The sequence below is a fragment of the Triticum aestivum genome, chromosome 5A (genome assembly GCF_018294505.1).
Source record: "Triticum aestivum cultivar Chinese Spring chromosome 5A, IWGSC CS RefSeq v2.1, whole genome shotgun sequence".
NCBI lineage: Eukaryota > Viridiplantae > Streptophyta > Magnoliopsida > Poales > Poaceae > Triticum > Triticum aestivum.
The window spans coordinates 571,103,213-571,174,599 of NC_057806.1; the positions used below are offsets into that span (position 1 = coordinate 571,103,213).

At 45.9% G+C, this 71,387-nt stretch overlaps 3 protein-coding genes and 1 pseudogene across 10 annotated transcripts; all 4 read right to left on the minus strand.

Annotated features, from left to right (window-relative positions):
• Positions 1-7,632: 7,632 nt before the first annotated feature.
• On the minus strand, positions 7,633-11,019 carry LOC123104864 (uncharacterized). 6 transcript variants are annotated; one of them, XR_006450581.1, is made up of 5 exons: positions 10,669-11,019; positions 10,508-10,584; positions 10,271-10,403; positions 8,172-8,239; positions 7,633-8,081 (listed from the first exon to the last, which is right to left on the minus strand). XR_006450581.1 is itself a non-coding variant. In XM_044526783.1 (5 exons), the coding sequence occupies exons 1-5, from the start codon at positions 10,787-10,789 to the stop codon at positions 7,999-8,001; spliced, it is 462 nt and encodes a 153-aa protein (XP_044382718.1). In that variant the 5' UTR covers positions 10,790-11,019; the 3' UTR covers positions 7,633-7,998. The 6 variants fall into 6 exon arrangements, 4 of the variants coding, with proteins under 4 accessions (XP_044382718.1, XP_044382715.1, XP_044382717.1 ...); XM_044526783.1 differs by having other exon boundaries at positions 10,508-10,564; XM_044526780.1 differs by having other exon boundaries at positions 7,633-8,239; positions 10,508-10,564.
• An 11,349-nt stretch (positions 11,020-22,368) lies between these two features.
• LOC123104866 (protein DETOXIFICATION 16) lies at positions 22,369-26,333 on the minus strand. 3 transcript variants are annotated; one of them, XM_044526786.1, is made up of 9 exons: positions 25,747-26,333; positions 24,750-25,009; positions 24,101-24,645; positions 23,926-24,012; positions 23,795-23,851; positions 23,454-23,692; positions 23,144-23,262; positions 22,948-23,034; positions 22,369-22,829 (listed from the first exon to the last, which is right to left on the minus strand). In XM_044526786.1, the coding sequence occupies exons 2-9, from the start codon at positions 24,984-24,986 to the stop codon at positions 22,770-22,772; spliced, it is 1,431 nt and encodes a 476-aa protein (XP_044382721.1). In that variant the 5' UTR covers positions 24,987-25,009; positions 25,747-26,333; the 3' UTR covers positions 22,369-22,769. The 3 variants fall into 3 exon arrangements, with proteins under 3 accessions (XP_044382721.1, XP_044382722.1, XP_044382720.1); XM_044526787.1 differs by having other exon boundaries at positions 24,750-24,976; positions 25,747-26,332; XM_044526785.1 differs by lacking the exon at positions 25,747-26,333 and having other exon boundaries at positions 24,750-25,724.
• A 31,430-nt stretch (positions 26,334-57,763) lies between these two features.
• Positions 57,764-61,122, minus strand: LOC123104867 (protein DETOXIFICATION 16). Its single transcript, XM_044526788.1, has 8 exons — positions 60,058-61,122; positions 59,406-59,950; positions 59,231-59,317; positions 59,099-59,155; positions 58,758-58,996; positions 58,445-58,563; positions 58,233-58,319; positions 57,764-58,111 (listed from the first exon to the last, which is right to left on the minus strand). Exons 1-8 carry the CDS (start codon positions 60,310-60,312, stop codon positions 58,052-58,054), a joined length of 1,449 nt encoding a protein of 482 aa, XP_044382723.1. The 5' UTR covers positions 60,313-61,122; the 3' UTR covers positions 57,764-58,051.
• Positions 61,123-61,192: 70 nt separating this feature from the next.
• LOC123104865 (protein DETOXIFICATION 16-like) lies at positions 61,193-66,543 on the minus strand (annotated as a pseudogene).
• Positions 66,544-71,387: the final 4,844 nt, after the last annotated feature.

Below are 71,387 nucleotides of genomic sequence, written 5' to 3' on the forward strand. Positions count from 1 at the left end.
TATATCTCACCGAGGTGACGCAATTCATAATCCAGTCCACCCACTGGCGAGCAAAACCCATCTTTTGCATCATTCGCTTCAAGAAGGTCCAATCTACCCTGTCATAAGCTTCGGACAGATCCAATTTGTAAGCGCAGAAACTTTTTTCCGGGTCCTTCTCCTGCTGAATATGATGTATACACTCAAAAGCAACTAGAGCATTATCAGTAATCATTCATCCAGGGACAAAAGCACTCTAAGCCGGTGAAATAATGTTGTCCAAAAAAGCCTCAACCGATTAATCAAGCATTTAGCAACTACCTTGTAAATGACATTGCACAAACTGATAGGTCTGAACTCGGTGAGTTTTTCTGGGTTATCTACCTTAGGGATGAGAACAATGGAGGTGTTGTTCACCCCATCCAGCATTACTTTGATCCTAAAGAATTCTTTCACACCGCTGATTATGTTCTCTCTCATGACCGCCCAATTCCTCTGAAAGAAGCGGGCAGGAAACCCATCTAGCCCGGGGGCTTTAAGCGGCCCTATCTGGAACAGTGCATCTGCAATCTCCTTGTCCGAGAACTCTGCACACAGTTGGACATTCATGTCATTAGTGACTCGTGTATTAATCAAATCAATAACCGGATCAACACATAATGACTTATCGGCGGCAAACAGTGAGGCGAAATAAGAAGTCGCCATAGCAGCCATGGACTCATGGTCTTTGTGGGTAACTCCAGCGTCATCCACAAGGGCCTTGATGCGATTTTTCCATGCCCTCCAAACCGCCTTCCGGTGAAAGAACTATGTGTTTCGGTCTCCCTCATGCAGCCAAGCAATGTGAGATCTCTGCATCCATAACATTTCTTCACAGTACAATAGTTCATTCAAACGATCATTGGCCTCCTTTATCTCTTTGCGGTCTGCATGAGGTCCTCATGGCGAGAACGAGATTTATTAATTTCTTTGATCACATTACCAAATTTCTTGCAACTCCAGTCGTGAAGCCTCTTCATCATGTCATTCAGGCCATCCGCAACATCACCCAAATGTAGCATAGAGCCCAGCTCCGTCCATGTGTTCATGATGATCTCCGGGAGAGATGGGTCTCTCTCCCACATCACCTTGTATTGGTGGCATCGCCTACCGGTCACCGGTACGGCCTCCTCTTGGACGCACTTGAGGAGGATGGCGCGGTGGTCCGAGCTTGGAGCCACCAGGTGCTCCACCTTGCATCTGCAAAGGCGTCCCGCCAGGCATTGTTAGCCACGGCACGGTCCAACCGGACCTTGACGTTGGCCCTCCCACTTATCCGGTTATGTATGTATACGGGAGCCCTGCAAAACCGAGATCACCGAGGCCACAAATTTCCAAAATATCTCGAAAATCGGTCATCCGACCTGCCGCACAAGGTATTTCGGAGAAGTGTTCGAAGCTCCACATGGCCTCGTTGAAGTCCCCAATCACCATCCAAGGCATATCAGCCCGCTGGTGAAGATTACGGAGGAGGGACCACATGTGATGATGGTCCTCTGTCTGCGGTTCACCGTAGACGCAAGTGAGTCTCCAAGTTGGCTCACACGCCAAAGAATTCACATATGCATCAATATATCGTTCATTCATTTCTTTTACATCCAGACTCAAAGACTCATGCCAATACAAGGCGAGACCTCCACTAAGACCAACACTATCAATACCATCAAAACCACTTAAACCTAACCGAGCATGGTAACTTTTCATTTTATTCCTAGACTGCCTAGTTTCACAAAGAAAAACGATACAAGGGGAATGAGTCTTTGCTAGACTCACGAGATCACGAACTGTCCGAGGGTTTCCTCCCCCTCGGCAGTTCCAACTGAGGATATTCATTGCTCCTGACAGGGCTCCGTTGGCCCCGTCAGGTCGCCAGTGGCCCCATGGCCGGCTGCCTCCATAGTGTTGGTCCTATCCTGCATCTCCTGGTCATGGCCATCTCCTCCTCTCCCCGCCTGTTCACCTTCTTGGTTCGCCTCGGTTCTGCGTTTTTTAGGAGTACCTGAAAGCAACGGTTCGGCCACAGTAGCCGTGTTAGAATACAACACCAGGGCCTTACTTTCACCCAGCCCGGAGCCCGGAGCCAATGGAATCTCTTAAAAGACTTATATTTAGGAATGGGTGGAGTACCAGAATTGGAGCAATAGCAGGTTGGGGTACTAGCCACGTGCACCTCCAATTGTGCAATCCTTGAGGCAGCCGCTCGATACTCTCAAGATTGTTTTGACGACTGAAGTACCAATCCTTGATGTTGTCATGGACGAGGTTGTAGCTGAATACACCAACCTCTTCACGTGGCAAGGCCTTATTTCCACAGTAGACGAAGTAGACACACCCGCCGTCCCTACCGTCCAGCCGCGAGGCATCCATGGCGAAGCTGTTGGACCACCCGAGGAACAGCACGCGGTCGGTCAGGCTATGACCATGTTTCCTCACCCATCGTGTCTTCTCCGGTGACGTTGTCACCTCCCCTAGCGCATGCACAACCACTGAGAGCCCAGGTCTGATGCCAGTCGTACAAGTGTACCTACAGAATTGGACCTCGACAACCACCCACAAAAGCTCGCCACGAGACTCGAGGACATGGCTGTACTGGCGCGAGTAGGGCCCTTTCCCCCACCGCAAATGTGGCGGCCTTGGCACCAACACGTCGTCACCACCATCAGGCGTGACTATGTGCCACTGGCCAGCTTCAACGGCCACCATGATCTTGCCACTATGGTACATGGCGCAGAACTCACCATGATCGGGTGCTTGAATGGTCCTCTGGACGGCCGTCCACTCGGCATCACCGGGACGCAGGAGAGCCGCCCTGAACCATTCACTATAATTACCACCGACAATCAGATAGCCGATGCTGTACAGGAAAGTGGTGCCGTCCTGGTAGATGACGCTGCAGGGGTCAAACTCCTCCTCCCATGGGAAGGTGGGCAGGTGGGCGACAGCTCCGGTGAGAGGATCGTGGAGGCTAGGGTGGAAGTGTTCATCGACGGCCAGATACCATACGCCGGCGCCGTCCGTGCTGCACACCCAGTTTCCCCGGGGCACGGGCGACGGGGACACCACGCAGTAGCTGGCCTTGGAGAAGACGCACCTGAACTTCAAGTGGCCGGGTTCTTGCTCCGGCGTCGCGAGGAGCCATGGCAGGAATTGGGTCCTGGTTGTCCTCGCCCGCCGGGACAGCAGGTCGCGCGAGCCGCGCCATTGCTTGCAGACAGCGTGGAAGCTGACGAAGCCGGCGGCGTCGCGCATGCGGCCGGATATCTCTCGGAGCACGTCCGCCGGTAGGTCCGATCATCGCCTCCTGTCCATGTCGCCGCGGCTTCCAGATGCCATCTTGACTTCTTGACAGAGAAATCGACGAGAGATATGATGGCGTCTTGTTTGAGTTGGTGATGGGCGTAACTATGGGCCGTTGAGCCTTCAAACGTGCAGCCCACCCAGTTTGAGCCCAACCAAGCGGCAGCGAGTTTCACCTGCAGAAACAGCGAGAGCTCTGTCTCACAAAAAAAAAAGACCAACAGCTAGAGTTTCTTTTTTCTCATGCCGGTTTTGTTGTTTTTGTGAATTATTATTACGTACATGCACATAAACACATGACCAGGACCCGTAAAAAATACATACTCCCTATTTTTGTGGCGAGGACCTCTTAGATCACCTTCTATGCAGACCCGGGTACAGAGTACAGTTCAACGATGACTGATGGATAGCCAAGAAGGGACGAAACGAATAAAAAAGATACTCCTATAATAAAAAGGTATACTCTTATATACTCCCTCTGTAAATGTATTCTTTACAGACGGAGTATATAGTACTCCCTCCATTCCGAATTACTTGTCTTAGATTTGTCTAGATATAGAGGTATCTAACACTAAAATGAGTCTAGATACATCCGTATCTAGACAAATCCAAGACAAGTAATTCAAAACGGAGGGAGTAGTATTAAGTATCAAAAGTCCTACTATGAGCTGAAGCACATGCACGCTGGATATCTTTGTCGTTGCCTCGCTTCGAGATGTTCATCCGAACTAGTATATAGGCCCAGGTATAGGCGGACTTCACACAGTTCTGCAAGGTAAACATTTCGCGCCGATAGACCGCCCGAGCGTTCGGTCGGTCGCGCTCGCTCCCACGCACTGGGCTATGGACCATAGGTGTCTCCTCGGACGCATCGGCATTCCCACAGACCGCCAACCTCCTCTCCCTTATCTCTTCCTAGTCACACCCCGAGATCCACTCCATTTCCTTCCCTTCCTTTCTCTTCTTTCCTTTTTCCACACTGGCCGCCGTCGTGAGGAGGGGGAGGCATCACATGTGATGCAAGCTGCCGTGGCGGTGCTGCTGGGGACGATCACGTCTCCAGCGAGCTTCGGAGCCGCGGTAATCGGCGGTGCTTCATCAGGGGAAAACGTAGGCACCGCCGGGGTGGGAGCAGCTACCGGCGATAGAGGCAGGGAGGGCTCCGGTGCTGCAACCAGAATCTGGACATGCTAGAATGAAAGGCCATGCTTGCTGCAACCATCACATGCCGGCCGCGAAGAAGACGAGCTCTGGTGCTGCAACCCTGATCTTCTTTTGCTGGAATCAGGCGGCAGAAAAGCTGCAACCACTTTTTGCTGGTGCTGCAGTCAGACGGCGTCGAGTTTGTTTTTGCTGGAACCGCAAAAATAATCATGGCACATGGAAGATTTTTGCTGCGTGGGCACATGAGAGTTTTTGTTGTGAATGGCGGCGGCGACTTGCTTTTGCTGGAATCAAGGATCCTTTTGCTGGAACCGGCATGCGTTTTTGCTGCTACCGGTAAACCAACGGAGTTTTTGTTTTGGCTGAGATTTTATTTTATAGAGGAGCACGGTGGTTCGAGCAGACGACGGCGACGAGCGAAGGCACCATCGTAGGGGGATGCTGCAACCACTATGGCCATGAGCTGGACCCGGCCGGCGGGTGAGCTGCAGTCTTCAATGTCAGAAGCATGTGACGGCTGAGGGACGAGCACGATTGGCAAGGGTGGCCGGCGAGCACGAGCTGCAAAACGGCAGGCACTTGTGGCTCGGGGGCGCCGGGGAGCATATCCGCGAGGGGACGAACGCGGCGGCCAGCGAACATGGGGGACTAACTCATTCTTAGGTCGCGTGTGTTGACAGAAGGAAGGAAGGAGAGAGGAACCGGATCTCACGGTTGTAACGGAACAAATCGGACAATAGCGCGTTGACCGGCCCAAATTCCTTAGGGCTTTCTTCTAAAAAACCGTACATTTTCCATTGATCCAAAAAACTACCTGTAATGTTGTGTACTTTAGCAAGGTTCACATTATGTCGAAGCTGCTATACCAAATCATGCATGGGGCTAAGTTCAAAAAAAAAAATCATGCATGGGGCTGTTCTGCCGAAGCTGCTTTACCAAATCACGGTTGTAAACATCGATATATTTTTTTCGAACCATGCAGGAGAACTGCATGTATTATATTGAAGAAAGAAGGAGAAATACACGACCAGTGTAGAGTTACCAGAAGGACAACCTAAACTTCAACAAACAAAAAGACTCAAAACCCTGACCACCACAACTGTCTACAAAAGCCTCAGATAGAATGAAACTAAAATAATACGAAACGACCTAGACTTGCTTCTGCCCAATGCATCGCGTCAATCTTGATCTGATTGATGATTCCCTGAAGCGGTGTGTGTGAGTTTTCAAATGTAAACATCGATATGCTTGTGGGAAGGGAAGGCCAGTCTATTATCTGCCCGAATGTTGAAGATAGTGATTAGTGAATGGTTGTGCTGCTCACACCGGCAAGACCTAGTGTTCTCAACAATTGGCTTCCCCTGGTGGCCATTCACACAATGCAAAATCAGTTCGTAATCACCAGCAAACAATTTCTTGCATGCACTGCTTAGTCCTTTCCACATTCAGGTTGTAAAAGTTGTAGGCTTCTACTAAAGCATCGAAGCTTGTCCCCATGTACAAATGCTGTATTATTTGAAATAAATACTACCATTTTTTTGCGAGTTGTTTTATGGTACCCTCAAACAAATATAAGCCCTCCATTTGTTCTGATTTGATGGATAGGATTGTTTGGCACTCCAGTGTAGATGCCTTGAGTACTACCGTTAAAAGTTGGGGAGTACCACCACTTCGAGGGTAATTTGGTAATCTAGGACTAGATCGTTAATTCTCCACTAATTAAGGGATAAAATCAACATGCAACCGGCGATTAAGCTGACGACCGAGCCATGATTCACCGGATGCATAGAGAAGGATTTCTTCATCACATCCCGAAAACAAAATCAATAGATCAGATCTCAAAAGAGATAAAACGCAATGTAACTATTAGTAATTATGTGATTGTTGGAATTGGGACATGAATTGATTGCTTGACAACGCTAGGAACAGAGGTGCATGCAGCGCGCAGATCCAGCCGAGGGCCAAGTCGCCGGCGGCTAAGTTGCAAATTTTCATGCATGTGCGTGATAGGGCCTGGGGACGGCTCTTCCAGGAGGATGCGGCAAGCCGGCAACCGTCATTGTGCACGATCAGAGGCGGCGGGCGTGCACTTGATCGGATGAGTGTTTTTTTTAGCTGATTGAATTAGGAAAATAGATCACGGGAATATCTCAACATTATATCTAAATCAAGGAAACAAAAAAGTCTAAAGTGCCCTCTCAAATCAACGGTGAGATTTTGTTGGTACTCCCATCTCTATCTATGAAGTATCAGGGTACCGTAAAAATAAATAAATACTACCATTATGGACACAAACCATCAATACATACATGCATTTGAAAGGTTAGCTTGGTCGATGAGTAGTTTGTGATACAAGACCAGAGTTACCACAACACGACCTTTCTTGTATTCAATTTATCTCATCGTGCTTAAATAGAGAAGAGGAGATTGAACAAGTAAAGCAACATAATGCTGATTAAGTACACGAGGATAGGCAAGTTCATGCAGAGTAGCAACTGTTTTTTACATGCTCTGTTGCTACTGGTGTGGAGCCTATAACAATGTACTTTGAATCTTAGTTCTAACCAACTGATCTCAATCATTGTTTTGGGAATTGGCTGAGAAGTTTTGACAAAAAAAAAATAGAAACCCATGGTGATACTTGCGATTTCTTCAATATTTTGGGCTATATAGAGATGTTGAAATAATTCCTTCTTCAGTGATAAGAGAATCAATAGTTCTTTCGCATTGATCCATCTGATTTGTCACTGGATTCCTGCTTCAATGATGAGAGATCCAATAATTCCTTCACATAGATTCGAGAGTTGGTAGGATACCATTGCTGGGCTAGCGAGGGGGGCTCGTGTGTTCTCCCTGAAGTTGATTTAAGATGAGCATGTCGTCAAGATCGCGCCTGGTGCATGAACACGTCGTCCTCTTCATTCGGATGCTTTAGTTTCTTTGTCATATCTACCCATCTAGGCTAAGTTGCTTTTTATATCATCAGACTTGTATCGTAAGGTTGTGTTCTGGTTTCCCGCAGCCTACTTCCCCACGAGCAGGGACGAATCCAAGGGGGGACGAGGGGGGGCTAGACCCCCCCTGACGATTTTGTTTTTACATAATAACGATCAAACTTTTCTCTACTACTATAAAATAAGCAAACGTTAACTCCCCTAAACGCACCCCGCTTACTGTACACAGAAGAAAACACATCAATTGGAGGGTCAAGATAAGCCTACTCAATGGGATCTAACCGTCAATACAGAAAAGTACCCCTGATGTTGTACAATAAGCAATTTAGGTGGGCGGACGAAACTCTGCCGTCCTTGAGCCAACGCCAACAAAAAGAAAAGAAAAAAACACACCGAAACAGCCACATCCGCTTCAAAATTAGCGGCGACCAATCCTCCTGCCGCTCTTCAGAGTTGCCCTCCACCGAAACGCCCGCGCCAAGGACGCCCGCACCAACGACGCCCGACGACGCCCGCGACATCCACGACGACAGCCTCCTCGCCAACACAGGTGCATGCTTTCTCTTCAATCTTTCAGACGCCGTCGCCCACACTGACGCGACTGTCTCCGGACTGCGCATCGGCGGCGGCAAACTCCTCGGCATGCACCTTTGCACGCATCTTTCAGACGCCGTCGCCCACACTGACGCGACTGTCTCCAGACTGCGCATCGGCGGCGGCAAACTCCTCGGCATGCACCTTTGCACGCATGTGAAGATGTTAACAATGACATCCGTTCATTGCTCCTGTTTCTGTTCTGCATAGTTCTACATAAATAGTGAAACCATGGTTAATCCACATACTAGGATCTATGATTGTCCATGTAATTGATGCAAGAGATGAACCATATGTCGTGAGCATATGTTATGAAAACCAATCATAAAGTGCATGAGCAAGTGAAATCATACCACGGATCCTCAGCAGATCCCCATGGTACTGAAAATTTGATACCACTGACCTAACCTATGACTGAAACAAATCTTTGTAGTTTGCCACAATGTTCTGTCAAAATCATATGACCATAAGAAAATACACTCTATGCATGAGGCCTCTTGATCGAAAGCGACAATCGCGATTGAATCTATTACAAAGATGTCCCCTCAAAATCATATGACCATAAGAAAATACACCCTATGCATGAGGCCTCTTGACAGCGACAATTGCGATTGAATCTATTATAAAGTACAGCATTACATTTCGAGGTTGTTGGTTCCATATTCTAAATGATGGTCTTGCGCTCCATTAAATATAATGATCTCACATGTTTTTACAGGAGTTCGTATTCGTATGGGCCCTACCACTCCCAACAGGACCCCCACTCCCAGCAGGACGCGCACCCCCTTCCAGGATATAAGCAACAACCAAACATCAGGTATTGATCATAACCCAGTCAGGACGCGCACCCCCTTCCAGGATATAAGCAACAACCAAACATCATGTATTGATCATAACCCAGTCACTCAAGTTCGATACAGTATTACAACTGCTGAACTGTTTCATGATTTGCAGACCCAAAGGAACTAAAAAGGCAGAGGGATAGAGAGCGGTATGCAAAAAATAAAGATGAGATTAATAAGAGAAGGCGTGAAGCCTACAAAAGAAAAAAAATACCAGTGAGGAAATAGATGGCCTACATAACGGAACACCGGCACAGCTAGCTGTATCACAAGGTAATGATGATCAAATTTCATTATCTATGCCCCAATTGAATTGGCTATAACTTATTTGGAACATGATATGGTGAGTCTCAGTTCCATATAAATGTTTGTATAGATGGGACCTAAACTAACAAAAACCCTATTTTCAGATATACATTCCAGTTAACATTGAACACTTCCATTGGTACCTAGCAGTTATAAATGCCGGGCAGCGATGCATCCAGGTGCTCGACTCGCTAGGCCCAGGAATGAGCCGCAAAGACCTCACCGCTATGGTTAGTCATTAGTCCCACTACACCATCTTTTGATAACACGATTTCTGTTATTGTTCGGTTGTGATGCTAATACTTTTTCATTTATTCATTCAACAGCTCAAAGGACTAGAAAATGTATTCGAATATGCATCGCTTCAAGTGGAACTAAAAACTGATAAGTGGAAAGACTTAAACATCTCATCATGGCCAAGGGAAGAGTTTATTAAGAGCAAACTACAAAGAGACTGGTATACCTCCTAACTCAAAGGCTCAAAGTAATTGACTTCCGAAGACTCTGAATTTAGGCTTATTTTGACAGCAATCTGTAGGAGGAATTAGTTTAAATAAGCATGGAGTAGTTTAACATTCTTGAAAGCAAGCTGCGCACACATCTTACTGAATTTAGGCTCATCTTGAAAGCAAAGTTTTGATAGTTTTTTAGCTTTGACATACAATTTTGATAGTTTGGGGACAGATTTAGTCACTGAACCAATTATGACCAGCACATCATTAAACTTTAGTCTCAATATATCTGAATTTCTATCTCTGGACCATGTGGCGGCAAGCAAGCAAATTAAATTGGTAAACAGTACAGTGTACAACTGATTCAGCACTAGAGGTCGACAGTGATAGCACCAAGCGAAATTCAGTAATTATAACCAGCAAATCATTAAACTTAGTCTGAATATCTCAATTCTATCTCTGGACCATGTGGCTGCAGGCAAGCAAATTAAATTAGTAAACAGTGCAATGCCTATCTCATTGAACACTAGGGCCTGAGAGCAACTAGATTCAGTCAAGCATGCAAGTGAATCTAGAGCAGCAGAAAAATCAGGGAACCAGACCTATGAAATCAAAACGAGAGAGAGGTAGAGGGAGGCTTGACCTTGGATTGTTGCTGCCCCATGGCTGGGCGTCATCCCGTGAGAGAAGCCTCACTCCTCCTCTCCCTACATCAAGTTGGTGCAGGTGCGTGGTGAGTTGGAGGCTGGCTGCATCCATTGGCGTGTTGAGGTCTCCTGCAGCCCAGCACGAACACCAACAGAGCAACAAGGTGTGAGGAACACGCATACACTCCTGTAGAATTGAATCAAATAGAGAGGGGAGGCGGGAGGTGGCGCACTTTTTCCTTGAGTGAGTGCTGCTAAAAATCCATGGCTGGGTGTCTTCATCCTCCTCGCTGTGCATAGAGTCCAGTTGCTGTGTGCGTGAGGCAGGAACGTACATCTCATCTCAGGGAAGGGAAGAAGAAGAAATCCAAGAGGAAAGGAGAAGGGGGCGGACCTGTATGTCGTCGGGGTAGCCTTCCTGTCCCGGAGCCACGGGGTAAGGTCGCCGGAGCCAGACGGAGCAGATCCAGCGCCGGCGCACGCGCATCCAGCGCCTCCTCGCCCAGCAGCACCATCAGCGGCGGATAAAAATTCAACCTTTGACCTACGGGGTGTGAGAGAGCGGCCGCGCTGGTGACGAAGGGGAGGGCAGCCTGACCAGGGAGCGCCGGCGATGGTGACGAAGGGGAGGGGGCGGCCTGACCAGGGAGCGCTGGCTATGGTGGAGAGAATGGGGAACGGAGGAGATTGTGAGGGAGTGGTGGGGAACTATCCAGAGAAGAATCTGAGGCGGCAGTGGAGATGATGACTGACGGTTTTTTTTTAGAAATCTGACGTTTTTTTCTTAATACTACTATGTAGAGTACTGTACTAGGCAGTGACGGGAGAGATTGTGATTGATCACGGCCTTGTCCGAACCAAAAAAGAAGTTGTCTTATTTTTATCGGTCGTGTCCGATTCACCTCACATTATAATAATAAAAATTAGATCCAGAATAGATGTTTTTACTATAGACTAGGATACATGTGTTGGATCAGAAATATGTCACACTTTTTGAAAATATAATTTGAGTGACATGATAACATTTTGTAGCGATCTGATACCATGTTAACTTGTTTTGTTTGAGACGTGCGTTGCACGTGCATGCTTACTAGTGGTAAAAGTAGATAAAAATAATGAACGCATGGCTAACTTCGCCCCCCCTAACCACGTGAAGTGCAAAACTGTAAAGCCCATCTATAGCAGGCCCCTGCAGCAGCCCACAACAGGAAGACGAAGGACGTAATTAGCGTCGTTTTCTTTCCTTTTATTTACTTGCCTCCGATGCTATCGCTAAGGTATAGCCGCCGTCTAGGGCAGTTCCGTATTCAGCGCCATGCAATTCCTAAATCAAGATCTGATTGTCGAAGGGGGCAAGACGATCCAATGGATGCACGGACGGCCGGCCGGCCGCACAGCTAGCTCGGCGATGAGGCAAGTAATTACTCTCGATTCTCATTCTCTTTACTTCATCCTTGGCTTATATTTTGTAATTAGATTAATCTGTACCTTTAGAACTAAATGATTGGGACAACACAAACTGTATACGTAAAATTGTTATTAGGAAATATTCCTGAGTCCTGACCAATGAGATAAGATTTTGCATTGTTTATCCCTTCCAGCAGCAGAAAGATTTATTTCATTAGCATGTGAATTAGCCTTTGTATTTCTTATATGTCAACTTTTAGTAAAAATGAAATTGTTCAAAGCCACCACATGTTTTGTTCTTTTGATGGAATCTTTCATTAACCTAAGCCACGATCATCTTTGCACAAAAAAAAAATCCAGTGAGTCACCACACGGAAAACCTTGCCCCCCTATGTTAGAATCCTGGCTCCGTCCCTGCCCACGAGCTTGTGAGTGAAATAACTGAATGATGTTTGGATTCGTTTCTATGAAATGGAACTGGGCGGGTGCCCATTTCCATTGAAAAAACTGGATTAATTCTTGATTTTGGATGCTCGAGCGAAATAGTAAGTGAGATCTACAGGGGATCGCAAGTTGATTTTGGCTGCACCAAGGCGGCTCCTTAACATGGCACTCTTAAACTGAACCCTTTTGGAACCGTTGGTAAAGCGTCATTTTTTAGTTGTTTCTATGTATTTTTCACGAGCACAGTATAGTTGTCGTGCATGCACACATTTTTCAGTCTCACAATTTTTTTTTTGTGAAAGAAGCGAGTGGCTGGTGCAGAAGACAATACAGAAGCATATCATTCATTGTTGATCTATATAAACAATGAACAAGTTAGAGAGAATCATTTTCCAAAGGATATGGGACATCTATTAGTATGTGTTTAAATTGATATATTTTTCCCATGAAAAGTACATTGTGTTTAAAATGTACATCCTTTTTTTTCGAGAAAACTTTTAATCTATTCATCTTCAATCGTGGTAGTACAACGAATAACAGAAATAATAAAAATTACATCCAGGTCCGTAGACCACCTAGCGACGACTACAAGCACTGAAGCGAGCCGAAGGCGCGCCGCCGTCGTCACCCCTCCCTTGCCGGAGTCGGGCACAACTTGTTGTAGTAAATAGTCGGGAAGTCGTCGTGCTAAGGCCCCATAGGATCAGCGCACCAGAACAGCAACAATCGCCGATGAAGAATAACGTAGATCGAAAGGATCCAACCTGAAAACACACAAATATAGGCGAACCACAACCAGATCCGAGCAAATCCACCTAGGATAGATCCGCCAAAGACACGCCTCCACAGGCCCACCAACGATGCTAGACGCACCACCAGAACGGGGACTAGGTGGAGAGACCTTTATTCCATCTTCAGGGAGCCGCCGGCGTCTCGCCTTCCTGAGTAGGACACAAACCGTAACAAATTTCAAATGAACGACTAACAACGGAGCCCTCTCGCCGGCCCTTGTCAGAATCCACCGTGCCCCCATGGCCCTAGGGTCACCAGAGACGAGGCGAACCCGCGGCGGAGCCGGCGAGAGGTACGGACCCTAACTTTTCTTGAAGGAGGAGGCGGCGGCTGCTTCCTTGCTTTGCTTTGCTTGATCCAAATGAAACCTTCTGAGGACGTGGGCATAGCCCAGTGGTTGGGGGCGCATGATTGTAAACCCAACGACCAGAGTTCGATCCACGTCGGGGACGAATATCTGGAATTCTCATGAGGGATGCTTTTTCTATATCAATAAACCGTGGGTGCTAGTGCCCATGGAGTTTCATTTTAGAGGACGTGGGCATAGCCCAGTGGTTGGGGGCGCATGATTGTAAACCCAACGACCAGAGTTCGATCCACGTCGGGGACGAATATCTGGAATTCTCATGAGGGATGCTTCTTCTATATCAATAAACCGTGGGTGCTAGTGCCCATGGAGTTTCATTTTTTTTTTCCAAATGAAACCTTCTAAAATGTACATCCTTTGTCTTTAAATGTAAAACGTTTTGGCAGTTTATCACGTGGCAGGCATGGTGAGTCATCTTGAAATCATTAAAATTAAATCATTTGAAATGTACATATGTAATTCACACGTATTTTTTGCGGGGGCATTGTCATATGTTTCTGTGCGTGTAGGTACTTCATAAAAAACAAAGTGGGTTTTTTTTAGACAAAAAAAAACAAAGTGGGTGGTGCGCTGGTCCTTTGGTTGGGCTCAAAGTGGGTGGGCTGCATGTTTGAAGCATCAGTTCTAATGGCATTCAGCGGCCCATAGTTACGCTCATCACGGACTCAAACAAACAAAAACAAGACGCCATCATATGACATCTCTCGTCGATCTCTCTCTCAAGATGGCATCTGGAAGCCGCGGCGACATGGACGGGAGGCGATGGTCGGACCTTCCAGCGGACGTGCTCCGCGAGGTATCCGGCCGCGTGCGCGCCGCGGCCGACTTCGTCAGCTTCCACGCCGTCTGCAAGAAATGGCGCGGCTCGCGCGACCCGCCATCCCGGGCGAGGGCAACCAGGACGCAATTCCTGCCATGGCTCCTCGCGCCGCCGGACGAAGAACCCGACCACCTGAAGTTCAGGTGCGTCTTCTCCAAGGCCAGCTACCGCGTGGTGCCCCCGTCGCCCGTGCCCCGGCGAAACTGGGTGTGCAGCACGGACGGCGCCGGCGTGTGGTATCTGGCCGTCGACGAACACCTCCGCCCTAGCCTCCACGATCCTCTCACCGGAGCCGTCGCCCACCTGCCCACCTTCCCGTGGGGGGAGGGGTTCAACCCCTGCGGCGTCATCTACGACGACGGCACCACTTTCCTCCACAGCTACAATGAACGTGGATGGTTCAGGGCGGCTCTCCTGCGTCCCGGTGATGCCGAGTGGACGGCCGTCGAGAGGACCCTTGAAGCACCTTCGATTTGGTACCGTGAGTTCTGCGCCACGTACCACGGTGGCAAGATCATGGTGACCGCTGATGCTAGCCTGTGGCACGTACTCACGCCTGATGGTGATGATGGTGACGACGTGTTGGTACCAAGTCCGCCACCATGTCTGCCGTCGGAGGAAGAGCCCTCCTCGCGCCAGTACAGCCATGTCCTCGAGTCTTGCGGCGAGCTTTTGTGGGTGGTTGTCCAGGTCCAGTTGCGTAGTTACACTCCTATGAGTGGCCTCAGACCTGTGCTCTCAGTGCTTGTGCACGCGCTAGGGGAGGAGACAACATCGTCACTGGAGAAGAAGACACGGTGGGTGAGGAAAGATGGCCATAGCCTGACCGACCGCGTGCTGTTCCTCGGGTGGCCCAACAGCTTCGCCATGGATGCCTCGCAGCTGGGCGGTAGGGACGGCGGGTGTGTCTACTTCGTCTACCGTGAAAATATGGACTTGCCACGTGAACGTGAAGAGGTCGGCGTGTTCAGGTACAACCTCGTCGATGACAAGATCATACTACGGTCGTCAAAACAATCTTGAGTTGATCGAGCGGCTGCCTCAAGGATCGGATGAGGGGAGGTGCACCTGGCTAGTACCCCAACCTGCTATTGCTCCAATTCAGGTATGTTTGATAAATAATATAGTTTTGCTAAAGCACATCTAGATGTGCAATAAGTATTGCACATCTAAGTCCTATGTCATTGATCTTATGTTGAGATTCGTGTGGATATTTTCTTTTCTTTTTTCTTTTCCTCTTTATGCTTGATTCACTCACTTAGATGTGCAATAACTAGAGCACATCTAGATGTGCCCTAGACACATCCAGATACTCCCTCCGTTCCAAATTACTTGTCTTAGATTTGTCTAGATATGGAGGTATCTAGCACTAAAATGAGTCTAGATACATCCATATCTAGACAAATCCAAGACAAGTAATTCGGAACGGAGGGAGTACCAGTTAAAATTATCGCCACATCAAGAGTTTAACTTTTTATTTGCGGATATCAAGAGTTTTAACTTTAACCTCGATACTCTTCATAAGCATCTCAAATTGATTAATTCGTATTCATTTTATATTCATTTTCCTACATCAGGAACTCAATGAGAGGGCGTTGAAGACTCAAGAGCTGAAGCAGCGGCCGGTCTAGTTACTAGGCCAACACATGTTGCTCACACCGAGAGACATTACCAGCCTAGTTTTAGGGTGCTCGTCCGTAATTTGCCTCTCATTATGGAGAACTCACAACTAAAACTCTTCTTTAGCAACCACGGCAATGTGTCTAGCGCCGAGGTGATCTACTACAAAAAGACCAAGCGCCCACAAGGCATCGGCTTTCTAACATTATTGACGGCACATGCCAATAAGGAAGACGCTTTAGATGCTCTGAACACATTGTTTTTGGATGGATGTAGACTTGAGGTAAGCTCGGTGGGGCGGTGGCGACGACGGCCATCTTCCAACAAAGTAGCGTAGCTACATATAAACTATATAGCTTGATCCTCTCTGTTCATAAAATGACAATGGTACGTGTTGTTGGTACACATCTCGAAATTCATTATGAGTACTGACTCAAGTGGCGAGAAACAGGAAACTTTGAACTTTATTTTCCTACTAGGAAAATTGCCCGTGCGTTGCAACGGGTGATACCATGTTAAAATGTTGTCGGTTCTCAAAAAATAATGTTGTCAAAGTAGTGAAAAGGAAAAAGACAAGAACTATATGTGTTTTACTTCCTCAGTGTGTTTGGTTTCATGTCCTACATCGTGTACATCCACATGCAATGTGGGCTCATTGCCTAATATCGAATCCGCCTTAACTCCACCAAGAAGTCCAGCTGTCCACCGTCACAATAAAGACCCAACACGGTGGCAAGGTGCAGCAGCCTCAGTGAGGACGTGGCCTACAGGATGCCAAATGCATTTGAGAAGGTCTCAAGGCACCAACCAGGCGCCGATGTCGCCCTCAGCCTCATACTCCTCCACCCAACGATTGGCCTAGAGACCAGTCGAGCATGCATCGGAGTGAAGCGGGCATCCCAATTCTGCCTAGGAGGGTACATTTGCACACATTAGTGTGAGGCGGGCATCCTTAGCAAGGTGGTGTGTCTTGCTTCTCTATGTTAGGACCGGCGAGTCAACAGAGGTGGGCTTCTTCCCGATGGCATAGTCATTAACAAACATCCTGGTGCTTCGCCCACCCATGATTTCGTGCTTCGCGTGTAAAGACATAGATATATAGCTAGAGATTCTCTTTATCTCAGAATCTGAACGTACAATGTATAACTGACTGGTGTATGTAAGCTATTTACCATTTAATGTTTTTAATGTGTACGTGAGCTAGTGTAAGAGCTAAGATTTCATCTCCTTAACAAATGAACACTACTTCAATGCGAGTTATTGAACTGTGACATCAACTTGAATTGCACATTAGAAGAAAACGGATTAGTCCCAACTATCACAGAAAATTGTATTCCCCATCATTGATTTGAAGTTTGCCGACAAATGGAGCTGAGCATCATCAAAATACATGTTACAATTATGTTCAGAGGTCGTGAATCTAAATAAAGTGCACATTAAAAATTGTACAAGTTCACTATTGCTATCATTGACATATATCATCGGCATACTATACATGGAAGGCATATGAGTTCAGAGATAATATTATGATAGACTTCTAGCATTTACGTTTGACTCGTGTGTTAGCTGATCAAAGTGAAATTTTCACAAGAGAGAGCCAATGATCATTGCTTTATTAGACCAGTAGCTAAGATGATATTTTGACCAGTGTCCACGCGGGTTGGGGCCGGGCTGGCGCTTTGAGGATATTACCTCCATGGCTGCAAGGCATGGGAGCCCGGGCAACGATGGGACACGCGGGTCAGGGCTGGTGTGTGCTCGAAGGACTGGGTCTCCATGTATTGGCGCACGGTCAGAGACGTAGACAGCGATGCAGGGAGACAATAGCAATGGCAAAGCATGGGAGCAGGCCTGCGGCTAACATTTATCCTCCATCCAGATGCTCATCGGTCATCCAAACCCTTCCACCCATAAAACACATGAAACAGAAGATAAAGTGTACTACTAATTATGAATGGATCAATCATGAGACAAATTGAGAATCACAAAAATATAATGGTGCTGAGACAAACGGTGAATTAACAGCTGAGCGGTCGCTTGCCTTCAGGTCAATGCGGACGATGCCCAGCTGCCATCGCACTCATGTCAGCTAGACATCACCGCCGTCTGACTGCTATCCCAGGTCACTCCTCTCTCGACCTTGATCTACCGAGCCGAGCCCCAAGACTTGAAAGCCTGCGGACAGTTTGGGTCGAAGCCAAATCTGAAAGCATCCATCGCTGGATCCTCTTCTCCAGTTCATAGAAAAATAATTTGCTCTGATCCAAGTTGTAGATGAATCAGTCTTTTTTCTTAAGAAAACAAAACAGGTACTCTGATCCAAGTTGTAGATGAATCGATGAAACGTGTGCGGAAGAGGCAGCGGGGGCCGGGAACTGTTGCGAGACGTGGTGCAGCAGTGCAAGATTGGCTTGATGGCAAACGAACCTCCTCTTCTTCTGCTTCATGTCATGATTCAAATCCACCATAGTGCCGCTACGGACATAAGAAAACCAAAAGAAGATTATCAGATCCTATAACGTCGAGACGGGTGGCTAGCATGCTCGTACCCTGCGATGTTCATCCTATCCGCCGACAGCTTCCTCACCCTCCTCCTTGGATCTGCAAATCACGTTGTGTGCTAGACAGCTCTGCTCCAGTTGGAGATGTAGACGGACAACTGAATTCGAATTAAATCAGTGGGGAAAACATGTATGTGTGTACCTGCGCATGATTATCATGATCGGTTTAGATGAAGGGTGTCCTCACCGACCTTGCAGAGGAAGGCTTGGGTGGAGGAGCCGACTTCTGTGGACAGCACACACTTGGTCGATGGGGCAGTGCCCAGCCGGACTATCTCGGGAAGATGTAGGAAGATGGGAGCGGCAGCGGCGGGGCTGTTTTGCTGGATTTAGCGCTCTATGTGGGGCGTCGAGGAGAAGAGGGCCCCGGATCTTGAGCCGGTGGAGGGCCTGGGCGGGGGAGCCGGCACCCAGCCGGGCCATCTCAGGAGGAAGCAGGGAGGCGGGGCTGGTTTCCTGATCGGCTGCTCGGTGAGGGCGTCGTGGAGCAAATCCTCTTCACGGAGAGATGAATTGGTCGCATATTCAGTTGAGATGCCAGGATGCACATCCGTCCTTATTATCGTCGGCCTCGTCTAGAGGTCGGGTGCCCCGCCCACGGGATTTGGTAGCGGGAGGAGAGAACACATCCCCGTCGGCCTGTTCGCTATACTCCGTCCATCCCCTCCTAATTCCTAGATCTGTCCCACGCCTGGGGTGAGGTGGCCGGTGCTGGCGGCAGTGGCGGCGACGACGGACATACGAGGGAGGAAGGATTTGTGCGGGCCTGTTTCAAGAGGAAGGTAGGATTCGTTGGCATAAAAGACAATGAGGGGAAGGAGGAGTTGTGTTTGGACTTGAGACAGGCGTCGTATGAACGGCATGAGAAAACGTTTCTTTGTTAGTCCTAGACAGAAACATATTTTCTTAGGCAAAGCCAACTTAAAAAAAAAAGATGATGGAGTCAACCTGACGGAGTCAATCAGAGGTCCAATCAGGTTTGTGAGACGGAGAGAAAAAAGGATGAACTGTTTTTTCACTACGTACGAAAATCCTATAAAGACGTGTGGATCCCAAATTAGTACCACCTCGTTTATATTACGATTTTGTCTATACAAATCATAAAAGCGTATTATGTCATGAGAAGAAAGCGTATTGTGACGGTGAACCCACGGAGTCAATCCGTGCTTTATTATTAGGGAAAGATTTTGGGAATTGGCTGACAAGTTTTGACAAATAAAAAACAGAAACCTATGGTGACAGTTGCAGTTCCTTCAATATTTTGGGCTATATAGAGATGTCGAAATGATTCCGCTGGGTACGCACCACAGCCTAATTCCCCACGAGCTTGTGAGGAAAATAACTGAATGATGTTTGGTTTCATTTCTATGAAATGGAACCGGGCCGGGTTGCCCATTTCCATTGAAAAAACTCCATCAATTCTTGATTTTGGATGCTCGAGCAAATAGTAAGTGAGATCTACAGGGGTCGCAAGGTTGGCGTCGTGGAATGTTTACGGATGACGAGTGGTTGATTTTGGCTGCACCAAGGCGGCTCCTTAATATGCCACTGTTAAACTGAACCCCTTTGGAACCGTTTGTAGAGCGTCATTTTTCAGTTGTTTCTATGTTTTTTTCTCAAGCACAGTATACTTTTCCTGTATGCACACATTTTTCGTCTCACGAAAAACATTGTGAAATAAGCGAGTGGTACGGGTGCAAAAGACAATACAGAGGAATAGCATTATTGTTGTTCTATATATAAATAGTGAACAAGTTTAACTTTTTCCGCAGCACGTGCCACAAATTCGGATTCAGATCACATAGGAAGGGAAGTCAGGTAAGCTACTTCCCTTCACTAGATTCCTGTAATTTGCAGCCTAACACCATGATTTAAGAACAGTGATTACCTATAACAAAATGTGAACAATAGTAACTTTTTTAACAGTGCACATTCTCTGACTTCCCTTCCCCATTTTACATATACTCCATCCGTTCCTAAATATAAGTTTTTTTTAGAGATTTCAATATGAACTACATACAGATGTATATAGACGTACTTTAGAGTGTAGATTTACTCATTTTGCTCCATATATAGTCCATATTGAAATCTCTAAAAAGACTTATATTTAGGAACAAAGGGAGTAGATGATACTGTAGCTCTCTCTCTCATAACTAGGTTGGAGCCTAGTGGCAAGGGTACACAATGATGTATCCCGCGCCTAGGGTTCAAATCCCGTCGGAAACGAATGTCTGGTGCCTCATCTGGGTGGGCTTCTTCTATAAAAATATGTCCTGAGACAAACCCGGCAGCTTGGCAGCCAAGTTCAAGATATCTGACATAATAAACTATTTGACAAGCAAGATTGAATGGAACAGTTAACAGCACATGCTCGACTGTGGCCGAAGCCGGAGTCTATTATAGTCAAAAGTTGGAAAGCTACAGGCGTTGATGATTGCACTATTATAGTCAAAAGTTGGAAGCTCTCATCGTCATGTGTCATATCTGGTACTTCATGACGCATACATAAAAGAGAATTTCTTAAGATGCTGCTACATCAATATAAAGAATGTCATATATAAAATGCACAAAAAGTACAACAAATAATGATCTAAAATGGGGAGCAAATGTACAGAAGTCCAAATCTGAAACGTAATGCCAGAGAAGAAGAAATAAAGACTTGACAGAATGGGCCAGAGGGACTTTTGAAGTCTAAAGTCCAGATCTGAAATCTGACATCATAAGCATTTCTCCATGCACCATAAGAAAGTTGGATCCATGTCTCAAATTTATGATCTGCTACACTTCCACAAGGCTTAACTGGAATTTAGAAACTACTCTATCTGTCTCATAATATAAGAGCGTTTTTCACACTACATAAATGTAGAAAACACTCTTATATTATGGGACGGAGGGAGTAAATGGGAACTACCAAAATAGTTGAATGCCAATATACAAAAGTATGTAGCAGAAGCAAAGGCAAAAGTTGCTACTCTCATTCTGAATCAATTGCAGTTTGTGTCTCTTGAGAAACATGCATTTTAACTGATTAAAGCACACACCAGCAAGAAATGTGTTAGCATAACAATATTCAGCTGTTGATCCCGCTTTCCACTAGACAAATGGAATCAGAAAATACACATCATTGTAGTGGAAAAAAAACACTGTGGTCTAGCATCTCAAGGAAAAAGAAGCAACATTTAAGGATACATGCAAATATGCTAGTACAGCAGAAAGAATACAAGGAATCAGCTGATACACTTGAGGAAACAAAGGCTATAAGAATCAAAATGTTGTCTAGCTTGAAGATTGTAAGGCTATTTACAACCTAAGTCACATCAACGTGATCTGTCCAGATGTAAAGAATCTGTCTTGAACAACATTGTACAACGTATGCAGTTTATAATTCTTATGGAATATAAAATTAAGTAAATTTGAATTAGCAAGTCAGGATCGAATTCCAAATTAACTACTCTATCAACTATACAGTGCAAGACTGAACTAGTATTTACTTTTGTGACACTTCCCTAAACATAACCGTAAAGCAAGTCATTCCTCTTCACTTTGTTTTCGTAGAAACTGGGAACTGCTAGTGCACTATTTTTTTACTAACATCAGTGCATCTATTCTTTTCACTTCACTCTTACTAGATGATCACAAATAACAAGAGAAAAATAGCATGGGAGAAGAGAGGGAGAGCAAGATCGTTGACCAGAGAGGCCATACATGCACACTTGCAATATATTTTGGGATGCAGGGTGGCAAATCAGGACAAGGTGCACCTGCGGAGGTGTCGTCTCACATTTGGTCTTCCCTGTTCTCCGGCTTCCAGCTCTCTCCCTCGAACTGGCCCATCTCGAGCTAGGTGACAGCAGTGGCAGATTGAGAGATGGCAGAGTGAGAAGAGCTAGGGATTTGGCGGGATTTGGGCGAATTGGGGATTTTGACTGAGACCCGACGGCCATTTTGCAAAAAAACACGGAACAATAACGTAAAGGGACACATTGAATAAAATGGGCCCCTCCTGTACGATTTTGCCTAGCCAACAAAATTCTGACAGTGGGTCCCACATTGAGTCAGCAAGCCACGTCACCCCGTTACGGCTGGAAACGGGGAACTGACCCATTGACTGATGAAACAAACCAAAGTGACCATTTTTACATATTTGTGGATATGTGTGACCAATGTTCTCATCCCGCGAGAGTTCATTGACGAATGGTGCATTTATCTCGCGGACTTTCTGGTAAACACTACATTTTTACTTTATTGATTTATTCCCTTATACCGTATCAAGTGACTGCCATGCCTTTGCCTGTGGAAACATTCATCCCATCTCACGCCTTCGACAAAAACCACCAAAACAGATCATTTTGTGCGCCATTCTGGTGACATGGAGACGAAGCCGTGACCAATTGTAAATTCTTAACGAGTTCCCTATCTCCTTTGCCCAGTTAGCGTCCTGCTCCTACTCCTGGCCAAGAGCATGTATGCTTCATGTTCCATGTTCATGTCGTCATGTCTAGAGGCCGGGACGAACTGAAAACTCTGCCCTTTGCCTTGAGAGCCTACAGAGGAGAAGTGGCAGATGGTGAGCCACACGCCATAAGAATTCGAGACACCAAGAACCCAACCGATGAAATAATGTGTAATGCGTGGCAGAGGCTTCGGTTTGATTTGCCTTACCTCTTTATCCCAGTTGGTGCGCATGGTGATGCCCAGCAGCAGCAGCATCTGTACCACTATCCCACAGATTATTCCGAACCACAGCCCCTGAAGTTCAGACCCATAGGTTAGTTTTGAGAGGTTTCTTCAGATGAGAATGAAATACAGGTGAAACTGAAACTTTCTGTATGCATGGTATGGGTGGTAAAATCAGTACCATTCCGCCAAGATGGTAGACAAAGGCAAAGCATAGCGCCGCTGGAATGCCGACAAGGTAATATGCGCTGAGATTGACACAAGCACCAACCTTTTGCAAGCCACAGCCCCTAACAATACCTGGAATATATCAAGTATATACCCCACGCTGCAATCAGTATCTTGAGAGTAATGTTCATCGAAATGCTACATATCGTTCATCAAAATGATACGAGACTAGAGTGCATCTCAAAAAAGACTTGAGTTGAAATTCAGGAAATAGTATGCAAGTACTTGGAATTCATGTTATTTGGTGCATCGTCTATATTTACCTGAAAGGACACATTGCAGATTGTCGAAGATGATTGACACGGAAAGAAGCGGCATCATTCTTGCAATGTATTCCACCACTTCCTTCTCGTTGCTGTATGCATACCCCCATAAATTGCGTACCGAAATCATAATAAGTCCTAATGATAGACCCGCCGTGAGACCCAGAACCATGATCACACGAGTAGCCAAGCGGGCAGCTTCAGGTCGCCCAGCACCAAGCTCGTTTGAAACACGGGTGCTACAATGACAAGATACACGATTTCATTACCACGATGACTGTACGATGAAGTCGTACTATAGGCATGGCAAAAGGTTATGAGTCTGAGTTGTTCAGTCGTACCTTATGGCTGCCCCAAGCCCCAAGGAGATCATGAATGCCAATGAACTTGTATTTAGGCTGCAAGCAGTTCCACATTTCCCATCAGAACAGGGCATACAGAAATGAAATACTCCATGAAAAATGCAACTCACCAAATGGACAACACCGATGCTTCGAGCTTAGGATTATGGAGAAGTCCAGAGAGAAGTACCAGCAGCTCAAACGACCACCACTCTAGGCTGTGTACATGTAGGATCAGATTCAGTCGAAGATGGAGCGTGAAAAAAATCTACCTGCAAATCTGTGGGGGCACAAACTAAAACTCACCAAACCATGAGCGCAGATGGCACGGCAAGCTTCATGAAGCTAAGGATGTCGCGAAATGCCTCCTTTGAGAGGCCTGTCCAGGTGCTCCTGCAGGATGGAGAGACCCTGATGTAGAGAGCCAAGATAGAGACATTGGCCAGGTAGGAGATGCCATTGGCCAGGGCAGCACCCTTGTTGCCCAGTCCAAGCCTGTAAACCAGCAACCAGCACACAAGCACGTGGCTTAGTGCCGTGACGCCTGCGCTCGCCATCACCGGAAGGACGATGTTCTGTGTCTGGAGGAACCGGACGTGGCACTGCAGCAGTCCGTAAGCGAACAGAGCTGGAATCATCCACCGGATGTAGCTCCCTGCCCCCATGGCAATATCCGGGTCCTGGCCGAAGAGCAGGAGGATCTGCCCGGTGTACGCCCAGAGCACCGCAACCACAACGCTCACCAGAGTGAGCACAAGGATGGCCCTCTGCTTGTAGATGCCGAGCAGATGGTACCGTTTTGCTCCAAAGGCTTGCCCACACAGTGTGTCCAAGCTGCTCGCCATGCCAGACTAAGATTATCATGAACAGACATACAAGAAAAAACACTCGGGTTGATGTCAGTTGTTCATTCATGAGGAGCAGAATATGTAGGGGATGAATTCAGATAATATACCAACAAGCTGAAGCCGGTAACACCGGCAAAGGAGGTGGCGATGGAGGCACTCGAGAGAGCGAGCTCGCCGAGATGGCCGACAAACATGACCGATATCATCTGCACGACGTTCTGCAGCAGGCATCCGGCGATGAGGGGCCCGGCGAGGTACAGCTGCTTCTTAACCTCGGTCACCACCAAGCTCTCCTCGGTGCTGCTGCTGCCCCCAACAAGGGGCTCCTCAATGGCTGGCAACATACTTGAAATCTCACGCTCTGGTTCTGAACAAGGTAGGTGAGGTGAGGGTGTACTTATCATGTCTGTGAAAGAATATACTACTCCTACAAGTCAACCTTATGACTGCTGTATAGGCGCGCCACTCGGGGTCAAATTCAGGAAGGAAACCAAGAGGAAACAGAGGCACTGGCTTGGCAGCCAAGTTGGGCGTGCCTGTGTCAAGTGGAGTGGAGTAAAGAATCTCATCTCATGTGAGACAAATAAACTACGTATATGAGGAGCAAGATTGAATGGAACGGTTAACAGCACACGCTCGATCATGGCCGGAGCCGGAGCCTATTGTAGCCAAAAGTTGGAAAGCTACAACAAGCGTAGATGATTGCACTATTATAGTCAAAAGTTGGGAAGCTACACGAAATCAATCACGGCCGGACCCGGAGCCGGAGCTGGCCGCTGTCGTCGTCATGTGTCATATCTGACGCTGACGACTATTTCATGACGAATACATTGCCAAATTGCCAAGATGCACGCACTGTCATCAAGGAATCAGTTAACCACCCCGACCCCGTGGTTTGTTAATACGAGGCTCAGAATGGGCTCCTGAATTTCGAGTTAAGCCGAAGAGATTTTCGTTGTTTGTTGTTTCTTTTCAAAATCAGGCATGGGCAACAACAAATTTGGAGTTTGTGAGAAAGGGAGAGAAAATAAATGGAATCTCACACACACACAGAGAGGCAACTCATGAGACATTGAAGAAAAAGAAGAAGAAAATCTGGCATACCTCTGCGATGTAGCAGAAAGATCGGGAAAGGGTCTGGATAAGAGCCGTACAGCAGCGGCGGCCCCGGGGACGAACTTGTCCCCGGCCGAGGAAGGTGGCCGCCAGGGGACAGTACGCCGATCAGCACCGGCAAAATGCTGCGACTTGGGCTGAATCGGGCCAGCACGGCACGGCCCGGCCCTGTGCTGGCCCGGCCAGGCCGGCATGGCACGAGCGCCTCCCTCACCGGAGCGTCCAAGCACGGCACGCGGCACGCCGGGCCGCTGTCCGCCGCTGAATGGGGGAGGTGGGAGGCTGGGAGAGGACGCAGCTCCCGCCTGTCATGGACGCCCTCATCCCAGCTCCCGCCATGGAGGGCATCCACGCCTCGCCGTGGTCCAGCGTCGATGATGGATGGCGTGGTGACGGCCGACGGCGGCGGAGCTTAGGAGATCGAACAGCGGCGGGGCTGAGCAGATCGACGGCGGGGATGTGCGGGTAGGGTAGGGTGGGGAAGAAGAGACGGAGGCGGCGTGCGGCACTGCCGGCGTCGGTCTCGGGCGAGTGTTGCGTTGACTTGACTGAATCGTGTGCGTATCGGGAGATGTTTTTCTTTCTTGAGCCGTGAAAAACTTTATTCAAGTCATATGATGTTCACCGGAATACAAGACTATCTGGTAGTATATCATCAGACCTGCCAAATTCTAACGTACATGCAGCTTTTGATGGTATTTTTTTAACACATTAAAGTATAGACGCAAACGCTCGTATATACTGTATATACTCACCTCTATAAACATACACACGCACACCCTACCCCTATGAGCACCTTTGAAAGACTAAGACGCCATATCATATTGTGATTTACGAAGTCACCGTATGCGTCTCGTCGTCCTCGGGAACGTCACCTTTCACTGAGAACCCATCGGAGCTAGGAATAATGCAAGCATCAAAATTTAAACTCTGATGGGCTGGTAATACCATTGTCCCTCTAATCATGCAATCACAGGTTGGTTGCAACGGTATTTCTTTTTTCGGGTGAAGCTTTTGATGGTATATATGCTTCAACATTGGATCACGCTTTTTCCTAAATACAAATCTTTTTAGAGATTTTAATATGAACTACATATGAATGTATATAGACATAGTTTGGAATGTCGATTCACGCGTTTTTCTCCGTATGTAGTCTATATTAGAATCTCTAAAAAGACTTATATTTAGGAACAGGGGGAGCAGGTTACTATTGCTCAAGTAGCAAAGCTGCATATCAACGATCTAGCCTCCTCCTCTGCCGTCGTCTTTTGCCACCAGAGGTCGTCGATGGTGAGGGGGTCGCCGGATTCACGCGTGTGGATCATTTTAGGCATTAGTAGCTTAGGGTTTGGGTTGTTCATCGCCTTGGTTTCGACGGTGGTGATGGCGACGCCAAATAAAAAATCTTCAGATCCTTCCCCGACACGATCGGTGTTGGGGTTGGATTTGGAAACCAGTCTATTCAAGTAAGGATGATGCGGCGGCGGCGGCGGCATTCTCATGGTGGACCTGTGTCCTCGGGCTCCGCCGTTGCGAAGACTTTCGCTCCAGCATTAGCGCGGAGCTTGGGAGGTAGTTCAGGAGCGATTGCGGACTGTGGTCTGCACGGCGGCATCTGGAAGATGGTGGATCGTGTGTTGGCTTCATGGTTCGTGGCAGGCAGGTATGGTTTCCTCCTCTGACGTCTTGGTCTTGCGTGGGTGTCAGATCTGGAGTTCGATGGCGTGTCAGGGTGTTGCCTCTGGTCTGATTCATTCAACGATACTGGCTTCGCCTCTATTGGCGAGCCACCTTGGAGGTCCGCAAAGCTGCATATTAGTGATAGAGCCGCGTCGAGCTCGGGCTATGGAGGTGATCCGTCATTTTATCTTTTGGTGGTTGCTGTGGTGGTGCCATAGGCAGGTGACAGGTGTTAGTGTCAAACTCAGAGAATTGTTTAGTCTTGTTTGTATTTTTACTTCTTGGATGGTGGTTCTATATGTAAAGGCTATTGTTCTGCTGTTTTTTCAGTCTAGTCAGGTCAGTATATATGTAACTTTTACTATACTCCTTATGATATAAATGAGACATGTATTACAATGCAAAAAATGGCAAACTATCCTCGGGCAATCAATTTGCCTCTCATGTCTAAGTGATCCTGGAATCTGAACCTGCTGATTTGTATTGAGATAAGCGCTGGTTATGTATTCCTTGCCATATTTGAAGATGTGATGTGCTGTTCGAACACTATCAGGCCTCCCCATTGCACAACATTTAAAGAATCTAAGCAGTGCGCGGAGACGGTGCACATGAGATCATCATATAGCCAAACAAAACGTGTACACTTTTCTTTCCTCCGAAGAAAGAAAAGGCGACTCGTCGCCGCCGCCAGGACTCTACTCCGCCGCTGCCATCCGGCGGCTCCCCTCCGCAGGCGACATTGGTCATCCGTGATGAGGGGGGTTGTTGGATTCATGTGTGTAGATCGTTTTCAGACTCTCTTAATTAGGTTAGGTTTTTAGGTTATTTATCGACATGACTTAGGCGGAGGCAATGGCGACGCTAAATAAAGATTCTTCAGATCCTGTTCCGATGAGACGGTCAGTTTTATGGTTGGGGATGGATTTGGAAACCAGTTTGTTCCAGTAAGGATGGTGTGGCGACGCAACATCTTCATGGTGGACTTGTGTCCCCGGGCTCCGCCGTTGCGACGACGTTTGCTCCAGCGCCGGCGCGGAACTTCAGAGGTAGTCCAGGAGCGGATGCAAATTGTGGTCTGCATCGGCGGCATCTGAAAGATGGTGGATCATGTGATGTGTTCGTGGTTCGTGGATGGCAGGTATGGTTTTCTCCTCTGACATCTTAGTCGTGAGGGGCGCCAGATCTGGAGTTCGATGGAGTGTCTGTGGTGTGACTCCGGTCTAATTCGTTCAACGGTAATGGTTTCGACTTTGGCAAGCCACCTTGGAGGTCCGCAAAGTTGCATATCAGTGATGGAGCCGCGTCGAGTTCGGGTGTGGAGGTGATCCGTCATCTTTTTTCTTTTGTGGTGTCAAAAGCAGGTGACGGATGTCGATGTAAGCTCAGAGAATTCTTCAGTCTTGTTTGTAATTTTACTTCTTGGCTAATGTTTATTTGCGCAAACAGTGGCGGAGACAGGGGGTCAGCAGGGGCCCTGGCCCCTCTAATGGCATTGGTTTAGGCCTAATACTAGTGTAAACATTGATTTTTTTTTTTTGCTGTTAAAACAATGCATTTTAACGATCTGGCTCTCCCAAACAAGGTTTAGCAACGTTTGACCCTCCCAATTTGATTTTCCTGGTTCCGCCACTGTGCGCAAAGGCTAGCATTTTGTTATCTTTTTAATTTTGCCAGGTTGATATATATATATATATATATATATATATATATATATATATATATATTATTTATCTTATGATTTTTATGATATAAATGAAACATGCATTACATGCAAAAAAAAGCGGTAGAGATGTTTAGCTGGTTTCCAGTACCGTCCCTAGCAAGCACCTGGACCGCTGCACGAGTGCCAGCCATTCCATCCAGCTCCCAGCCATTTCTCCATGGATTTCTCCAGTCCAGCACACTGGCCCGTTTGCACAGAATGAGAGCCAACCTCTACAATGAAACCAGAAGACCGTTAATTGTGACCCAGTCGAAACGGCTATGCCAGTACTAAAGTAAGAAGACCGTGAACAAACACCTTGCGCAAGCTAGTATGTTGTCACACATGTTCGACCAATATATTGCAACTTACCAGGTGTTTAACAAGACCAGTACAACAATTCAATCTAATTAATATGTTAATATGAAGTAAGTACTGGATTTTCTATGTTCATGGTGGTCAAAGATCACTCGAACTTCAGTTGTTATTTATTGTTTGTGCTATGAATACAAAAAAGTAGAAAAACAATAACTCTTGACGCTGAATTAATAGGTTGATCCAATAAAAGTAATAGGCTAGTACAATAAAGCTAATAAAAATGATAAAAAAAAGTAGAATGAACAAGAGAAAAAAATATAGAAAGTATCACGGAGCTAGAAAAAATTGCAAAGGGTTGAAAATCTAATCAAGAATGTTGCTATGCGTCGGCGAGCATGTCCAGAAGAAACCCTAGCTCACTCCGCTCCGCTCTACGACGCTCCCATTTCCCCAATCCGTCCAATCCCTAGCGCCGGCGAGCATGTCCAGCATCAGCAGCCACTCTGACGGCAGCTCCAGAGACGAAGAGGAGATGGCGCTTCGTATCGTGCTTGAGTGCTTGCGGGTCGATATGGGCAGCAGCTCTAGCTCCGATGTGATGCCACCTGTCGCCCGTCGCCGTCCATTCCCGCCACATGTGTAGATCTATGAGGCCTGCCCGATCTACTACTCCCGCCCGACGGCCTCCTCCACCTCCGATTGCTGCTCCGCGCGGGCAGTTGTGGGTTCTAGTGCCGGCTCCGCAGATGCCGCAGATGCGGACACCGGAGTCGAAGGCACGCGCAGCCCGCCACGAGAGGCAGAGGGCTGAAGGAAATATGCCCTAGAGGCAATAATAAAGTTATTATTTATTTCTTTATTTCATGATAAATGTTTATTATTCATGCTAGAATTGTATTAACCGGAAACATAATACATGTGTGAATACATAGACAAACAGAGTGTCACTAGTATGCCTCTACTTGACTAGCTCGTTGAATCAAAGATGGTTAAGTTTCCTAGCCATAGACATGAGTTGTCATTTGATTAACGGGATCACATCATTAGGAGAATGATGTGATTGACTTGACCCATTCCGTTAGCTTAGCACTTGATCGTTTAGTTTGTTGCTATTGCTTTCTTCATGACTTATACATGTTCCTATGACTATGAGATTATGCAACTCCTGTTTACTGGAGGAACACTTTGTGTGCTACCAGACGTCACAACGTAACTGGGTGATTATGAAGGTGCTCTACAGGTGTCTCCAAAGGTACTTGTTGGGTTAGCGTATTTCGAGATTAGGATTTGTCACTCCGATTGTCGGAGAGGTATCTCTGGGCCCTCTCGGTAATGCACATCACTTAAGTCTTGCAAGCATTGCAACTAATGAGTTAGTTGCGGGATGATGTATTACGGAACAAGTAAAGAGACTTACCGGTAACGAGATTGAACTAGGTATTGAGATACCAACGATCGAATCTCGAGCAAGTAACATACCGATGACAAAGGGAACAACGTATGTTGTTATGCGGTTTGACCGATAAAGATCTTCGTAGAATATGTAGGAACCAATATGAGCATCCAGGTTCTGCTATTGGTTATTGACCGGAGACGTGTCCCGGTCATGTCTACATAGTTCTCGAACCCGTAGGGTCCGCACGCTTAAAGTTCGGTGACGATCGTAATTAGGGTTTTTTGTGTTTTGATGTACCGAAGGTTGTTCGGAGTCTCGGATGTGATCACGGACATGACGAGGAGTCTCGAAATGGTCGAGACACAAAGATTGATATATTGGAAGCCTACATTTGGATATCGGAATCATTCCGGGTGAAATCGGGGTTTTACTGAAGTACCGAGGGGTTACCGGAACCCCCCGGGGGTTAATGGGCCTACATGGGCCCTAAGGGAGAAGAGGAGGGCCGGCCAGGGCAGGCCGCGCACCCCCTCCCCCCTAGTCCGAATAGGACAAGGAAGGGGGGCGGCGCCCCCCTTTCCTCTTTCCCCCCTCCCCTTTCCTTCTCCAACAAGGCAAGAGGGGGGAGTCCTACTCCCGGTGGGAGTAGGACTCCTCCAGGCGCACCCCTAGGGGTCGGCCGCACCTCCCCCCTCCCTCCTTTATATATGGGGGCAAGGGGGCATCCCATGACACACAAGTTGATCTTCGTGATCGTTCCTTAGCCGTGTGCGGTGCCCCCTTCCACCATATTTCACCTCGGTCATATCATAGCGGTACTTAGGCGAAGCCCTGCGTCGGTAGAACATCAGCACCGTCATCACGCCGTCGTGCTAACGAAACTCTCCCTCAACACTCAGCTGGATCGGAGCTCGAGGGACGTCACCGAGTTGAACGTGTGCAGAACTCGGAGGTGTCGTACGTTCGGTACTTGGATCGGTCGGATCGGGAAGACGTACGACTACTTCCTCTACGTTGTGTCAACGCTTCTGTTGCTGGTCTACGAGGGTACGTAGACAACACTCTCCCCTCTCATTGCTATGCATCACCATGATCTTGCGTGTGCGTAGGAAATTTTTTGAAATTACTACGTTCCCCAACAGTGGCATCCGAGCCAGGTTTTATGCGTTGATATTATATGCACGAGTAGAACACAAGTGAGTTGTGGGCGATATAAGTCATACTGCTTACCAGCATGTCATACTTTGGTTCGGCGGTATTGTTGGATGAAGTGGCCCGGACCGACATTACGCGTACGCTTACGCGAGACTGGTTCTACCTACGTGCTTTGCACACAGGTGGCTGGTGGGTGTCAGTTTCTCCAACTTTAGTTGAACCAAGTATGGCTACGCCCGGTCCTTGAGAAGGTTAAAACAACACTAACTTGACAAACTATCGTTGTGGTTTTGATGCGTAGGTTAGAACGGTTCTTGCTCAGCCCGTAGCAGCCACGTAAAACTTGCAACAACAAAGTAGAGGACGTCTAACTTCTTTTGCAGGGCATGTTGTGATGTGATATGGTCAAGACGTGATGAGATATAAGTTGTTGTATAATATGATCATGTTTTGTTGAAGTTATCGGCAATTGGCAGAAGCCTTATGGTTGTCTCTTTATTGCATAAGATGCAAGTGCCAAATAATTGCTTTACTTTATCGCTATGCGATAGCAATAGTTGCAAGAGCAATAGTTGGCGAGACGACCATGTGACGACACATTGATATAGATCAAGATGATGGAGATCATGGTGTCATGTCGGTGACGATGGAGATCATGACAGTACTTTGGAGATGGAGATCAAAGGCGCAAGATGATCATGGCCATATCATGTCACATATTATGATTGCATATGATGTTTATCTTTTATGCATCTTATTTTGCTTAGTTCGACGGTAGCTTTATAAGATGATCCCTTACTAAAAAATTCAAGGTATAAGTGTTCTCCCTGAGTATGCACCGTTGCCAAAGTTCGTCGTGCCTAGACACCACGTGATGATCGGGTGTGATAAGCTCTACGTCCATCTACAACGGGTGCAAGCCAGTTTTGCACATGCAGAATACTCAGGTTAAACTTGACGAGCCTAGCATATGCAGATATGGCCTCGAAACACTAGAGACCGAAAGGTCGAGCGTGAATCATATAGTACTCCCTCCTTCCATCTATATAGGGCCAAATGCGTTTTTAGGTTAACTTTGACTTAATGTTAGGGCAATAATATATGACATGCAACTTACACAAAGCATATCATTAAATTTGTATGTGAAAGAAGATTTCAATGATATAATTTTCACATTATGCATGTCATGTACTATTAATCTTGTCAATAGTCAAAGGCAGCCTTGAAAAAAGCATTAGGCCCTATATAGATGGAAGGAGGGAGTAGATATGATCAACATAATGATGTTCACCATTGAAAACTACTCCATTTCACGTGATGATCGGTTATGGTTTAGTTGATATGGATCACGTGATCACTTAGATGATTAGAGGGATGTCTATCTAAGTGGGAGTTCTTAAGTAATATGATTAATTGAACTTTAATTTATCATGAACTTAGTCCTGATAGTATTTGCATATCTATGTTGTAGATCAATAGCTCGCGTTATTGCTTCCCTATGTTTTATGTGTGTTCCTAGAGAAAACTAAGTTGAAAGATGATAGTAGCAATGATGTGGACTGGGTCCGTGATCTGAGGTTTATCCTCATTGTTGCATAGAAGAATTATGTCCTTGATGCACCGCTAGGTGACTGACCTATTGCAGGAGCAGATGCAGACGTTATGAATGTTTGGCTAGCTCAATATGATGACTACTTGATAGTTTAGTGCACCGTGCTTAACAGCTTAGAATCGGGATTTCAAAGATGTTTTGAACGTCATGGACCATATGAGATGTTCCAGAAGTTGAAGTTAATATTTCAAGCAAATACCCGAGTTGAGAGATATGAAGTCTCCAACAAGTTCTATAGCTAAAAGATGGAGGAGAATAGCTCAAGCAGTGAGCATGTGCTCAGATTGTCTGGGTACTACAATCGCTTGAATCAAGTGGGAGTTAATCTTCCAGATAAAATAGTGATTGACAGAATTCTCTAGTCACCATCACCAAGTTAGTAGAACTTCGTGATGAACTATAATATGCAAGGGATAACGGGAAAAATTCCCAAGCTCTTCGCGATGCTGAAATCGACGAAGGTAGAAATCAAGAAAAACATCAAGTGTTGATGGTTGACGAGACCACTAGTTTCAAGAAAACGGCAAAGTGAAGAAGGGGAACTTAAAGAAGAACGGCAAGCGAGTTGCTGCTCAAGTGAAGAAGCCCAAGTATGGACCTAAGCCTGAGACTGAGTGCTTCTACTGCAAAGGGACTGGTCACTGGAAGCGGAACTACCCCAAATAATTGGCGGATAAGAAGGATGGCAAAGTGAACATATGTATATTTGATATACATGTTATTGATGTGTACTTTACTAGTGATTATAGCAACCCCTCAGTATTTGATACTAATCCAGTTTCTAAGAATAGTAACTCGAAACGGGAGTTGCAGAATGAACAGAGACTAGTTAAGGGTGAAGTGACGATGTGTATTGGAAATGGTTCCAAGATTGATATGATCATCATCGCACACTCCCTATACTTTCGGGATTAGTGTTAAACCTAAAATAAATGTTATTTAGTGTTTGCGTTGAGCATAAATATGATTGGATCATGTTTATTGCAATACGGTTATTCATGTAAGTTAGAGAATAATTGTTGTTCTGTTTACATGAATAAAACCTTCTATGGTCATACACCCAATGAAAATGGTTTGTTGGATCTCAATCGTAGTGATACACATTTTTATAATATTGAAGCCAAAAGATGCAAAGTTAATAATGATAGTGCAACTTATTTGTGGCACTGCCGTTTAGGTCATATTGGTGTAAAGCGCATGAAGAAACTCCATGTTGATGGACTTTTGGAATCACTTGATTATGAATCAGTTGATGCTTGCGAACCATGCCTCATGGGCAAGATGACTAAGACTTCGTTCTTCGGAACAATGCAGCAAGCAACAGATTTGTTGGAAATCATGCATACTGATGTATGTGGTCCGATGAATACTGAAGCTCACGGCAGGTATCATTATTTTCTGATCTTCACAGATGATTTGAGCATATATGAGTATATCTACTTAATGAAACACAAGTATAAAACATTTGAAAAGTTCAAAGAATTTCAGAGTGAAGTGGAGAATCATCGTAAGAAAAATAAAAATTTCTACGATATGATCGCAGAAGTAAAATATTTGAGTTACGAGTTTGGCCTTCAGTTAAAACAATGTGAAATAGTTTCACTACTCACGCCACCTGGAACACCACAGTGTAATGGTGTGTCTGAACGTCGTAACCGTGCTTTATTAGATATGGTGTGATCTATGACGTCTCTTACCGATTTACCGCTATCGTCTCGGGGTTATGCATTAGAGACAGCTACATTCACGTTAAATAGGGCACCACCTAAATCCGTTTGAGACGACACCGTATGAACTATGGTTTGGCAAGAAACCTAAGCTATCGTTTCTTAAAGTTTGAGGTTGCAATGCTTATGTGAAAAAGTTTCAACCTGATAAGCTCAAACCCAAATCAGAGAAGTGCGTCTTCATAGGATACCCAAAAGAAAATGTTGGGTACACCTTCTATCACAGATCCGAAGGCAAGATATTCGTTGATGAGAATGGATCCTTTCTAGAGAAGGAGTTTCTCTCGAAAGAAGTGAGTGGGAGGAAAGTAGAACTTGATGAGGTAACTGTACCTGCTCCCTTATTAGAAAGTAGTTTATCACAAAAATCTGTTCTTGTGACTACTACACCAATTAGTGAGGAAGCTAATGATGATGATCATGTAACTTCAGATCAAGTTACTATCGAACCTCGTAGGTAAACCAGAGTGAGATCTGCACCAGGGTGGTACGGTAATCCTGTTCTGGAGGTCATGTTACTTGACCATGACGAACCTACGAACTATGAGGAAGCGATGATGAGCCCAGATTCCGCAAAATGGTTTAAGGCCATGAAATCTGAGATGGGATCCATGTATAAGAACAAAGTATGGACTTTGATTGACTTGCCCATTGATTGGTGAGCCATTGAGATTAAATGGATCTTCAAGAGGAAGACAGACGCTGATAGTAGTGTTACTATCTACAAAGCTAGAATTGTCGCAAAAAGGTTTTCGACAAGTTCAAGGTGTTGACTACGATGAGAGTTTCTCACTCGTATCTATGATTAAGTCTGTCCGAATCATGTTAGCAATTGCCGCATTTTATGAAATCTGGCAAATGGATAAACAAAACTGCATTCCTTAATGGATTTATTAAAGAAGAGTTGTATATGATGCAACCAGAAGGTTTTGTCAATCCTAAAGGTACTAACAAAATATGCAAGCTCTAGCGATCCATCTATGGACTGGTGCAAGCATCTCGGAGTTGGAATATACGCTTTGATAAGTTGATCAAAGCATATAGTTTTATACAGACTTGCGGTGAAGCCTGTATTTACAAGAAAGTGAGTGGGAGCATTACAACATTTCTGATAAGTACATGTGAATAACATATTGTTGATCGGAGATAATGTAGAATTATTCTGCAAAGCATAAATGAATGTTTGAAAGGAGTTTTTCAAAGAAAGACCTCGGTGAAGCTGCTTACATATTGAGCATCAAGATCTATAGAGATAGATCAAGACGCTTGATAAGTTTTTCAATGAGTACATACCTTGACAAGATTTTGAAGTAGTTCAAAATGGAATAGTCAAAGAAGAAGTTCTTGCCTATGTTACAAAGGTGTGAAGTTGAGTAAGACTCAAAAAACCCGACCACAGCAAAAGATAGAGAGAGAATGAAAGTCATTCCCTATGCCTCAGCCATAGGTTCTATAAAGTATGCCATGTTGTGTACCAGACCTATTGTATACCCTACCCTGAGTTTGGCAAGGGAGTACAATAGTGGTCTAGGAGTAGATCACTCGACATTGGTCAAAATTATCCTTAGTGGAATAAGGACATGTTTCTCGATTATGGAGGTGACAGAAGGTTCGTCGTAAAAGGTTACATCGATGCAAGTTTTGACACTGATCCAGATGACTCAGAGTCTCAATCTGGATACATATTGAAAGTGGGAGCAATTAGCTAGAGTAGCTTAGTGCAGAGCATTGTTGACATAGAAATTTGCAAAATACTTACGGATCTGAATGTGGCAGACCCGTTGACTAAACTTCTCTCACAAGCAAAACACGATCACACCTTAGTACTCTTTGGGCGTTAATCACATAGCGATGTGAACTAGATTGCTGAATCTAGTAAACCCTTTGGGTGTTGGTCACATGAAAATGTGAACTATGGGTGTTAATCACATGGTGATGTGAACTATTGATGTTAAATCACATGGCAATGTGAACTAGATTATTGACTCTAGTGCAAGTGGGAGACTGAAGGAAATATGCCCTAGAGGCAATAATAAAGTTATTATTTATTTCCTTATTTCATGATAAATGTTTATTATTCATACTAGAATTGTATTAACCGGAAACATAATACATGTGTGAATACATAGACAAACAGAGTGTCACTAGTATGCCTCTACTTGACTAGCTCGTTGAATCAAAGATGGTTAAGTTTCCTAGCCATAGACATGAGTTGTCATTTGATTAACGGGATCACATCATTAGGAGAATGATGTGATTGACTTGACCCATTCCGTTAGCTTAGCACTTGATCGTTTAGTTTGTTGCTATTGCTTTCTTCATGACTTATACATGTTCCTATGATTATGAGATTATGCAACTCCTGTTTACCGGAGGAACACTTTGTGTGCTACCAGACGTCACAACGTAACTGGGTGATTATAAAGGTGCTCTACAGGTGTCTCCGAAGGTACTTGTTGGGTTAGCGTATTTCGAGATTAGGATTTGTCACTCCGATTGTCGGAGAGGTATCTCTGGGCCCTCTCGGTAATGCACATCACTTAAGCCTTGCAAGCATTGCAACTAATGAGTTAGTTGCGGGATGATGTATTACGGAATGAGTAAAGAGACTTGCCGGTAATGAGATTGAACTAGGTATTGAGATACCGACGATCGAATCTCGGGCAAGTAACATACCGATGACAAAGGGAACAACGTATGTTGTTATGCGGTTTGACCGATAAAGATCTTCGTAGAATATGTAGGAACCAATATGAGCATCCAGGTTCCGCTATTGGTTATTGACCGGAGACGTGTCTCGGTCATGTCTACATAGTTCTCGAACCCGTAGGGTCCGCATGCTTAAAGTTCGGTGACGATCGTTGATACGTCTCCAACGTATCTATAATTTTTGATTGCTCCATGCTATATTATCTACTGTTTTAGGCAATATTGGGCTTTAATATCCACTTTTATATTACTTTTGGGACTAACCTATTAACCGGAGGCCCAGCCCAGATTTGCTGTTTTATGCCTACTTCAGTATTTTGAAGAAAAGGAATATCAGACGGAGTCGAAACGGAACGAAAACAACTGGAGAAGTTATTTTTGGAAGGAAACACACCTGATGAACTTGGACCCCATGTCAGGGGAGACACGAGGTGCTCACGAGGGTGGGGGGCGCCCCCCCTAGGGCGCGCCCCTCTGTCTCGTGGGACCCCCGTGGCTCCTCTGACGTCCTCCCTACACCCATATATACCCACATGACCAAAAACTTCCAGAACGCAAGATAGATCGGGAGTTCCGCCGCCAGAAGCCTCCGTAGTCAATCGGAACCCTGTTCCGGCACCCTGCCGGAGGGGGGAACCCGCTCCGGTGGCCATCTTCATCATCCCGGCGCTCTCCATGACGAGGAGGGAGTAGTTCTCCCTCGGAGCTGAGGGTATGTACCAGTAGCTATGTGTTTGATCTCTCTCTCTCTCGTGTTCTTGAGATGATACGATCTTGATGTATCGCGAGCTTTGCTATTATATTTGGATCCTATGATGTTTCTTCCCCCCTCTTCTCTCTTGTAACGAATCGAGTTCCCCCTTTAAAGTAATCTTATCGGATTGAGTCTTTAAAGATTTGAGAACACTTGATGTATGTCTTGCCATGGATATCTGTGGTGACAATGGGATACCGCGTGCCACTTGATGTATGTTAAGGTGACCAACTTGCGGGTTCATGAACCTATGCATAGGGGTTGGCACACGTTTTCGTCGTGATTCTCCGGTAGATCTTTGGGGCACTCTTTGAGGTTCTATGTGTTGGTTGAATAGATGAATTGAGATTGTGTGATGCATATCGTATAATCATGCCCATGGATACTTGAGGTGACATTGGAGTATCTAGGTGACATTAGGGTTTTGATTGATTTGTGTCTTAAGGTGTTATTCTAGTACGAACTCTAGGGCTGTTTGTGACACTTATAGAAATAGACCAACGGATTGATTGGAAAGAATAACTTTGAGGTGGTTTCGTACCCTACCATAATCTCTTCGTTCGTTCTCCGCTATTAGTGACTTTGGAGTGACTCTTTGTTGCATGTTGAGGGATATTATGTGATCCAATTATGTTAGTATTGTTGAGGGAACTTACACTAGCGAAAGTATGAACCCTAGGCCTGGTTTACCATCATTGCAATACCGTTTACGCTCACTTTTACCATTTGCTACCTTGCTGTTTTTATTATTTCAGATTACAAATACCTTTATCTACTATCCATATACCACTTGTTTCACCATCTCTTCGCCGAACTAGTGCACCTATACAATTTACCATTGTATTGGATGTGTTGGGGACACAAGAGACTCTTTGTTATTGGGTTGCAGGGTTGCTTGAGAGAGACCATCTTCATCCTACGCCTCCTACGGATTGATAAACCTTAGGTCATCCACTTGAGGGAAATTTGCTACTGTCCTACAAACTTCTGCACTTGGAGGCCCAACAACGTCTACAAGAAGAAGGTTGTGTAGTAGACATCAAGCTCTTTTCTGGCGCTGTCGTGGAATTAACACGTCAGATGTCCTTAGTGTGAGGACTTAGTCGCGAGGCCAACACATCTATGTGGTAGCTTGAGAGGGATTGAGCGAAATCGAGAGATGCAACACAAGACAAGGGTTTAGACAGCTTCGGGCCCCGGGAAACATCATCTGCTAACAATCCTACATGCTGTCTGAGGCTAGATCTCATTATCATCACGAGGGAGTCGCCGTAAACCGGCTCTCCTCTAGTTGTGTCTAGCCCTAGAGATTTTTGTTTTTTCTCTGTCCCCCTTTGGGGAGCCCTACCCCTCCTTATATATGTTGAAGGGGCGGGTTACATGTGGAGTCCAACTCGAACTTTAACTTAAACTATTTTGACTTCCTTTCCTAGGCTTCTTAACGTCTGCCGGTTTAACATTGTCTGCCGGTTTACCACCAGCCGGTTTACCGTCTGTCTTAGCCATCTGTCTTGACTCTCTGTCTTAACTCTCCACCGATTTTAATATCTGCCGGTTTACTAAGTCCCAGCTGGTTTACAACTCCAGCCGGGTCATACTGCGGGGTATATCCCCGACATTAGCCCCCAGTTTAATTTGGATTTATCCATGTTAAACTGATCTTGATTATCCTTAAGTCCTTGCCACTTCCTTCTTCTATAAAATCCGAGTCAATAGATCAGCTTTATAATCAATTTGTTGACATCGGTTTGTCATAGAGAAATATTGTGAAGAATAACTTCTTTGACTCAGCTCCCAATGCTTATCAAAAATATTGGTCTTTGAAATACTCATCTGATCTTCAGCCGGTTTAAGAATGTAGAACTTTGCCGGTTTAAGACTTGAACTTGCCGGTTTACAAATATTGATGGCACCTGGTCATAATTGTAGTTAACATCAAGCTTGAAAATATACCTCTTATATGCCTATCACTTGTAGCCCCCAAGTCTTAAGGAGGTAGCATAGCAACAGCTTAAGACTTGCTTTAATATGAATGTCACAAGCTTGAAGAAAACCAGGTTGTTCATCTCGATCACCAGTCAGAACTGAGTATTCCACATATGTAGCCCCCAAGGGCCGGGTTATTATGCAATAATGAGCAGGGACTTTGTAAATATGATCACGTAAACTTGAGCAGCAATGTGTAGCCCCCAAGGGCCGACTCAATAAGATAATATTGAGATGGGACTTGATATATTCTTCCATAACATTATCTGATGTAACCCCCATCATGGGGCTTGAACCCACGTCCACAAGGTTGAGAGATTTGTGCTTTACCAACTGAGCAGTGGATCCTTCAATAATAGATGAAAATTTGTGTACCTTGAATTGTTGACAGGAGCAATTGGTAGCCTCCAAGGGCCGGCTCATTATGATGTGATGAGTCGGGTCTTCAATGAGGTGAGCAAAAATGACTTTGCATTAGCCCCCAAGTGTCATGTTGCATGCTTGCAGCGACATGAGACTTGTGTATTTGATGTAATTTCAACTGAAATAATGTAGCCCCCAAGTGCCGGGTCGTAAGCCTGCAGCAACTCGGGACTATTCCTTCAATTGTAGAATAAATCATATCTATTGATAATATGATAGCCATTGCGCAAAAGCGACTTTGAAAACCTTAATCATAATACTGGTTATTGATAACCATAATTAAAATCCAGCCATGTTGGGTATTTGAATAATATACCCAATGATTTATAAGCGCATAATTCCAATGGCGCAATCCAAATATATACTCGCGACTTATAGTCCAAAGCCAGGCCGGGTCAATAAACATCGGATTATAAGTGATTATGTACTGACAACTTGTAGTTGAAAGTCGAGCTGGGTTAACGAACACCGGGTTAATTTGATGATGATAGTCATGACGGGTCAATAAACACCGGTTTAACATAAAATTTATCAAAAGAGAAAAATCTTGACAAAGGCAAATAAAACCGTGTAGTCGAGGCTTTTCAAGGGCTGCCAGGCCCAAATTCGAGGCTTTTCATGGGATGCCAGACCGCTGAGTTAAACCATTTGATAAAGCCTTTTAAGATGGGCCTCCAACTAACCAATCGTCATTTTAACTTTACAAGTTCAGGGTCTCAATGAGAGTAACTGTCAAACGTTCGGCGGGCCATGCCAGGATTACGTGGATAGGAGTGGCTTACTTGATGAAGGAAGGTTAACCCGGGGTTTTAGGTGAATACACCAGGCTTCCAAGCCGTGGGTCGATACCCAATTACAAGGGTCCTTTCAAGCTCTTTGTTACTTTACACAAAGAGCCCCCAAGTAACTTTGTGAGCTGTGCTCAATGGGTGCCTATGTTTGAGCTGTGCATAGCAACAATACCCTCTTTGGCCCCTTGGGTGTGAAGCTCCCAAGCTTTGTTGTGGCGTGATAGCCGGATTAATGGACAGAACTTCCGCTTTGTCAGCTGAAGCCCCCATGTAATCAATAATATGATAAGCCAATAAGGCGGGATACCCATGTTTGAACCGTGCATCATGGCAACAGGTCCTCTTCGGCAACTTTTAACTTTTTGCAAGAGATAAATTCTTCTTGAACCGGGATTTTAAACCGGATATTGAGAGCTTCAAAGCTTTATGGGAGACATCTTTCCCTTGAACCGAATTTTAAACCGGAATCTTCATTTTCAGCCGGAAATTTTCTGATGACCTTTAAACTCGAACTTGCGAGAAGTTAATTCCTTTTTGAACCGGACATTTTATACCGGATTTGAGAGCTTCAGAGCTTTGCAAGAGATAGTTTCCTTTTAAACCGGATATAAACCAAACACTAAGGGCTTCAACGCTGTGTGGGAGACGGGATTTTCCTTAAACCGGACTATAAACCGGAAGCATCATTGTGAGCCGGAATATTTCTGACGGCCTTTAAAATAACATTAACCTCTGGGACCGGGTTATCTTTTCCTTCAACATCCTGGGACACCTGAATTTGCTGAAACGGGCAAGACTTGCTGAGTCATATCATTGTAGCCCCCGAGTTTTAAGATGACTCAAGGAGTTGTCTTGAAATTCTCCGTACTTTGACCATAGCAGAAGGTATATATCATTGGTGTTGATAACGCAGTGTAAATCCATAGAAGGTTGAGGTGACTGCGGCGGGTTATAAATGATCCCATATGAGCCGTGTCAGCAACTCGGCCAATGGTTCCTTCCAACTGGCGATTTGAAGTTTAACAAAACTGTAATGGCAGTGACTTGTGCACCTTCCCATTGAGCCATCCAGTGCAGACGGCGGTTGATAATATATGATAAGTTGCCTTCATTTTTTTGAAAGAAAACCGGGCTACCCAAGCTGTGACTTGCTCATACTCAATAATAGCTCGTGCAGACAGGTGCGGCCCAGTATGTTGATGTAGACCAGACCGCAAGGGCGATAGCGTAAGCACTTCCGTTGAGCACGGCAGCACGGATAGATGTAATGCAAAAATGACAATGCTATGCACTCCATATCCGTGATATAACTCTGCTTCAGTGATGAATAATTGTCCTGATGTATTTGGATGACAGATGATCTTATTATCTCTGTCCTGATCATGGAACAAACATATTAAAGGGAGGACAATTGTTCCCGAAGGAACTTCAAAACATATTGAAAAATAAATAAATATGATGGATAGCACCTGATCTTTTCCTGGGATGTCGAGCCAGTCATGTTGGTCGTCGTTGGTTTTCCAACTGGTCCAAATTGTACTGCTTCCACGATTTTTTTTTCATAAGCATCCGGCTATTTTTTCCTTTACTCTTTCTTCAGGTGAGCAGGGCTAGAGGCCGGCGCATGCGGGCGGGTCGCGGCAGAGGCGAGCCCAGCCCGGCGCTTGCAGCGACAAACCGTAGAGAGTGCGGTAGCAGGGTCAAACCGGGCGGCGCAGCGAGTTAAGGCAGGACGCGGCAGCAGCTCGGAGCGCCGGCAAGCTCGCAGCAGGCAAGGCACGTGTGTATAGAGGCGATTTGTAAATATGCGTCCATCTTGGCAGATTGCAGAGGAGCCAATCTCCATCTTCGCAGTGGCGGGTCAACAAATCTCCAGGTGGATTGACAGGCGAGAGCAGCAGCGGTGGAGGTAACTCGGCGGAGACGGGGGTGATTCGGACGGCTCGGGGCCGACGATTCAACAGTGGCTGGCCGCGTGATAAACCGGCGGCGGGTGTGGGACGTCTCGAGGGCAGCTCGGAGCAGGGCAGCTCGAGACGAGGTCGGTCATGGCTCGGTGTTGATCCCGAGCGAGGGACGGCCTGAAGCGGCAGGGCCAGCTCAACCCGGCGGTGGAGGCACCCGTGAAGCGAGGTCGCAGCGGAAGTTGCTTCCGAGTTGTAGCGCGAGGTAAAACGGCACCGGCCCTCAGACGGCGGCGGTTTACCCAAAGAAGCGAGCCAGCAGCGCGTGGCGGGTCAACGGAGGCGACGGAGGCGGGTCACTCAGCCTCAACGCAGAGGGGGCGCCGGTTTTAAGCAACGAGGCCGGGTCATGGAGGCCGCTCCAGATGCGTCCGTGTAAGTGGAGTAAAGGGTGCTCCGGCGGGTCAAAGGGGTGCCTCCGCGACGGCGCCGGGTTAGAGAGGCATGGTGCAGTGGCGCTGGCAGCTCAACCGCGGTGGTGGAGGTAGGCTGGTCAATCGCCACGATTTGGCAACTCGGCGATGGCGGCACAAGCCAACCGCAGGGGCGGACGACCGGCGGAGAAACAACGGCTCGATGGCGGCTCAATCTGCAGGGACGGTAGTATCTCGCAGCAGAAGTGAACACTATGGTGGCAGCAGTGGCTCAGAGCCGAAGCGGGTGCAGCGGCAGAGGTTCGACACTACTGTTGTCGCAGCGAGCGCCGCGGTGGTTCAACAATCGTGGAGTCAAGGAGGCAAACCCGTCAGGGCGACTTGAAGACGACCGCCGGTGGAGGCTTGCCCACGGCAGAGGCGGGCACCGCGGTGGCTTGGCGTGCTAGCGAATTTGTAACAGCGAAGCGCGGCTCACGGCATGCTGACGAGGGCGGTTTGGTGGTTCAACGAGGCGGGTCAACGGAGGATTCCGAGCCTCTAGAACAAACTTGGCCAAGGAACCCGACGGGCTCCAGTAGCCGGACCTGGCTCCGCCCCAAAAACGAAAAGTGAACAGACACAGAATTTAACCACTGTAGCGAAGCGGCGCGGGCGCGTCAGTAAAGGGGACCAGGCGCGGGTGAAGCCGGCGGCTCAAAGGAAACAACCAAGCGCGATGGTGGCCGAAAGAGGCAAGGCCGCAACTAGAGGCGGATCCGCGGGTCAGCTCGGCGGTTCAAGTGAAGGCGGCCAGCGGAGGGGAAACGGAGGCAGCCTGAAGCAGTGGCTGGTCGTAGATGGAGGCGCGAGACACGCGGTTTCGGGAGCGGTCGCGGCATGGGCGGCGGCTCTCCCGTGTCAGAGGCGACTGGATAAAGCGGCGAGTGGTGAGCCGGAATGGGGAGACTCGACCGCAGGGGGCCGCAGCTTGAAGACGGCACAAAACAGCGAAGGGTCTCAGCGACAGCGGTGAAGGAAGACCATGACAGCAGCCGAGGCATGGAGGGCAGCTTGTAACCGCGGGCATCTTACAGTAAAATAAGTCAACCAGTGGCTTCCCGCTTAACCCGCCAGCTTCCTGACTTAAGAGACGTGCCCTGCACAAGGTGGCTTTGAAATCGTTGTGGAGGCGATGGCAGATCACAGCGGTAGAGGCGACGGGGCCAGGGCGACTTCGGCCCGGTCGGCGGTGAGGTCATAGAGGCAACGGAGGCGGCCTGATGCGGTGAATCTGGGTCAGGGCCTTATCCGTTTCTGGGTCGTGGACTTTAACCCGGTTTTTTCTTTGATGTAATTTCCTTAATGCACGTTGGCTCTCACAGTAGGAAACGATAATAAAACGGCGAAGTACTCTGAATCGGTCTCGGTCTTGCCGGACCGCACCGGCCGCTCTGGCGGAAGTCATCTTTACTCGAACTGTCGGATCGATGATATCATGTACGGCGACTCGTCATGGCAGGACGGCAGAGGCGCACAGTGAGGCGGGTCAACGACCCAAAGTGCGGCGGTTTAACGGCTCAAGGCCAGAAGGCGGTTTGACGACTCCTCTGATCCGACCAGGACACTGTGACCCGCCAGCATTTGATGTTTAATGTAACAAATACCGATTCATTTTCTGACTCGATGGATCATCGGGTCATGATCCGTCGCACTATATGCAACCCTAATTTTCCTTTGAACGCATCTCATGGATTCCAAGTGCAGACTCTTCCAAACCGGTTCTTCTTGATCCAGATAATTTTGAACTTCTCGATCCTCGGGAGAAATCCCTTCAAGAACTCAACACCATCGTGCGCAGGCCCCACGGTGGGCGCCAACTATCGTGGAATTAACACGTCAGATGTCCTTAGTGTGAGGACTTAGTCGCGAGGCCAACGCATCTATGTGGTGGCTTGAGAGGGGTTGAGTGGAATCGAGAGACGCAACACAAGACAAGGGTTTAGTCAGCTTCGGGCCCCGGGAAACATCATCCGGTAACAACCCTACATGCTGTTTGAGGCTAGATCTCATTATCATCACGAGGGAGTCGCCGTAAACCGGCTCTCCTCTAGTCATGTCTAGCCCTAGAGATTGTTGTTTTTTCTCTGTCCCCCTTTGGGGAGCCCTACCCCTCCTTATATATGTTGAAGGGGCGGGTTACATGTGGAGTCCAACTCGGACTTTAACTTTAACTATTTTGACTTCCTTTCCTAGACTTCTTAACGTCTGCCAGTTTAACATTGTTTGTCGGTTTAACATTGTCTGCCGGTTTAACATTGTCTGCCGGTTTACCACCAGCTGGTTTATCGTCTGTCTTAGCCATCTGTCTTGACTCTCTGTCTTAACTCTCCGCCGGTTTTAATATCCGCCGGTTTACCAAGTCCCAGTCGGTTTACAACTCCAGTTGGGTCATACCGCGGGGTATATCCCTGACAGGCGCCGTTGCCGGGGAGGTTAGCGCTTGAAGGTATATCTTTAGATCTTGCAATCGAGTCTTTTAGTTTCTTGTTTTATCACTAGTTTAGTTTATAAAAGAAAACTATAAAAAATGGAATTGAGTTTGTCTCATACGCTTCACCTTTTTAATATCTTTCGTGAGTATGATGGAAAGGAAAATTGTGCTCAAGTGCTAGAGGAAGAAATCTATAAAATGTTTGGCACTAAATCTTTGAATGATGAGCATGATAGCAATGTTGTTAGTATGAATTCTTTGAATATCCATGTTGCTAATAATATGCAAAGCCACAAGCTTGGGGAAGCTACGTTTGATGAAGATGATATTTTTTGTCCCCCAAGTTTTGATGAGCAAATTTATTATGATGAAAGTATGCCTCCTATTTATGATGATTATATTGATGAAAGTGTATTTGGAGAGGTCATGACTTTATTTAGTAATGATTACACTATTCCGGAAGAGGTTCCAATTGATTATGAGAACAAAGTTGCTATCTATGATGATTATTGTGATGACTTGTATGCTATAAAGAATAAAGATATCCATGAATCTTGTCATCATGATTTTAGTTTTCAATTGGATTATGCCTCACATGATAATTATTTCGTTGAGTTTGCTCCCACTATTATTCATGAGAAGAATTTTGCTTATGTGGAGAGTAATAAATTTTCTATGCTTGCAGATCATGAAAAGAATGCTTTAGGTGCGGATTATATTGTTGAATTCATTCATGATGCTACTGAAAATTATTATGAGGGAGGAACGTATGCTTGTAGGAATTGCAATAATACCAAGTTTCCTCTCTATGTGCTTAAAATCTTGAAGTTATGCTTGTTTTGCCCTCCTATGCTAGTTGATTATTGTTCCCACAAGTTGTTTGCTCACAAAATCCCTATGCATAGGAAGTATGTTAGACTTAAATGTGCTAGTCATATTCTTCATGATGCTCTCTTTATATTTCAATTCTTATCTTTTATGTGAGCATCATTGAAATCATCATGCCTAGCTAGGGGTGTTAAACGATAGTGCTTGTTGGGAGGCAACCAAATTTTATTTTAGTTCCTTGCTTTTTGTTCCTGTTTAGTAATAAATAATTCATCTAGCCTCTGTTTAGATGTGGTTTTATCCTTTTAATTAGTGTTTGTGCCAAGTAGAACCTTTGGGAAAACTTGGGGAAAGTCTTGTTGATCATGCTGTAAAAAACAGAAACCTTAGTGCTCACGAGAATTGCTGCCATTTTTATTTGGAGAGTGCTATTTAGTTAATTCTTTTTGAAGATGATTAATAGATAAATTCCTCAGGTCCAGCAATTTATTTTAGAATTTTATGAGTTCCAGAAGTATACGTTTGATCCAGATTACTACAGACTGTTCTGTTTTTGACAGATTCTGTTTTTCGTGTGTTGTTTGCTTATTTTGATGAATCTATGGCTAGTAAAATAGTTTATAAACCATAGATAAGTTGGAATACAGTAGTTATAACACCCGTATAAATAAGGAATGAGTTCATTACAGTATCTTGAAGTGGTCTTTTGTTTTCTTTCGCTAACGGAGCTCACGAGTTTTCTACTTTAAGTTTTGTGTTGTGAAGTTTTCAAGTTTTGGGTAAGGATTCGATGGACTATGGAATAAGGAGTGGCAAGAGACTAAGCTTGGAGATGCCCAAGGCACCCCAAGGTAATATTCAAGGATAGCCAAGAGCCTAAGCTTGGGGATTCCCCGGAAGGCATCCCCTCTTTCGTCTTCGTTCATCGGTAACTTTACTTGGAGCTATATTTTTATTCACCACATGATATGTGTTTTGCTTGGAGCGTCAATTTATTAGGATTTGCTTTCTGTTATTTAGAAAAATGTTTTTGCATCTTTTATTTCAATAAAAGTGGCATTGATAGCCTTTACTATGCCTATGTTACAAGTATACATGTTGCTGTTTGAAAACAGAAAGTTTACCGCTGTTGCAATAATTCCCTAGAAAAGTCCGAATGTGATAAAATGTTGAAACCTTTTGCATATTAAGATCTGATAAATTTACTACAGTGGGAATTTTATTTCATAATTTTTGGAGTTAGGGAAGTATGGATGTTGCAGCATTCTTTACAGACTATCCTGTTTAGGCAGATTGATGTTATGTTTGCATATGTTTGCTTCTTTAATGATTCTATTTGAGGATAGGACTATTAAATACGCAGAGACATTTAGTATTCAATGTTTAATAATAACTTTAGGGATTTACTACAGTAGAGTATGATAAGATTTTGGCAATGGTTTATACTAACTTATCTCATGAGTCCTTGTTGAGTTTTGTGTGGATGAAGCTTTTGAGATTTAGGGAGACCGTGATATGAGAGGAATTAAGGAGACACAAAAGCTCAAGATTGGTGATGCCCAAGGCACCCCAAGATAATATTTCAAGAAGTCTCAAGCGTCTAAGCTTGGGGATGCCCCGGTTGGCATCCCACCTTTCTTCTTCAACAACTATCGGTTAGTATCGGTTGATCCTAAGTTTTTGCTTCTTCACATGATGTTTGCTATTCTTAGAATGTCATTTTATTTTTCTTTGCTTGATGTTTGAATAGAATACCAAGATCTGAAATTATTAAATGTTAGAGAGTCTTCACATAGTTGCATAATTATTCGACTACTCATTGATCTTCACTTATATCTTTCGGAGTAGTTTGTCATTTGCTCTAGTGCTTCACTTATATCTTTTAGAGCATGGTGGTAGTTTTATTTTGAAGAAATAGGTGAACTCTCATGCTTCACTTAGATTATTTTGAGAGTCTTAAATAGCATGGTAATTTGCTTAAAATCCTAATATGCTAGGTATTCAAAAATAATAAAATTCTCTTATGAGTGTGTTGAATACTAAGAGAAGTTTGATACTTGATGATTGTTTTGAGATATGAGGATGGTAATATTAGAGTCATGCTAGTTGAGTAGTTGTGAATTTGAAAGATACTTGTGTTAAAGTTTGTGATTCTCGTAGCATGCACGTATGGTGAACCGTTGTGTGATGAAGTCGGAGCATGATTTATTTATTGATTGTCTTCCTTATGAGTGGCGGTCGGGGACGAGCGATGGTCTTTTCCTACCAATCTATCCCCCTAGGAGCATGCGCGTAGTACTTTGCTTTGATAAATTCTAGATTTTTGCAATAAGTATGTGAGTTCTTTATGACTAATGTTGAGTCCATGGATTATACGCACTCTCACCCATCCACCATTGCTAGCCTCTCTAGTACCGCGCAACTTTCGCCGGTACCATAAACCCACCATATACCTTCCTCAAAACAGCCACCATAGCTACCTATTATGGCATTTCCATAGCCATTCCGAGATATATTGCCATGCAACTTTCCACCATCCAGTTTATTATGACACATTAATCATTGTCATATTGCTAGCATGATCATGTAGTTGACATCGTATTTTTGGCAAAGCCACCATTCATAATTCTTTCATACATGTCACTCATGCATCATTGCACATCCCGGTACACCGCCGGAGGCATTCATATAGAGTCATATCTTGTCTTAAGTATCGAGTTGTAAATCTTGAGTTGTAAGAAAATAAAAGTGTGATGATTATCATTATTAGAGCATTGTCCCAGTGAGGAAAGGATGATGGAGACTATGATTCCCCCACAAGTCGGGATGAGACTCCGTACGAAAAATAAATAAAAGAGGCCAAAGAAGCCCAAATAAAAAAGAAGAAAGAAAAGAGGCCAAAGAAGCCCAAATAAAAAAAAAAGAAAAGAGGCCATAAAAAAGAGAAAAATCCCAAATAAAAAAATAAAAAAATGAGAGAAAAAGAGAGAAGGGACAATGCTACTATCCTTTACCACACTTGTGCTTCAAAGTAGCACCATGATCTTCATAATAGAGAGTCTCCTATGTTGTCACTTTCATATACTAGTGGGAATCTTTCATTATAACTTGGCTTGTATATTCCAATGATGGGCTTCCTCAAATGTCCTAGGTCTTCGTGAGCAAGCGAGTTAGATGCACACTCACTAGTTTCTTTTGTTGAGCTTTCATATACTTATAGCTCTAGTGCATCCGTTGCATGGCAATCCCTACTCACTCACATTGATATCTGTTGATGGGCATCTCCATAGCCCGTTGATACGCCTAGTCGATGTGAGACTATCTTCTCCCTTTTTGTCTTCTCCACAACCACCATTCTATTCCACCTATAGTGCTATATCCATGGCTCACGCTCATGTATTGCGTGAAGATTGAAAAAGTTTGAGAACATCAAAAGTATAAAACAATTGCTTGGCTTGTCATCGGGGTTGTGCATGATTTAAATATTTTGTGTGGTGAAGATAGAGCATAGCCAGACTATATGATTTTGTAGGGATAACCTTCTTTGGCCATGTTATTTTGAGAAGACATAATTGATTTGTTAGTATGCTTGAAGTATTATTGTTTCTATGTCAGTATGAACTTTTGTCTTGAATCTTATGGATCTGAATATTCATGCCACAATTAAGAAGAATTACATTGAAATTATGCCAAGTAGCACTCCGCATCAAAAAATCTTTTTTATCATTTACCTACTCGAGGACGAGCAGGAATTAAGCTTGGGGATGCTTGATACGTCTCCAACATATCTATAATTTTTGATTGCTTCATGCTATATTATCTACTGCTTTAGGCAATATTAGGCTTTATTATCCACTTTTATATTACTTTTGGGACTAACCTATTAACCGGAGTCCTAGCCCAGATTTGTTGTTTTATACCTATTTCAGTATTTTGAAGAAAAGGAATATCAGACGGAGTCGAAACGGAACGAAATCAACTGGAGAAGTTATTTTTGGAAGGAAACACACCTGATGAACTTGGACCCCACGTCAGGGGAGACACGAGGTGCTCACGAGGGTGGGGGCGCCCCCTCCAAGGGCGCGCCCCCTGTCTCGTGGGACCCCCGTGGCTCCTCCGACGTCCTCCCTGCACCCATATATACCCACGTGACCTAAAACTTCCAGAACGCAAGATAGATCGGGAGTTCCGCCGCCAGAAGCCTCCGTAGCCACCAAAAGTCAATCGGGACCCTGTTCCGGCACCCTGTCGGAGGTGGGAACCCTCTCCGGTGGCCATCTTCATCATCCCGGCGCTCTCCATGACGAGGAGGGAGTAGTTCTCCCTCGGGGCTGAGGGTATGTACCAGTAGCTATGTGTTTGATCTCTCTCTCTCTCTCGTGTTCTTGAGATGATACGATCTTGATGTATCGCGAGCTTTGCTATTATATTTGGATCCTATGATGTTTCTTCCCCCCTCTTCTCTCTTGTAATGAATCGAGTTTCCCCTTTAAAGTAATCTTATCGGATTGAGTCTTTAAAGATTTGAGAACACTTGATGTATGTCTTGCCGTGGATATCTGTGGTGACAATGGGATACCGCGTGCCACTTGATGTATGTTAAGGTGACCAACTTGCGGGTTCATGAACCTATGCATAGGGGTTGGCACACGTTTTCGTCGTGATTCTCCGGTAGATCTTTGGGGCACTCTTTGAGGTTCTATGTGTTGGTTGAATAGATGAATTGAGATTGTGTGATGCATATCGTATAATCATGCCCACGGATACTTGAGGTGACATTGGAGTATCTAGGTGACATTAGGGTTTTGATTGATTTGTGTCTTAAGGTGTTATTCTAGTACAAACTCTAGGGCTGTTTGTGACACTTATAGGAATAGCCCAACGGATTGATTGGAAAGAATAACTTTGAGGTGGTTTCGTACCCTACCATAATCTCTTCGTTCGTTCTCCGCTATTAGTGACTTTGGAGTGACTCTTTGTTGCATGTTGAGGGATAGTTATGTGATCCAATTATGTTAGTATTGTTGAGGGAACTTACACTAGCGAAAGTATGAACCCTAGGCCTTGTTTACCATCATTGCAATACCGTTTACGCTCACTTTTACCATTTGCTACCTTGCTGTTTTTATTATTTCAGATTACAAATACCTTTATCTACTATCCATATACCACTTGTTTCACCATCTCTTTGCCGAACTAGTGCACCTATACAATTTACCATTGTATTGGGTGTGTTGGGGACACAAGAGACTCTTTGATATTGGGTTGCAGGGTTTCTTGAGAGAGACCATCTTTATCCTACGCCTCCTACGGATTGATAAACCTTAGGTCATCCACTTGAGGGAAATTTGCTACTGTCCTACAAACCTCTGCACTTGGAGGCCCAACAACATCTACAAGAAGAAGGTTGTGTAGTAGACATCAATCATAATTAGGGTTTTTTGTGTTTTGATGTACCGAAGGTTGTTCGGAGTCCCGGATGTGATCACGGACATGACGAGGAGTCTCGAAATAGTCGAGACATAAAGATTGATATATTGGAAGCCTATATTTGGATATCGGAATCGTTCCGGGTGAAATCGGGATTTTACCGGAGTACCGGGGGGTTACCGGAACTCTCCCGGGGGTTAATGGGCCTACATGGGCCCTAAGGGAGAAGAGGAGGGCCGGCCAGGGCAGGCCGCGCGCCCCCTCCCCCCCTAGTCCGAATAGGACAAGGAAGGGGGGGCGGCGCCCCCCTTTCCTCTTTCCCCCTTCCCCTTTCCTTCTCCAACAAGGCAAGAGGGGGGAGTCCTACTCCCGGTGGGAGTAGGACTCCTCCAGGCGCACTCCTAGGGGGCGGCCGCACCTCCCCCCTCCCTCCTTTATATACGGGGGCAGGGGGCACCCCATGACACACAAGTTGATCTTCGTGATCGTTCCTTAGTCATGTGCGGTGCCCCCTTCCACCATATTTCACCTCGGTCATATCGTAGCGGTGCTTAGGCGAAGCCCTGCGTCGGTAGAACATCATCACCGTCATCACGCCATCGTGCTGTCGAAACTCTCCCTCAACACTCGGCTGGATCGGAGCTCGAGGGACGTCACTGAGTTGAACGTGTGCAGAACTCGGAGGTGTCATACGTTCGGTACTTGGATCGGTCGGATCGGGAAGACGTAGGACTACTTCGTCTATGTTGTGTCAACGCTTCCGTTGCCGGTCTACGAGGGTACGTAGACAACACTCTCCCCTCTCGTTGCTATGCATCACCATGATCTTGCGTGTGCGTAGGAAATTTTTTGAAATTACTACGTTCCCCAACAAGGGCAAGGGAGATGGGGGACGGGTCTAACGCGGCTACGCAGTCCTCTCGCCGCCGCGTGATGCCGGTGCCCAACGATGAGGACCGTCTTCTCGAGTGGGTGCATCGTCAGTCACTTATTGAGGCGGAGACGAAGGTCCTACGGCTCCAAAGGATCAACACCAAGCAGCTCTGGCTTGGCATTGAGCAATCTGAGTGGGAGGCGGCGAGGGTGGCCAAGCTCAAGCGCAAGCAGGACCGCACCGTCTGGCACTTGCAAGGCTACACCATCATCTCCGATTCCTCCTCCGACAACGAGTCCGACGGCTCCGACATGGACCCACCTCCTGCCGCGGACTCCTACAGTTGCGCCGGCGACCGGAAGGGCAAAGGGCCGACGAGGAAGTGGTGAAGGTCGCCCTCTCCTGTTTATAATCTAGTTCTAGTATGTAGTTACAATGTGCCGGATCTTTGAACTGTGTGACTTATGCCCGCTTGGTGATCTGTTGGTGATGTTTATGTGAATTATGCCCGTTTGGTATCAGTTTATATGTCCGTTTCTTGTCGATTTTGATCGTTTGGTGATCTATGTAGTAGTTACATGAATTTGTATGGATATAATGTTCGGAATATGAGATATGCAGGTGTGGATTTGCCAAGTCTGGTAGAGCATCTACAGCCATGATGGGCAAATCCAGGCCCTCAAACGCCTCAAACAGCCGCGGACAGGCACTTCTCAAATCCTGTCGTCCACATCCGTATATCTCATATCCGGTACCCTATATCCATACTAATAATGCAACGTGGAATTAAACTACATAGATAATCAAACAGACATAGAAATGTACATTCTTTTTTTTTGCGAATGGGAAACTTTTCAATACTTAAGCAAAGTCATTACATTCTTGTTGACATAAGGTGTCAAGTCAACCCCATCAGGTGCAGAGCGTAACCAAACAGCAGTTTTAGGCAAGGATCGCCCCATCTGGGCTAGTGCATGCTTGCATGGTTCTACTCTCTACTGATGCTTTCTATTTGATGCTGGCGCCCGGTGAGTTGCCTCTTCGTCTCTTCTATCATGGTCGCAACAGGGGACCTATGTTAAGCAAAGGATCGTTGAGCATACTAGCTGTAGTAGCACAGTCCGCCTCAAGGATCAAAGGACCGGTACTCCATTATTCGAGGGCGAGGCCTACTCCTTCCATACATGCGGGATGCGGCGGCCTCGGCTTCCAGCGCACTTGCACTGTTGCACACCTTTGGATGAAGCGACATGATGCGAAGATAATCCCACCATTGTGTTCGCGCAAGATCATACCAGCACCTCCCGTCCCATCATCTTCTCTCCACGCGCCGTACGTCGACGTTGAGCTTCACCCCTCCCACAGGCGGCTTGCACCAGCGTTCCGGGATACGGCCAGGCGCTGCCGGTCTTGCATGTGGCCTTCCCTGGTAGTGTGTGTACGAGATAACTGTCTTTCCTTTAGCAACATCGGCACAAGCAGGGTGCTGCTGTATATTGAGCAAACTCTCATTGTAGCTGCTGATGAATCTGCGGGATGCCTCAACCGGGGGTGCCGGCTTCTCGTGGTAAACTTCATTCCGAACGTACCAATTTCTCCAAAGTGTCATGAGCACAGGGAGGCGCCCAAGATCAGTACAACTATCCAGAAGGTGGATGATCCATTCAGGACCAGCGTTGATGACGTCCTCCACCCGCGGCATCCTCCATTTGTCCGACGTCGCCGTCCATAACCGCCGCGCCAAGGGGCATCTGCAGAGAGCGTGGAAGGTGTCCTCTCATTCCATTCGACACAAGCACAAATATTAGAGACCTCAAGCTTCCTCATATGTTTATTTTCCAAAGTAGCCAACGAGTTGGTCTCAACTCGTCATGCAGAGACTCGTGCCTTAGGGGGAGCACGGCACCCCACACTGCCTTCCAAACGGCACGAGTGTCGTCCGGTACCCTGCTCGTGGCGCACGCGGTGGTGCTGGTTTGCTCTGGAAGAGCAAGCTTGTATGCGATTCGTACGCTGAAGATGCTGCGTGGGTCCGGGGCCCAAGAGAGGATGTCATCCAGTCGCCAGGAGCAGGCCTTGATTACAATGATGCACTCCACGTCGGGGGGGGGGGGGGGCATGAAATGTTGGTGAAAGAGGTCCATCCCCGATAGGATCGCGTATGTGGAGGTCGTGAACAACATCTCTAAGTTTTTTCTGTTACTAGGAAATATGCCCATGTGTTGTAACAAAGGCATACATATTCCTCTCTCTACTTTTATTAACTTCTCTATCTACTGAAATTCGCCGCATCAATTGATACGTACAATGTCTAATTATACACACAATAGTAGTTCCTAGTGCAATGTACCAGACTAGACAACAACTAGTGCTCAAGCCTAAGCAATGCAAATATCCATTGTAGATATACCATAGGGAACAAGAAACGCAAATCAACACACATAGCACAAAACGATTGATCTTGAAGTGCAAAGGACACAAGGGTCCCTCAGACTCCCATGGGAGTTTTGATGTATTCCCCGGTTCCCCATTAAATGTAAAATTTGATGCTGGTTAAGAACAAAAGTGACACAAATTCAGAGGAACGTCATAAAGGATATGTTTTTTTTTTGTTCAACTCAAACAAGTTGTCCATATAACATAGCACAATATCTTCTCTCCTATCCAAAAAATACTTTTCTCTCAAAAAGAAAACCTAAAAAACACTTAATGTTCCCCGTTCCCCCAAAAGACCGAAAACGAAAGACTCGCGTGAGTTCTAAAATTTGCATAGCAAAGGAAAGTCAAAAGTGACCCAACAAACTAATGCAATGTGCAATGCCCAAAAAGAAACCTAATGCAATGTGCACCCATTCACCCTTGCATAGCAAACATCAAGTGCGCTCAAGAGAAGGAGTAAACCAACGTTTATTAATTGGTTAATTGGTGATTTGGATGACCGATCGTGGAGAAGACCCCCTATGTACACAGACAGTGGATCAGTTTTTTGTTTTTTAGAACAAAGCATTTGATCAAGTGACAAATGTGTTTTATTGCTTCTTTTTTGGGCGGTGCTACGCGTAGACCGGAGGATCTTTTTAAAAGATCCACCACCTCACGAGCCGTCGAATCTGATGCATTAAGTGATCGAGCATCACCTTTTATCATTTAACAGAGATCTTGTTACTTTTTGTTGCAACAGACGTCTTGTTCTAATTTTTATTTTTATTTTTTGCAATAGGGGTCTCATTGCAAATTTAATTTTTGTGCAACAAAGGTTTACTATAGTTTTTGTAACAGAGACCTTGCTACGGAAACTGGTCATAGCAGACAGTGAGCAATAAGCAGGGGTCACGTTGATCGAAAGAAAGAAAGAAAAAGAACCGCTTGGGCAGGACACGTGTCGTACGAATGAGCCGGCGGATGCTCACGTGTGATCCGCCAGTTGATGCCAAGTGTTTTCCTTCTTTTTTAGGGGAATGAGTTCTATTACTTGATAGGCCCCATCAGTTTGCCGATGTCATCCCGGTCCACTAAAATGGATTCTGCTTTTTTTAACTTGTCACAAATTCCATCGTCTGCCCAATACTTTTACCCCAAAACGTGTCACAAATTCATCATGTACTTGATCAAGTGATCCTTGGCAAATCTAGACGATGGAATTGCCTCCGCCCATATTCCACCACTTCCTTGTCGTTGGGCAGTGTAGTAATTCAGTTTTTCCACATCAGCGACCACCGAGACAAAACAACCTAATATTTTGTTACCAAGAAAATAATAATCTACTCTACTAAATTCTCAAAGGGAAAATGTTGCATCCATACTGCATATTTTCTAGTAAACACCACATTTTTTCTTCATTGATTTATTCCCTTATACCGTATCGACTGAGTGCCATGCCTTTGCCTGTGAGAACATCCATTCTATTTCTATCTCATGTGTTGGACAAAAATCACCAAAACAGACCATTCGTCGGGTGACATTTCCTTCAAGAAAGCGCCATGCTGGTGACATGGAGACTAAGTGATGACCAATTAATTCTTCACGAGTTCCTTGCCTCCTTTGCCCAGTCAGCGCCCTGGTCCTGGCCAAGAGCAATTGTGCATCTTGTTCCATGTTCATGATGTCATGTCTAGAGGTAGCGACGAATTGAAAACTCTGTCCTTTGCCTTGAGAGCCTACAGAGGAGAAATGGAAGATGATGAGCCACACACTACAAGAATTCGAGACACCGAGAAGCCGACCAATGGAACAAAGCGTATGCGTGGCAGATGTTTTGGTTTGATTTGCTTTGCCTACCTCTTTGTCCCAGTTGGTCCGCATGGTGATGGCCAGCAGCAGCAGCATCTGCACGATTAATCCGCAGATTATTCCAAACCACAGCCCCTGAAGTTCAGACCCATAAGTTAGTTTTGAGAGGTTTCTTCAGATGAGAAATATGTACAAGTGAAACTGCAACTTTCTGTATGGTATGGTATGTTATGGTATGGTGTGGGTGGTGAAATCAGTACCATTCCGCCAAGATGGAAGACAAAGGCAAAGCATAGCGCCGCTGGGATGCCGACAAGGTAGTATGCACTGAGATTGACACAAGCTCCAATCCTTTGCAGGCCACAGCCCCTAACGACACCTGGAATATCAAGTATATATACCACACGCTGCAATCAGTATCTTGAGAGTAATGTTCACCGAGATGCTACATATCGCTCATCAATGATGCTCATCGAAATGATACGAGGCAAGAAGATAGACTAGAGTAGAAATTCAGGAAATGGTCTGCAAGTACTTGGAACTTGTGTTATTTGGTGCATCATCTATATTTACCTGAAAGAACACATTGCATATCGTCGAAAATGATCGACACGGAAAGAAGCGGCATCATTCTTGCAATGTACTCCACCACCTCCTTCTCATTGCTGTATGCATACCCCCATAGATTGCGCACCGAGATCATAATAAGTCCTAACGTCACACCTGTCATGAGACCCAGAACCATGGTCACACGAGTAGCCAGACGGGCAGCTTCAGGTCGCCCAGCACCAAGCTCGTTTGAAACACGGGTGCTACAATGACAAGATACACGGTTTAATTGCCAAAGTGATTGTGCGATAAAGTTGTAGTGCAGCCATGGCAAAAGGTTATGAGGCTGAGTTGTTCAGTCGTACCTTATGGCTGCCCCAAGCCCGAAGGGGATCATGAATGTTAATGAAGCCGTGTTTAAGCTGCAAGCAGATCCACATTTCCCATCAGAACAGGGCATACAGAATGTGAAATACTCCATGAAAAATGCAACTCACCAAATGGACAACACCGATGCCTCGAGCTTAGGATTTGCGAGAAGTCCGGAGAGAAGTACCAGCAGCTCAAACGACCACCACTCTAAGCTGTGCACATGTAGGATCAGGTTCAGTCGAAGATGGAACGCGGAAAAAAATCCACCTCCAAATCTGAGGGGCACAAACTTAAACTCACCAAACCATCAGTGCAGATGGCAGGGCAAGCTTCATGAAGCTGACGATGTCGTGAAACGCCTCCTTTGAGAGCCCTGTCCAGGTGCTCTTGCAGGATGGAGAGACCCTGATGTAGAGAGCCAAGATTGACACATTGGCCAGGTACGAGACAGCATTGGCCAGGGCAGCGCCCTTGTTGCCCAGCCCAAGCTTGTACACCAGCAACCAGCACACAAGCACGTGGCTCAGCGCCGTCACGCCTGCGCTCGCCATCACCGGGAGTACGATGCTTTGTGTCTGGAGGAATCGGACGTGGCACTGCAGCAGTCCGTAAGCGAACAGTGCCGGAATCATCCACCGGATGTAGCTCCCTGCCCCCATGGCAATCTCTGGGTCCTGGCCGAAGAGCAGGAGGATCTGCCCGGTGTACGCCCAGAGCACCGCAACCACAACACTCACCAGAGTGAGCACGAGGATCGCCCTCTGCTTGTAGATGCCGAGCTGATGGTACCGTTTTGCCCCGAAGGCTTGACCACACAGTGTGTCCAAGCTGCTCGCCATGCCAGCCTAAGATGATCATCAACAGATACAAAGAAAAAACCATTCAGGTAATCAGGTCGATGTCAGTTGTTCATCCATGAGGATCAAAACATGTAGGAGATGAATTGACATACCATCAAGCTGAAGCCGGTGACATTCGCAAAGGAGGTGGCGATGGAGGCACTCGAGAGGGCGAGCTCGCCGAGATGGCCGACAAACATGACCGATATCATCTGCACGACGTTCTGCAGCAGGCATCCGGCGATGAGGGGCCCGGCGAGGTAGAGCTGCTTCTTAACCTCAGTCACCACCAAGCTCTCCTTTGGCCCTCCTGTCTCCTCGGTGTCGCTTCTGCCCCCAACAAGGGGCTCCTCCATGGCTGGCAACATACTTGAAACTTGAAAGCTCTGGCTCTGAAGATGGTGGGTGAGGTGAGGGCGTATTTATCACGTATGTACCAATAATCAACCTCATCAATGCTGTATAGGCCCGCCACTGGAGGATTAATTCAGTAAGGAAGCCACGAGGAAACAGAGGAACTCGCTTGGCAGCCAAGTTGAACTGAACGTGCCCCTGAACCAGTCATTTTCAGCATGCCTGGGTCAAGTGGAGTACAGAATCTCATGTGATGTGAGACAAACGCGGCAGCTTGGCAGCCAAGTTCAAGATATCTGACATAATAAACTATCTGACGAGCAAGATTGAATGGAACAGTTAACAGCACATGCTCGATTATGGCCGGAGCCAGAGCCTATTATAGTCAAAAGTTGGAAAGCTACAGGCGTTGATGATTGCACTATTATAGTCAAAAGTTGGAAGCTCTCGTCGTCATGTGTCATATCTGGCCCATTCTTCCAAAAGAGTGAAGGAAAACATGTCTTCCAAATTTGTGTAGAAACTTCATAGGGCTATTTTTTTTTTTTTGTAGGGCTATTTTTAGGAAGAATGAAGTGCAAAAGAAATCACTGCACCAATGTAACGACATAGAAAAATGCACAAAAAGTACAACAAATAGTCATCTAAGATAGGGAGCAAATTTACAGAAATCCAAATCTGAAATGCAATGCAAGAGAAGAAGAAACAAAGAGTTGACAAAGAATGTCATATATAAAATGCACAAGAAGTAGAACAAATAATGATCTAAGATAGGGAGCAAATGTAGAGAAGTCCAAATCTGAAACGTAATGCAAGAGAAGAAGAAATAAAGACCTGACAGAATGGGCCAAAGGAACTTCTGAAGTCTAAAGTCCAGATCTGAAATCTGACGTGGTAAGTATTTCTCCATGCACCATAAGAAAGTTGGATCCATGTCTCAAATTTATGATCTGCTACACTTCCACAAGGCTTAACTGGAATTTAGAAACTAAATGGGAACGACCAAAACAGTTGAATGTCAATATACAAAAGTATGTGGCAGAAGCAAAGGCGAAAGTTCCTACTCTCATTCTGAATCAATTGCAGTTTGTGTCTCTTGAGAAACATGCATTTTAACTGATAAAAGCACACACCAGCAAGAAAAGTATTATCATAACAATATTCAGCTGTTGATCCCGCTTTCCACTGCATCAACAACAAATGAAATCAGAAAATATACATCATTGTAGTGGAAAAAAAACACTGCGGTCTAGCATCTCAAGGAAAAAGAAGCAACATTTAAGGATACATGTAAATATGCTAGAGCAGAAAGAATACAAGGAATCAGTTGATACACTTGAGGAAACAAAGGCTATAAGGATCAAAATGTTGTCTAGCTTCAAGATTGTAAGGCTATTTACAGCCTACGTCACATCAACATGATCTGTCCAGATGTAAAGAGTCTGTCTTGAACAACATTGTACCGCGTATGCAGTTTATAATTCTTATGGAATTTAAAAATTAAGTAAATTTGAATTAGCAAGCCAGGATCAAATTCCAAAATTAACTACTCTATCAACTATACAATTCAAGACTGGACTTTGTTTTCGTAAACATAACCGTAAAGTAAGTCATTCCTCTTCACTTTGTTTTCGTAGAAACTGGGAACTGCCATTGCACTGTTTTTTTACTAACATCAGTGCATCTATTCTTTTCACTGCACTCTTCCTAGATGCCCACTCCCTGCAGATTACCATGTCCATCGGTAGAAAGAAATTAATGTAACATCAGAGATCACAAATAACAAGAGAAAAATAGCATGGGAGAAGAGAGGGAGAGCAAGATCATTGACCAGAGAGGGCATACATTCAGACTTGCAATATATTTTGGGATGCAGGGTGGCAAATCAGGACAAGGTGGACAAGGTGCACCTGCAGAGGTCTCGCCTCGCATCTGGTCATCTCTGTTCTCTGGCCGTCAGCTCTCTCCCTGGAACTGGTCCATCTCGAGCTAGGTGGCGGCAGTGTCAGATTGAGAGAGATGGCCGAGTGAGAAGAAGAGCTAGGGATTTGGCAGGATTTGGGTGAATTGGGGATTTTGACGGAGAACCGACGGCCATTTTTGCGGAAAAAAAACAAAACAATAACCTAAAGGGCCGCATTGAATAAAACGAGTCCCTCCTGTACGATTTTTCCTAGCCGACAAAATTCTGACAGTGTGTCCCACACTGAGTCAGCAAGCCAAGTAGGCCCATTACGGCTGGAAACGGGGACTGACCCATTTGCTCATGAAACAAACCAAAGTGACCATTTTTACACATTTTGGGACGTGTGGCCAATGTGCTCATCCCGCGAGAGTTCAATGATGAATGGTGCGTTTATCTCACGGACTTTCCAGTAAACACCACATTTTTGCTTTATTGATTTATTCCCATACCGTATCAAGTGAGTGGCATGCATTTGCCTGTAAAAACATCCATCCCATCTCATGCCTTCGACAAAAACCACCAAAACAGATCATTTCGTCGGGTGATGTTTCCATAGAGGAAGCGCCATGTTGGTGACATGGAGACGAAGCCTTGACCAATTCTAAATTCTTTAACTCTAAATTCTTAACGAGTTCCTTATCTCCTTTGCCCAACCAGCATCCTGGTCCTGGCCAAGAGCAATTATGCATCATGTTCCATGTTCATGTCGTCATGTCTAGAGGCAGAGACGAACTGAAAACTCTGTCCGTTGCCTTGAGAGCCTAGGGAGGAGAAATGGAAGATGATGAGCCACACGCTATAAGAATTCGAGACACCAAGAAGCCAACCGACGAAATAATGCGTAATGCGTGGCAGAGGCTTTGGTTTGATTTGCCTTACCTCTTTATCCCAGTTGGTGCGCATGGTAATGCCCAGCAGCAGCAGCATCTGTACCACTATCCCGCAGATTATTCCGAACCACAGCCCCTGGAGTTCATACCATTACATATGTTTTGAGAGGTTTCTTCACATGAGAATGAAATAGAGGTGAAACTGCAACTTTCTGTATGCATGGTATGGGTGGTAAAATCAGTACCATGCCGCCAAGATGGTAGACAAGGCAAAGCATAGCGCCGCTGGAATGCCGACAAGGTAGTATGCACTGAGATTGACACAAGCACCAACCCTTTGCAAGCCACAGCCCCTGACAATACCTGGAATATATCAAGTACCCCACTCTACGATCAGGTATCTTGAGAGTAATGTTCACCAAAATGCTACATATCATTCATCAATGATGTTCATCCAAATGATACGAGGCAAGAAGATAAGACTAGAGTTGAAATTCAGGAAATGGTCTTGCAAGTCAAGTACATGGAATTGTGTTATTTGGTGTATCGTCTATATTTACCTGAAAGAACGCATTGCAGATCGTCAAAAATGATCGACACAGAGAGAAGCGGCATCATTCTCGCAATGTACTCTGCCACCTCCTTCTCGTTGCTGTACGCATACCCCCATAGATTGCGCACCGAGATCATAATAAGTCCTAACGACACACCTGTCACGAGACCCAGAACCATGGTCACACGAGTAGCCAGACGGGCAGCTTCAGGTCGCCCAGCACCAAGCTCGTTTGAAACACGGGTGCTACAATGACAAGATACACAGTTTCATTGCCAAAATGACTGTACGATAAAGTAGTAGTGCAGGCATGGCAAAAGGTTATGAGACAGAGTTGTTCGGTCGTACCTTATGGCTGCCCCAAGACCGAAGGGGATCATGAATGCTAATGAAGATGTGTTCAAGCTGCAAGCAGTTCCATATTTCCCGTCAGTACAGGACATACAGAATGTGAAATACTCCCTGAAAAACTGCAACTCACCAAATGGACAACACCGATGCCTCCAGCTTGGGATTAGGGAGAAGTCCGGAGAGAAGTACCAGCAGCTCAAACGACCACCACTCTAGGCTGTGTACATGTAGGATCAGATTCAGTCGAAGATGGAGCGCGAAAAAAATCTACCTGCAAATCTGAGGGGCACAAACTAAAACTCACCAAACCATCAGCGCAGATGGCACGGCTAGCTTCATGAAGCTAAGGATGTCGTGAAACGCCTCCTTTGAGAGGCCTGTCCAGGTGCTCCTGCAGGATGGAGAGACCCTGATGTAGATAGCCAAGATTGACACATTGGCCAGGTATGAGATGCCATTGGCCAGGGCAGCGCCCTTGTTGCCCAGCCCAAGCTTGTACACCAGCAACCAGCACACAAGCACGTGGCTCAGCGCCGTGACGCCTGCGCTCGCCATCACCGGGAGGACGATATTCTGCGTCTGGAGGAACCGAACATGGCACTGCAGCAGTCCGTAAGCGAACAGTGCTGGAATCATCCACCGGATGTAGCTCCCTGCCCCCATGGCAATCTCTGGGTCCTGGCCGAAGAGCAGGAGGATCTGCCCGGTGTACGCCCAGAGCACGGCAACCACAACGCTCACCAGAGTGAGCACAAGGATTGCCCTCTGCTTGTAGATGCCAAGCAGATGGTACTGTCTTGCCCCGAAGGCTTGCCCACACAGTGTGTCCAAGCTGCTCGCCATGCCAGACTAAGATGATTACAAACAGATACAAGAGAAGATATTCAGGTTGATGTTAGTTGTTCATTCATGAAGATCAAAATATGTAGGAGAGGTGACGAATTCACATAAAATATACCAACAAGCTGAAGCCGGTGACACCGGCAAAGGAGGTGGCGATGGAGGCACTCGAGAGAGCGAGCTCACCGAGATGGCCGACAAACATGACCGATATCATCTGCACGACGCTCTGCAACAGGCATCCGACGACGAGGGGCCCGGCGAGGTACAGCTGCTTCTTAACCTCGGTCACCACCAAGCTCTCTTTTGCCCCTCCTGTCTCCTCAGTGCTGCTGTTGCCCCCAACAAGGGGCTCCTCCATGGCTGGCAACATACTTGAAATCTCACGCTCTGGCTCTGAACAAGGTAGGTGTTAACAAGTGAATTGGGGGTATATTTATCATGTTTGTGAAAGAATATACTAGTAGTAATCAACCTCAATAATGTTGTATAGGCCGGCCACTCGAGGACAAATTCAGTAAGGAACCAAGAGGAAACAGAGTTACTCGCTTGGCAGGCAAGCTGAACAAGTCAATTTCAGCGTGCCTGGGTCAAGTGGAGTAAAAGAATCTCGTCATGTCATGTTAGACAAAGGAGGCAGCTTGGTGGCCAAGTTCAAGAATAAACTATCTGACGAGCAAGATTGGATGGAACGATTAACAGCACATGCTCGATCAGCACATTTGCACATATTATAGTCAGAAATTGGAAAGTTGCAGGCGTTGATGATCTCACAGGTAACGAAATCAATCACTGCCGGCGGCCGGAGCCGCAATCGTCGTCATGTGTCATATCTGAACCCCTGACGTGCTACGACCTACTGTACTTGATGACGCATACACAAAAGGGAATTAATTTCCTAAGATGCACTGCCATCAAGGTATCAGTTAACCATCCGGCCGTGTTTGTTTCTGCTTTAGGCAGCAGAATTCTCATAGGAAAAATCAAAAGCTGAAACCAACAGCCATTTGGAATCAGCTTTGCCAGTGAAGCTGAATCTATATTCGGGCCATTTCCAGTGCAATTGCCTGAAGCACGTCCAAGTGTCCACGAGTGATTCGGAGCCAATTGTAGAAACAAACAGAGCCGGACAGATTTTCTCACAAGCTCGTTGTTTTCTCCTAAATCAGGCATGGGCAACAACAAATTTGGAGACTGTGATGTGAGAAAGGAAGAGAAGAGACCAGGAAAGGGTGTGGATAAAGAGGCGTACCGCAGCAGCGGCTCAGGCGGCCCCGGGGACGAAGTTGTCCCCGGCCGAGGAAGGCGGCGGCCATGGGGATGATGGAGTGATGCCATCGTATTGGGTCGGGCCGCTGAAGGGAGGAGGTGGGAGACTGGGGGAGGACGGGGTCCTGCCCGTCATGGACGCCCTCATCCCAGCTCCCGCCATGGAGGGCATCGACGCCTCGCCGTGGTCCAGCGTCGATGGTGGCTGCAGGTGTGGTGACGCCCGACGGCGGCGGGGCTGAGCAGATACGCGGCCGAGCTTAGGAGATCGAACAGCGGCGGGGCTGAGCATATCGACGGCGGGGATGTGCAGGTAGGGTCGGGGAGAAGAGACGGAGGCGGCGTGCGGCACCGCCGGCGTCGGTCTCGGGCGAGAGAGCTCGAGAGGTGCGTTGACCTGACTACGTCGTGGGCGAATCGGCAGAGTTTTTTTTTCTGAGCGGTGAAAAACTTTAGTAAGATATCCACACGAATCTCGGCGTAAGATCAATAACTTAGGACATAGATGTGTAATATTTATGGCACATCTAGATATGTAATATTTATGGCATATTTAGATATGCTTTACCAAAACTGAAAACTTTATTCAAGTCATGATATTCACGGGAATACAATATCTGATAGCACGGAATACAGTATCTGATAGCATATCAGACCATCAAACATGTCTACCAAATTCTAAAGTATAGATTTTTCTCTCTTTTTTAGGCAATTCTAAAGTATAGATGCCTAGGTTTTTCGTGGTGAAACCAGCCCATCGGGTTTCAAGTTCTAGACTTACGATGCTCGCATTTTTCTGAATTTATTTCAAACTTTCCGGTGATATTCCTTAAATGGAAAAAGACGACCCCATTGACAATGGAGGCATTTGTCATGACTTCGTCAAGATAATGTGACGGTTCAGTTTTCCGGAGGTGCTCATAAAAGTAGGGTATGCGTGTGTTCATAGGGGTGTGTTCATGCTCTCGCATTGGTTGTCAAGGATTCGAGGGTTGTCATGTTTTCCGCTGCATTGTAGTGGTTAATCAGGGGGTACCACGGGTAGCACACCTGTAGAGGTGGTCATGCTTCGACCGGGTGTCATGGCTACATCGACATGCATTCGTAGTCGGTGTTCAAGGGTGTCTGGCATCACAACCCTACATCTAAACCCAGTGTTCGACGGCAGCACGCCTAGAGTGGCGCTGTTCGGGGATTTCATGGATTCAACTCCACACTGGTAGGTGCTCGGGGTTTGTGATTCCCATGGACGCAATGGTGTGCATCTATGACGGTTTTGTGTTGCTTTTGCTAGGGATGCTGGCGAGGTATCAACCGCTAGAGTTATAGGTGGAGGAGCAGCAAAAGACCTTGTTATGTAGTTCTTTGCCATTGTATGTCTTCTTCTCCAATGACACTACCCACACACTCACCTGGATGTTTGGGAGTCGCCAGTGCTCTGCCTCTATGGCCAAGTTCTCCGAGGTCATTCCATATCAGTTTCTGGAGGAGGAGAATGAAGACTTTGGTCATGTCCATGAGGTTGGGCAGCGTCACATGGATGAGATTGTGTTTGCCTACAAATAGGAGTCTTTTGTCACCGGTTCTATCAAGGAGTTGCTGCCAGTGTAATGATACTACTAGTGGTTGGGGCCCGCCATTGTGGGTCTCTTGACATGAAGCTGTGCGTGTATTTCTTCCTCTCAAAGAAAATACCTCAATTTCATCTCAAAATTAAAAAGAAAACTTTCTCACAACACATGAACATCACATCCATCTCAAAAAGAAAAAGGAAAAGCCTAAAGAACATTCTTAGAATAAAAAACAAAAGTCTCACTTTCATCTTTCAAACATAATCTCCAAAAAAACTTTTCTCAAAAGGAAAAAAAGGCCTCAATTTTATCTTCCAAAAAGAATCAATTTTTTTCTTAATTTCATCTTCCAAAAAAATCAAAAAGTTTCTTGCCATGGCCAACCAGCATGCGCCACATGGCTATGCTGGTTGGTCGCCATTCTCCCGTAGCTTAATGGGTTTGAAGCGTCACATCCTTAGGTACACTCTCAATCCTAAGGCCGGTGACTCACATAACACGAGGAGCTTGATGTTGGATATCTTCATGTAAATTCATGAGAAAAACGAAAGTGAATGTCTTGGACTTCACCTTCTATGAGCTTCGTCAATGTGTGCAGGAGAACAAGTCCTTGATATATGCTTCGTTCATTCAGGCATTGATTGAGTCTGTCTGCCTAGCAAGGTATATCTCTCAATACAAGACATCCATTATGTTGGGGATACTACCACCGGGCAGAAACCAGCTAGGAGAGGCCGGATTATCCCCATGATGATTGCTTTATTCAAAGGCCCATGAAGACAAGGATGGTGGCGCTTCAGGAAGGCCTAAGGCCCAAAGGCGGGTTAAGGCATGTAGACATAAACCGGCATGAATATGTAACTTGTATTGTAAGTTAGAAGGAATAGAGACCGATCTGGACACGTTTATGATTTGGCCTCGGGACTCTGTAAACCGGCAGGCGTCAACCTATGTATATAAAGGGACGACCCGTCAGCGGTTTAGGGACAGAGAATAACAACTCGAGAGCCAGGCAAAGCGGATTCGCTCCCTGGTCATCGAAACCCCAGCAATCCCATCACAACTAGACGTAGGCTTTTACCTTCATCGTAAGGAGCCGAACTAGTATAAACTCTCGTGTCCCTTGTCCGGTTTAACCCCTTTAAGCTAACCCATAGCGATGGCTCCACGACTAAGTCCTTTCACGAGGACATCTGCCGTGACAAAACCACGACAGTTGGCGCCCATCGTGGGGCATCCGTCATGACTCTCCCCATGTGGCGGCTTACGTTGAAGCTGAAAATGAGAAGGCACGTCAGGACTCACTGGACCTGTTAGATGAGGAGCGTGATCTCGCAGCGGCGCGGTTGGCGATTTATCAACAAGATCTCCGACGTTATCACAGCCGCCGGGTTAAGACCAGAACTTTTCAAGAGGGCGATCTGGTGCCCCGGCTCATCCAGGATCAGACTGATATGCACAAGTTATCCCCACCTTGGGAAGGACCTTTTGTGGTCAGCAAAAACCTGCACAACGGGTCATACTACCTTATCGATGTTCGAGAGCACAAAGTCTCATGCAAATCAGAGGAGGAGACCCAGCGGCCATGGAATATAGCTCTTCTTCGGCCTTACTATACTTGAGCCACATGCTCTTCTTATGTACATACTTATGACAATGTATATATTATATAATAAACCGGAGCCTCAGCTAAAGCGGGGTCTCTATTCTTTTTTTACATCATGTGTGGTTACATGGGGGCTTCCACTTACAAAGCGGAGTTCTATTCACCCGGCTTATAAAGCCACACAGATATAAAGGAAATCACTAGGGGGCTTGGTCGTATTCGAACCATAGCTACACCTCTTGATCGGCTTCAGGCCAAATAGGGAAATCACTAGGGGGCTTGGTTGTATTTACACCATAGCTACACCTCTTGATAGGTTTAAAGCCAAAAAGGAAATTATGTGGAACCAAAGAGAGTCTGTTGCAAAAAGCACAACTCAAACATAGGTACCCACTGAGCACAGCTCAAATATTACTTGGGGGCTCCTTGCTTCTCAAAGAACAACGAGCTTGCACCCTTGTAATAGGCTATCAAGCCAGGCTTGGAAGCCAGCTGTATTCACCTAAAACCCCGGGTTATCCTGCCTCTTTAAGTAAGCCACTCCGTCCAGGTAAACCTGGTATGACCCATCGAATGTTTGACAAGTCAATCTCATAGACCCTGAACTTGTCAAAGTTAAAACGATGATTGGTTAAATATTGAGGTCCATCTTAAAAGGCTTTGAAAAACGGTTTAACTCAGCGGCCTGGCAGCCCATGAAAAGCCTTGCATATTTCTTTTTGTATTTGCTGTTTTAAACATCTTTTGATAAGGGATTTATGAATATTTTCTGATAAACTAGTGTCTATTACAACCCGGCATGGCTTTCAACATTAAGTTGTCAGTACATGGTCAGTTTTAGTCCGGCAATAATATTGCTCCGGTCTGGTTTGACTACAGGTCACCACAATTATATGCATAAACCGGTGTTTACCATCACCTGGAAAGATTTCGGTATGAACCGACAAGGAGGCAAGGAGTCATCAACACTCCAGATTGGTGTTATCACCTTTTGTTATAACAACAGTTGGTAAGCCAAACGAGATATACCACATGTATCATCTATTTTATATCTACATATTACAGCCTTGGTTCGACATCCAGGCTATATATATGTTTGGGCACCATGACCCGTCCAGCGGTAAACCGCTAGGACACTTTCAAATTTTTTGCAGGAATAAGCTAAATAAAGCCACTGTGGATTATGCATATAATAGATCCCAAAAGCATGGCGAGTTATCAATGTTAAGCAAAACAAGTATGCTCGATGGCATAAGCAGATAAGTATTTGAACTAGCCTATTACAAGGTGCTTTAGTGCCCACACAAGATAATTGTTTCAACAAGTTTGGCAAATGATTAAACCAGCTTTCAGATTAAGATTCTTCATCTAGACGGCTTGAAGATTGAGGGTCATCTTGAGCGGGTGCATTCTCCTCATCCCCACACAGTCGCTGGAAATCAATCGATGACCAATCGATTCCAGTTAAGGCTTGAAAAACGGCTTCTTCATGTACTAGGTTGGAAGGGTTAATGTCAGGGGCATAAGTATGCTTACGAATTGGCAGAACAAGATCTTCTACATCATGAATCGACGCGGGTTGTCTTTTCCCCTCAACATCACAAACCGGTTGATAATGAGATAGATCCGTGTCATCCGCCAATTTGCTTGATATAGGCCGCATTTCCTTTGTCAGCCTTCGGAGATCGTCATTGTTGAAATCTGAACCGTCTTCCTTCACACCAGGATAACCTTTGCTGATATTTGTTGGTTCAAGATCTGGAATCCACGCCTTGGCCCGAATTAGCACGGTCAGCGCACCTGACCTTGCGGCTGATCTCTTCAGTTCATCCAACCGGGCAGGCAGCAAGGCCAGCTTTTTGATGGTTTCTTTTATCAGCGTTGGAGGAGGCTTGTTATAAGCTGTAGTGCAAATGGCTTGCTGGGATCCAGAATACATCTGTTCTATCAAAGTATAGGCCGCTTTAAGCTTCATCCGCATGTTGGAGCCCAGATGAGTGATACGGGTCCCTGTTGCTACCTCTTGAGCACTGCGTTGGTTTTCCCCGAAGAGGAAGGGATGATGCAGCAAAGTAGCGTAAGTATTTCCCTCAGTTTTTGAGA

Bases quoted from the DNA above. Each gene is read 5' to 3' on its own strand.
- LOC123104867 (XM_044526788.1), bottom strand. From the start codon at position 60,312: ATGTTGCCAGCCATGGAGGAGCCCCTTGTTGGGGGCAGAAGCGACACC. The intron at 58,997-59,098 runs GTACGACTGAAC...TTGTCATTGTAG, and splicing joins GGGCTTGGGGCAGCCATAAG to CACCCGTGTTTCAAACGAGC. The intron at 58,320-58,444 runs GTACTGATTTCA...TCTGAACTTCAG, and splicing joins TCTTCCATCTTGGCGGAATG to GGGCTGTGGTTTGGAATAAT.
- LOC123104866 (XM_044526785.1), bottom strand. From the start codon at position 25,046: ATGATAAGTACACCCTCACCTCACCTACCTTGTTCAGAACCAGAGCGT. The intron at 23,263-23,453 runs GTAAATATAGAC...GATATATTCCAG, and splicing joins TCTGCAATGTGTCCTTTCAG to GTATTGTTAGGGGCTGTGGC. The intron at 22,830-22,947 runs GTAAGGCAAATC...TCTCCTCTGTAG, and splicing joins GCACCAACTGGGATAAAGAG to GCTCTCAAGGCAAAGGGCAG.
- LOC123104864 (XM_044526780.1), bottom strand. From the start codon at position 10,789: ATGGTGCTGCTGGGCGAGGAGGCGCTGGATGCGCGTGCGCCGGCGCTG. The intron at 10,565-10,668 runs GTCCGCCCCCTT...CTCTATGCACAG, and splicing joins GCTACCCCGACGACATACAG to CGAGGAGGATGAAGACACCC. The intron at 10,404-10,507 runs GTGCGCCACCTC...GCTGGGCTGCAG, and splicing joins AGCACTCACTCAAGGAAAAA to GAGACCTCAACACGCCAATG.